This window comes from Haliotis cracherodii, unplaced genomic scaffold (genome assembly GCF_022045235.1).
Source record: "Haliotis cracherodii isolate W230 unplaced genomic scaffold, xgHalCrac1.p SCAF_12, whole genome shotgun sequence".
In the NCBI taxonomy this organism is placed as follows: Eukaryota; Metazoa; Mollusca; class Gastropoda; order Lepetellida; family Haliotidae; genus Haliotis; species Haliotis cracherodii.
This window is the reverse complement of record NW_027266267.1, coordinates 8,618,901-8,690,989: the sequence shown is the minus strand read 5'-3', so window position 1 is coordinate 8,690,989 and position 72,089 is coordinate 8,618,901. Positions and strand designations below refer to the sequence as shown.

At 42.2% G+C, this 72,089-nt stretch overlaps 4 protein-coding genes and 1 pseudogene across 4 annotated transcripts; 2 read left to right on the top strand and 3 right to left on the bottom strand.

The window, feature by feature from the left end:
• Positions 1-15,220: 15,220 nt before the first annotated feature.
• On the bottom strand, positions 15,221-42,121 carry LOC139457505 (HMG box transcription factor BBX-like). The gene is made up of 9 exons (XM_071238892.1): positions 42,023-42,121; positions 31,613-31,813; positions 30,090-30,255; positions 26,658-26,803; positions 22,982-24,222; positions 20,671-20,790; positions 19,038-19,192; positions 18,203-18,367; positions 15,221-16,514 (listed from the first exon to the last, which is right to left on the bottom strand). Exons 2-9 carry the CDS (start codon positions 31,811-31,813, stop codon positions 15,466-15,468), a joined length of 3,243 nt encoding a protein of 1,080 aa, XP_071094993.1. The 5' UTR covers positions 42,023-42,121; the 3' UTR covers positions 15,221-15,465.
• An 11,408-nt stretch (positions 42,122-53,529) lies between these two features.
• LOC139456967 (U1 small nuclear ribonucleoprotein 70 kDa-like) lies at positions 53,530-54,243 on the top strand. Its single transcript, XM_071238431.1, has one exon. It carries the CDS (start codon positions 53,530-53,532, stop codon positions 54,241-54,243), a length of 714 nt encoding a protein of 237 aa, XP_071094532.1.
• A 754-nt stretch (positions 54,244-54,997) lies between these two features.
• LOC139456966 (uncharacterized transmembrane protein DDB_G0289901-like) lies at positions 54,998-55,561 on the top strand. The gene has a single exon (XM_071238430.1). The coding sequence runs from the start codon at positions 54,998-55,000 to the stop codon at positions 55,559-55,561; it is 564 nt and encodes a 187-aa protein (XP_071094531.1).
• A 407-nt stretch (positions 55,562-55,968) lies between these two features.
• Positions 55,969-68,117, bottom strand: LOC139456965 (uncharacterized; annotated as a pseudogene).
• A 2,450-nt stretch (positions 68,118-70,567) lies between these two features.
• Positions 70,568-71,851, bottom strand: LOC139457965 (uncharacterized). The gene has a single exon (XM_071239301.1). It carries the CDS (start codon positions 71,849-71,851, stop codon positions 70,568-70,570), a length of 1,284 nt encoding a protein of 427 aa, XP_071095402.1.
• Between the last annotated feature and the right edge of the window lie 238 nt (positions 71,852-72,089).

The window sequence follows — 72,089 nt, the reverse complement described above, 5'->3', positions numbered from 1 at the left end:
TATGCTTGTCGTAAGAGGCGACTATGCTTATCGCAAGAGGTGACTATGCTTGTCGTAAGAGGCGACTATGCTTGTCCTAAGAGGCGACTATGCTTGTCGTTAGAGGCGACTGACAGGATCATAGTATCATATGGCGTACGCTGCAGCTGTCATCTTGGTCCGAAATGCCTACATGTGAAATTAGGTGAAGTATGTGTAGCTGTAGATAAAGCTCATATACGCGAGTGCGTGCATGTTATGTTTATTGCTGGACAATATTCCAGCAAGATAAAGGCGCCCTGTAAATACTGTAAACAGCTTTATTTCTGCGCTGTTAAAATATTGCGAATACAACACCAAAGACAATACTGCGATGAGATATTTTTGCGAGTTGCGGTGTTGAGATGACCCCTCGATTACCAAACAATAGACAGCTTCTCTCCGAGGCTAGTTAATCTGAGTTGGCCGGAAAGTTGATCGGAAGGAGTGCGACCAAATATCAAATACAATAATTGACTCAACTCAGTGTCATGTCATGTGTGGACAAAATTGCAAAGGACACTGACGCAATCAAGCGAGATTGGAAGAAGGCAGGATTACTGTGACACTGACTGGTCTGTTTACACTGTCATTTGTGATGTATTGTGTGACCATTCTGCATTCATTTGTGTTTTTAACTTATTGAGTAACTTGTGGTTCTGGTTGATGATTTCAACATTTGAGGACGTGTTGCAATGAATAAAGTATGTATGTATTATTTATACTTATTTTTGCGTTTTTAATTTTTGCGATCAAGTCTCGTTCGCTAAACTTGTAATAATAAAACGGTCGCAAAAAATTCCCTGTTTACAGTAATTGAGTCGGGACCAGACAAACTAGCGATTGACTTTTTGAGCTGTCATGGGTACATTGATGTTCTGTTTGTTAGATGTTTAACGCCGTTCGCAGCACTATTGCAGCTATACGACGGCGCCATGCAATTCAGAAATGATACATGCATCAACCAAGTGGCTTCTTACGACAAGCATGGGTTGCAGAAGAGCAATTCTAACCCATTCTTCATGGGTCATACATTTATATTCTGCCCAAGATCCCTATAGGGAAGTCCTGAAAAAAGGCAGGGTCTCCAAAAATAACTCAACAACAGTCTTTATTGTAATAAATGCTTTACTTGTAGGCTGATAAGAGTTCAAAGTCAGAAACAAATTCTCATGATAAAAAATATACAGCTTTGTGGCAGGTTACAAAGTATTGCATGATGGGTTACATGCCAACAGGTCACATGATCAACAATCAGCATCGCGACATCAACAGACTACGTACACTGGGTCCAAGAGCTACAACCAAAACCCAATGACAAGAATACTCGCAAATGTTCAAATTAATTCATTTGATTGCATCTAATAAAATAGAACAATACACCAAAAACATGACAATAGTTGGAGTTGTGAAGGTCAAAATTTAAGAACACGTTCATTGTTTGTGTCGCATGGGGATCACGGCTCAAGGTGAACAGCCTTGCCAGGTCACTGAATTACGACTTCATGTGTTCTAAATACACATTGTGAAAGATTGTGAGTTCATTGCTTTCGGCTGAAAAATAAGACACTTGGTTCGCAGTCAAAACTTTGGGCAAAATGTGAGTAAGCTGAAGTGAATTTGTCCAAATTTTTTTCCTTCCAAAAAGCAGAGTCAGGAAATCAGAATTCTTAATTTACCGTATTTGACATAATAATCGCCCAGGGCACTCTCAAAATTAGAAATGGGGGGCTCTTATTAGAAAATTATTTTGGTGGAAAAAAAGGATAAATTTCGAGGTTTATGCTGACAGCCTGAAATGTTTATATACGACAGATATATTTTCCAGAATTTTATTGCCCATAATTAAGGGTGCATATAACACACCAGTGCGTATTATACGTGAATCAATAAGTCTTGTGTACATTGATCAATCGGAAGGGGTGCTAATTAGGATTGTTCACTAGCCAATATATTAGCAAATATCGCGGTGGGCGCTTATTACGTCGAATACGGTATAGGCATAAAGCAGTATCAGTGTAGGGCCCATGTGCACGAAGAGATTGCAGTGTTAGCCATATGTGGATACAGAGCAGGGGCGGGGGCTTCACCCACCCCCTCCTTTTGAAAACAAAATGTTGTAGGCAGTAAAATTGAATGAGAGGATTTTGATATTTTGGACCCCATTCCCCCCTTTTAAAAATGCTGGATCTGCCCTTGCTCTCATCATGCTGATACGGTATCGTAGATAAACAAAAGTCGTAGGTCGAAGTTGACTTGACACACGGCCCAAGTGCAAGCAGTGTTAGGCAACTATCAATAGACTCCATTTAGGCCTTCAATACCTGGCTCACCTCGTGAACTTTCAACGTTAAGTTTTCTAGATTTATTTTTCTGAATGACTTTTCTTTTCCGACCCTGTACCCTGGTTATCATGACTTGAGAGACTTGCTCTCTAGAACTCCTCCTCTAGAAATTAAAAATATCTACCAAATTGATCATTGTAAATCGTGTTTAAGTACTTCACACAAAAACTAAAATTATTCACCCCTTACCAACCCAAGATACCCCATCAAAATGCCAGAGTCATGTAGTTTAGCACATTTTACATTTTCAATTAGGGGAGACAACTCATGACAGCCAAGCTGGAAGAGATGTGTTGGGGTTGAAGCATTGACTTATCTTACTGAAGACCTGGTGTCCCAACCATGATATTACTGGAATATTGCTCAAAGTGGCACAAACCCTCACTCACTCACTCCCTGAGTGAGTGAGTTGGGTTTAACGCCGCGTTTCACAGTATTACAGATATCTCACGGCGTATCAGCTTAATGTGGGAGGAAAGCCCGAAGTGATGCAGGTCTCAGACGTTTACCACTTCGGTGAAACCCACGAGCATGGGTATGATGCTGACAAACCTAGAAACATAATCGGGGCGAACCCATAATCATAGGTTTCTGGCATGCCCGAGGGACGCAACTCTGCACAGTGAATCACGGCGCCTTAGACGACTGGGCCACCTGTGCCCCCCATACATAAACAGAAGCTGAAACTGTACCTCAAAGTTTTGACCAGCAATCTTTCTGACTGTGATAAATACATTCGCAATAATCTGACAAGACAAACAACATCTTCCTGCTGTAGATAATGAAATCACCGACACCATGCAGAAAATCAAATTCCAAAGGTAAAATATCTGCAAAGACTACTATGCACCGATACAATAATCTGTATGTACAAATCTTAAAAATCTCCAATTGATAACGACTCTTCAAGCACTAAATCATATTCATAACAAGATATATACAAGAGATACACACTGACAAATGGCTGGGACAGTGGAATACACGCATGCATGTGATTGGGGACAAGCTAGATACAACCAAAGGCAAACATTTGCATTCTTACTTTTCCTGAGAGGAAGCAAAAAAGAGACAGTTGAAAACAAAATATTTGTGCAAGCGGAATACTTATATCTGATCAAATATTGAGCACCCAATTCGAACAAATAACAGGTGAACACTTCCCCCTTATCTATCTGATGGAATCAAGATGAGTGAGTGAGTTGGGTTTAACGCCGCTTTTAACAGTATTCCAGTTATATCGCGGCGTGTCAGCTTAATGTGGAAGGAAAGCCCGAAGTGATGCAGGTTTCAGACGTTTTCCACTTCGGTGAAACCCACGAGCACGGGTATGGTGCTGACAAACCTAGAAACACAATTGGGGCGAACCGGGACTCGAACCCCGATCATAGGTTTCTGGCGTGCCCAAGGGACGCAACTCTGCACAGCGAATCACGGCGCTTTAGACGACTGGGCCACCCGTGCCCCCCGAATCAAGATGAAGTCTTCAGAAGCTCTCGACTACATGAAGAGGAAACGTGTTCACATAAACCATCCACCTTTGTTAATACAGGTAAGTTAATACATGCGTAACATTGAATATAGTAGATTAATCCATACTTTCACTCTCGTAACAATGCAACTGCCTTAATTAAAAAATTAAAACCTTGCAGTTTCCTGGACCCACTTGTACAATGCGATCTTATCGCTAAGATGATCGTAACTCCCATACCTTAACACAGGCTTACGATAGTCTTAGCGCTAAGATGATCGTAACTCCCATACCTTAACATAGGCTTATGATAGTCTTAGCGCTAAGATGATCGTAACGCCCATACTTTAACATAGGCTTATGATAGTCTTAGTGCTTAGATGATCGTAACTCCCATACTTTAACATAGGCTTACAATAGTCTTAGCGCTAAGATGATCGTAACTCCCATACCTTAACATAGGCTTATGATAGTCTTAGTGCTTAGATGATCGTAACTCCCATACCTTAACATAGGCTTACGATAGTCTTAGTGCTTAGATGATCGCAACTTCCATACCTTAACATAGGCTTATGATAGTCTTAGTGCTTAGATGATCGTAACTCCCATACCTTAACATAGGCTTACGATAGTCTTAGTGCTTAGATGATCGCAACTTCCATACCTTAACATAGACTTACGATAGTCTTAGCGTTAAGATCACTTCGTGCAAGTGGGTCCTGGAAAGAATCTACAGCCCTCCCTGCCAGATGCAATAACTTATCATATTCTTTCCTCGATTGATAAATCATTTCACTCGTATGAATAAACCATCAAGTGATATTTCCTCAGGGAGAAATCATTAATCCAATTAGCTGTTCTTTGTGTGATATATAATACAATCATTTCCTTGAGTATTCTATCAAACAATCCTTGTCTTGCTTCACAAAGTATAACACTATGAGAGATATACATGACTTATTTGCGTCAATACTATTACTGTTAATGTCTGTGATATATTGAACTTTTGTTCTAAAGGCTGAAGTATCAAAAAAATATTTTCCCAAAATTAATATTTAACTTTGTAGGGTAATAAATTAAACACTTTTTTTTCAAACTGACATATTAATAATTTAACTTCAACTGCTGATATGCCAATGATTATCAAAATTATTTTCCTTGAGAACAACAAAATAAAACTTATTTTCCTTGAGAGCTACAAAATCAGATATTTTCCCCGAGAGTTACAAAATAAATCAGTTATTTTCCTTGAGAGCTACAAAATCAAACACATTTTCCCAGAGAGAGACAAACCTACCAGTTATCCTTGAGAGAAATGACACAGGTTTGTGACAGCGAAATATGCATAGGAATTCTCCATCATAGGGAAAATATATATATATAAATAATCAAATAAATTTACACAGATTATAAAAATAGCTATACACATTGATTACAATATGGTACAACTATTACAAGAATCTTGCTTGACAAAGCAATAAAACAAATTCATATACAATACAATTTTGGCAGTGAAATAAAAACAAAATAATTGGAAGCATAAAATCCTATAATACAATAAAGCAGAAATACTTCCGTGTATGATATAAACCATAATAAAACCAAGCAAAGTCATCGTGTATTATGGCTAGTTCAGGGTGGGAAGCATGATGGATGTATAACAGTAGCTTTTCTTCAGAATATATCAGTGAATTAAACATAAGTCCAACAAGGTTGTATTGTCTTTTTTGATATGGTACTCAATCAGTATATAGTGTCATACAATATGTATACAATGTGTGATACAATCTGTATACACAACATGGTATACAATCTGAATACAGTGTCATACAATATGTATACAATGTGTCATACAATATGTATACAGTGTCATACAATATGTATACAGTGTCATACAATATGTATACAATGTGTCATACAATCTGTATACAGTGTCATACAATATGTATACAATGTCATACAATCTGTATACAGTGTCATACAATATGTATACAATGTGTCATACAATCTGTATACACAACATGGTATAAAATCTGTATACAGTGTAAATGTAAACTAAACCCTTAGAGATGCGAGTGTTTTAAGTCCACTGTAAACTCTTCCATGGAATTCTCCAGGTTGATTATATAAGATGTCTGAATTCCTAATAATGAAAATTGTTCCCACATATGAAATTAAACCCTTTCCATTAATTCTAATTCATTACCAGTAAATCCAAAAGGTGTAGACCCATGAAGATCCAGGGTAGAATAGGTCTTCAGAAACCCAAGCTTGCCGTAAAAGGCGACTATGCTTGTCGTATGAGGTGACTAACAAGATCGGGTGGTCAGGCTCACTGACTTGGTTGATGCATGTCATCGTATCCCAATTGCGTGGATCGATGCTCATGATGTCGATCACTGGATTGTCTGGTCCAGACTCAATTATTTACAGACCGCCGTCATATGGCTGGAATATTGCTGAGTGTGGCGTTCAACAACAAACAAACAAAAACAAGCTGTAAGTGTCGATTGTCGTAAGTCTGTGCTAAAGTATGGGAGTTACCATCATCTTAGCGCTAAGATCGCTTTGTAGAATGGGGCACAAGTCCTGGTCCACAAAGTGATCTTGGCGCCACGATTGTCGTAAGTCTGTGTTAAAGCATGGGAGTTACCATCATCTTAGCGCTAAGATCGCTTTGTAGAATTGGTCACAGCTCCTGGTCCACAAAGCGATCTTATTAACGATGATCTCAGCGTAAGACGCTTTGTGGAATAGCCCCAGAGTCAAACTATTTCTTCCTTTGCAAGCTTTGATGCTAAGACCACTGTAAGTATGCTAGTTAGGATAGTCGTAGTTAGGATAGTCGTAGGATTATGTGGGTCATGATTTGTGGGTCATAAAATCGCTAAAAGCTAAGGTCCCCAGTCTGTACTTAATAACCAAACTGAGGTCCTTTGCACAGAGCACACCAGAGCAGGATTTTCCTGACACAATTCCCAACCTGACAGTTTGTTTAAATCACTGACTGAAGAAAAGCTATATACAGCTGTGTGTATTCGAGGTGCGTGACTGATTACACAATCCTGCATTACACGCAAACTTTAGTTGCCAAATAAGATGAGTTGCGTGAGTATTGACTCCTCGTGGAGAGAGTAGCAGTTGAAGATCAATGACAATTATCTTCCTTCTCAGTCTGGACTGTTCTTATTTCTTGTGACAAAAGAATCAGGGATATCTAATACATATTTCATACGTTTGTTTTTCGTAAGGTCAATATTTCATCCAGGAACAAGATACGCGCCTCAGTGAATTTGTCTCCGACAAGACAACATCAAATTCGTCTTTTAACTGTATAAAGGACCTGCAGAAACTACCAACTACTGAATTTTAGCTCAAATCCAGTTTTATTAGGATATAAATAGCCCTTCCATTTCTTCCCTTCCATGAAATCATACTTCATATTGTCACAAGCAGTATTATATTAAAAAACACAGCATAAAGAATCTAAGAACAAAAAAAGCAAACATTGTCGCATCTTTCAGCAATGAAAAATACGTATAACATGTAACAGTTATTGTAGCGTAGGTCAAGGTCAAGGTCACCTACACACTCAGGTCAAGGTCACTGACACCTCAGGGTCAGGGTCATTCATACCCATGGGGTTAATTGGTGCATATGTACAGGAGATACTCCGTATCCATACAAACAGGATTATGTCATTTAAAAATATCTGATATAGAGATTAATAATAGGCATAATATCACACTACAATCAAATATGCAACAAGAACAAACATCGACATGTTGGGAAGCAAAGTCTTGGACAATATACAAACCTAACTTTTAACAATAACTGCAGTTTGAGAAACCAGCATGAAAAACTGTACAAGATCTGTTGGACATCCGACACCTGTCCATCCTTGTTGAAAAGTACTCTTTGATTTTTAAGATCTGAACTCTAAAAAACACAAATTGACAAAATAAAAGTCATTCACAGTAGGTATAATACTATTTGATTGCCTTGGTTTTTAATATCCAATCAATTGCACTCGTTGCAATAATGCTATCAGTGATGTACAGGAAAACTCTACAAATTCAAAAAATTATTTTAGTTATTTCATAAATTGGGAATTTTTAGAATTATTAATGACATTTTCTGCAGACTTGCGGCTGAATATTGGCCTCAAAGCAGGATCGGATGAATCCCTGTGTGAGGTACATAGAATTGCATGTCATTATACATCACATTGAATACATGTACTTTGTAGGAAATAGCTAATGATCCTTATCAAAAAATTGAGTAGCATAGTTACAGTATCAGCAACCACGTTCTCACCAACATATGCAGTAATGGTGTATTTTCAAATTTAACTCCACAGAAGTAGCATTAATATATGAACACAAAAATATGTAATTATCTTAATTCATGATTATATGTCATTATTGATGATTATGAATTCATAACATAAAGATTTGTCAAAGGAATATATATTCAAAAGCATTATATACAAATGATCTAGTATAACAAGGAGTCTCTAGACTAGCAACAATACAATCAGTCATATCTGATATATTTGGAATATGCTGATATTTTCATCCAATATATCATACATCTTGCAATTTCATGACTATTTCAGCTGTTTTCTCATGAAACAATACATGATAAAAACAACCAAATTTTCACAATCTCATTAAAATCAGTCCTCAGTTATCGCTACCGCAAAACAAAGATCTGAGGACATCCCATTAGGGGTCACGTCAGAACGACCTTTCATCTGACCAATCAGAGCATTGCTTACCAGATTGTGAAAGTGACAGTCGGAATGTGATGTCTAATCATGCAACATCAAAAACTTTAACTCCGAACAATATTACGGGTTTAACGACTGAATCCATACAATCTAGACCATCTTTTAGCCATCCCAGAATGTTCTTTTGTTCAGGTTTCAAATTTGTAATCGACAATTTGTCAAAATATGTTTCGAAGCATAGTCGCCAATATTAGTGCCGTAAAACACGAGAAAGCTGCCTTCTGATTGGTCATTCCATTGGTCGTTCAAAGTTCGGCAAGGTCGGTTTTGAAGTGACCCATAATGGGGTGTCCTCAGATCTTTGTTTAGCGGTAGCAAGAACTCAGATCTGATTTTAATGAGATCAAAGTTTTCAGGAAACTTTTTCAGGTTCTCACTGCATAGTTGATTCTTCACATCGAACAAGACATGGGTCTTTGAAGTCAAGGACTTCATGTCATTTATAGCCTAGGAGATATCACTGCAATGAAATTACATCACAATGCTTTGCAGACCATTGCGATGTCATCGGTTACCATGACGTCACCATCAATAACATCAGTCATCTCTCTGCTCTAAAGTTTTTTCCACTTAAGACACCACTTTGACCGTTTACAAATTGGAAAGATGGAAGAATGATTTTGGACACCTCTGTGTCCCCAAGTTCTGAACCTTTATCAACTCATGTTGATATACCGTAAATCTTGAAATTAATGGGTCTCCAAATTAACACGACTGCTGTCCCCTAGCCAAAAATGCGACTCAAAATGAACGCGGCTCCCCCACCCCATCCCCAGTGGAATGATACACATCCTTACCTTAATCCAACCTTACCTTAATCCAACCTTACCTTAATCCAACCTTACCTTAATCCAACAGTGAGTAAAGCACTTCCATAAAACCAATAAACGGTGTTTTCCTAAAAACAACACAGTTTATATGTTTATTTTGTTGACTGGCATAGAGAAAGTTCAAAGCAATAAAATAATTGAACCCAAAACAGTTCACTGATGACTCACTGGCTGCCTACTGTGTAATTCCTATTCTATAAATGACATTGCTATGTACTTGTTACAACTGCTGCTCAATACACCGTATCCAACGTGTGCTGGGAGGCCGTCTTATTGTTGATAGTCATTTTGGAGACATGAGTGAGTGAGTGAGTCAGGTTTTACGCCACTTCTAGAAATATTCCAGCAGTATCACGGCGGGGGACACCAGAAATGGGCTTCACACATTGTACCCACGTCGGGAATCGAACCCGGGTCTTCAGCGTGACGAGCTAACGCTTTAACCACTAGGCTACCTGACCGGCCCTTTTGGAGGCATGAATGCGAGTTCATTTATGTGAACAAAGACCACTCACATTTCTTTTCATTAAATTCTTGTTCGCATTAATTTCAAGATTTACGTTTTTTTATGTCAAAAGACATTGGTGTCAAACTCTACATAACCCTGGTGGTGCTGGAGATATGGGGGTATTACGGTATCACAGTGAATAGTGGTAGTAGTTTTTCACAATAACTTCTTTGATGGGCATTTAGAAGTTGGAGTACTAAGTAAGGATAAGAATTTATGGATGAACAACTTCTTTATTACAATAAAGAGCGACGTTTCGGTGTAGGCTCTAACACCGTTATCAAGCAAGACGTTTCGGTGTAGGTTCTAACACCGTTATCAAGCAAGACGTTTCAGTGTAGGTTCTAACACCGTTATCAAGCAAGTCACGTTTCGGTGTAGGTTCTAACACCGTTATCAAGCAAGACGTTTCGGCGTAGGTTCTAACACCGTTATCAAGCAAGACGTTTCAGTGTAGGTTCTAACACCGTTATCAAGCAAGACGTTTCGGTGTAGCTTCTAACACCGTTATCAAGCAAGACGTTTCGGTGTAGGTTCTAACACCGTTATCAAGCAAGACGTTTCGGTGTAGGTTCTAACACCGTTAGAACCTACACTGAAACGTCGCTTTAAATTGTAATAAAGAAGTTGTTCATCCATAAATTCTTATCCTTACTTTGTCACAATAGCTAATAAATGTGGATGTCAGACTGGTGCCTGGCTCACTGTCCATCATATAGAGTGCTTGAACTATCAACCACCAGTTCGTCAGGTACACCCACGATGCTCCAACAGAACTGTGCTGAATATTGCAATTTCGGATATTTGTAATCCATCAATGAACAAAAAAGGAGAATGCTCGCCAAATATTTTCAAAAACCGTAGTCACCATATAAGGCTCCAACAAGCACCCCTCTAATGAACTTCTAGTCCAATTTGTGAGAATAGTCTTTGTAAGCGCCCCCTAATTAGACTGAACTTTGTCTGACAGTCCATATGTTTATAGTACAAATTTCTTACAGAATACAGCATTCGAGAAGGGGAAAATAATGGCCTCGTAACTATTATCAATTACCGTCGTTTCCTCGACGTTTGAAGGTAGTTTGTTCACTACCGCTTGATCAATGACAACAAATTTGCTGTGTATGATTCTACCAAGCACCCCCTCCATCAACTTTCCGGGCACCAGAGCATTTATTATGGTGACTACGGCATACAAAATTAACAAATTTGACAGTTATCACGGACATTTAACAAAGTCTGATTTGAACCCTATTTTTTCCCACAACCGCTTCATTACATGAAACTGCAGTCACACTGCTCCCATTCATATACTCTCACTCTCCAGGCCAAAGCTCATTCATTGTGTTTCTTCATGACGACCATGTCAGTTAGATACGCTAATCTACAGAATAGGACATTTACAAAATTTCCATGAATATTTATCATTTTAACTGAATTTTTTCATAACCATGACAGGAGACAACCGAGAAAGGGTGGGTGAAGGTCAAACTAGAGGTCACAAGGTCACAAGGTCATGGCGGAGTTTCTACAAATAATAGGAGACAAATTCAGCAACAGCCTTGCCACGACCACCAACCCCGTCCCTAGAAATTGCTACATTTCCATAGTAACACAAACAATAATACAAGTATTTTATGATACCCACAGACAAGATTGAGATTCAATAGTCATATATATATGGAAATCCTATTCAGTCAGCTGTGGAGGAGAAAAGATAAAGAGCGAGTCTGCATACACTGTTGGAGACATCGAGCCAGGAGAGGGCCTATCGTCACTTCGTCACCTAATGTTAACAAGGTCACCTTTCTGAATACTGCATGACAAAATAAAATGATAAAACATGAGAAAGAAATCTCCATAATGACTAAGACACGGAACATGTCATATTCGAATTGTGGGTGCTTATTGGTATATGGTAATTTCTTTACCATATTTGACGTATTAAGTGCCCTGGTCCAGTGAGCGCCCCCCACCAGCATGACCAATCTGCAAGTAATCGTCACTTATACCGTCTACTTATAGAATTGTTTTTAAAAAACAGTAATGTAACAAAAAGGTTTGGGGGGATATTTTTATGAGAATGTGTGCCTAGTCTTCACTACAAAACAAATCCTCCAAAACAATCATGATCCGTAACTTGTCTTTTCAGTATATAACAGCCTCAAAAGAGTCTTAGTTTCATCAATGTTCGAGGAAGCTTTGTTCAAACTAATTTAATTCATTACCGTATTTGACGTAATAAGCGCCCAGGGCGCTCTCAAAATTAGAAATAGGGGGCTCTTATTAGAATATTATGTTGCTGAAAAAAACAGAGTTGAAACATAAATTTCATGGTTTATAGTGACAGCCTGAAATGTTTATGCATGGCAGATATATTTTTCCAGAATTTTGCCCATTATTAAGGGTGCATATAACACACGAGTGCGTTTTATACGCGAATAAATAAGTCTTGTGTACATTGATCAATCGGAAGGGGTGCTAATAGGGATTGTTCACGTGCCAATCTATTAGCAAATATTAGCAAAATTATTAGAAAGGGGCGCTTTTTACGTCGAATACGGTAATTGTTTTAGTTCGTATTGTCATTTGTCAATATTCTGAGTACCAGTACCAAGGCCACTTATTACAGCGAATACGGTATATTAAGACTACATCTAAAAAGCTGACCCGGATATACAAAGAAGTAATTGTTGGATAAAAAATTAAAAGTGTCCGAAGTTAACCTTTCTGTCTTAAAACACTTTATGGTTGGTTGCTTCTAAAAATTTAAATATAAATTTGTATTTGACAAGCGCCATAAAAGCATTATAAAAGTGGGTTTATCTTCAAAGGACTTAAATGGTAACAACTCGTGCCCTATATTACTGAAACACCAATGGTGTCAATGTGCAATACCTATCACACAGGGGAGACAACTCATAAGGCTACACCATTTGCCCACAGCACAAGGCAACAAGTCATCAGTTTAAACTGGTTTTATCACAATTGCCTTTTACGATTAACTTCCAATATATCATCAATATTTTCTCATTTCAACAAATATGTAAAGTTCAACAATGGTGACAAACCCCCTAAAACAATGGACAAATAACTGATATTTGCATATTTTGCAGACATAAACATAAAGAAACATTGACACATGCGCCAACCACAGAAATATTTTTACAAATTGTTATTACTGTTACAAAAACATGTCAGTTTGAAATCGGCTACTTTGAGGCCTGACCAAATTGTTTTTTTGTTTGACAAGTTATTTTGGTCAATATGCCAAGAGCTGATAAAAGGTGAATTTCCTAAAAAAACATCTTGAAAAAATGATCAGCATTTATCAGTTTGAAATGCAAACCAAGGATATTGAATATATACATATGTTCCTCGATCAAAGACAGCAATCTGGAAATGATTCTAAGGATGAAATACAATACATGCTACAGGTGTCTCCAAATATAAGACTGACATATACTCGAGTCAAATAACACTAAATGCAGGAACTTCTTTTAGTCAACCCCAATGAAACTGAAGTTTTCTGGATAAGTTCATGAAAATCAGATAAGAAAATACATAATTAATGAATTACCGTATTCGACATAATAAGCGCCCAGGGCGCTCTCAAAATTAGAAATAGGGGGGCTCTCATTAGAATATTATTTTGAGTTGAAAGATCGTAAATTTCGTGGTTTATGCTGACAGCCTGAAATGTTTATATACAACCGATATATTTTTCCAGGATTTAATTGCCCATAACTAAGGGTGCATATAACATACGAGTGCGTATTATACACAAATAAATAAGACTTGTGTACGTAAACCAGTTGGAAGGGGTGCTAATTGAGATTGCCGTGGGCGCTTATTAGAGCAGGGTGCTTATTACGTCGAATACGGTAATGAATGTTTTTTATGTTTCTTGTCAAATAACATGTACATCTCATCTTGAGAAGGGAGTTAACTCAAAGTACAAGTCCAGTTTCCACTCTTGCCATACAAGGCTGGAATTATGGAGTCCTATTTTGGCTAGACTAACGAGTCGATGCACAGTCCAATCAAAATCGTGTAACGAAATCAACATCTGGTTTGTAAAGAATATGGCAACTGCCGTGCAGTCGATTGCATGGATTTGCAAAACATGTACCGTCAACTGGGTGTCAACAGATATTTTCCAAATCTTTTCGTGTTTTATCAACTTGCCCAAGTGATTTCATTCACTTAGCGAGGTAAGATCAATTTTATTACAAAATAGATCATGATTATATTTGAGATCGTCTTGATTGGGCGCCGCCAAGTGATATGATAGGTGGAATCTGATTCGTCCATAGAAGGGATAGAACTCTTAATAGCCACTGGTGATGCTATGACCGAGCCATGAAATTCCAGCTCAGTTCCAAAAGGGCGGAAACTTTTTCTAGTCACGGGACATGCAGAGCTTACGTTTTCACTGAAACATCAACTTTTGAGGCCACTTGATGAGATAAACATGCTATATGACGAGAAACAATAAATACTCTCTGTTTATTTCCTTACTGCTGCAAAGTGTAACATTGTAGAAGTCTTGTTTATCCATTAAGCCAGAAACCATTGGTCTGCCTCGGGCATGAATGAGTCTAACGTCACAAGATAAAACAAGTGCCACATGGCAGAAGTCCCACAGGGTCATTTACAATTAACATCCGTATCATTGACAAAAAAATAGTATTAATAATACACTTCATTTCGACTAATTATCAAATTCTGTTTTCTAAAATTTTAAGGTGCTCCACCAGGTAGTTAAAAAGATCGCTAATAACTGTAACCTTGTGAAGTCTATTTTTTCTACCAATGAAACATTCAATTAAATAATAATTTCAAATAAATAAACCAAACATTCTACATTGGAATCATGGTATTTCCAATTAAAGATCAGAAGCTGATGCAAATGTGCGTCTGCAAGTTGGTTGTGGTGATAGAAGCAGAGGTGAACTGCTACAGACGGAAATATGTGCAGCACCCTTAGAAAATCCTCGTGAGACCTACACAATGGCTCACTTGAAATGCAACATTATGTGGCTCCGAATATCATTAGAGCAAGGCGACAATACACAAGTGTCTAAAATCTGCGGATGACTGCAAATGCACAAAATAGGGCTAAACAAAATAAAAGTCTTGGTTCTCAGGCACCGCCCGCTTCATCATAAAGTCTGCTGCACATTTTGTTTTTTATTTCCAATTAAAAAAAATTAATATTTAATGCAATCCAATACAGCACGCAGTTACTTCCCTTTAAATGTGCACTGCTTTTCTGTGCATCTCGTGTTATGGTCATGGCGGGAATATGAGTTCGTATTCTTGTCACGCTTTCCCTGGTTGAGGGTACACAACTGTTTACTTGGTTACATATTAGTTTGAACAAGCTAAAAAAAATACCACCACCAGCCCACACTATATTTCCAAGAGTCATTGCCTGAGAACCAATTCTTTTATTTTTTTAATCCTCGACAAAATCTAAAATGAATTATGATGATCAGCTTTTAAGAATGTACCACACCGACGGACGGAGATCCGGCGGCAAGAGGCGACTGTGCGATACTGCTAGTGGGGCTGTCGTCTGCTCTCTCGGTCAGGACTTCTAAATTGACGCCTTGGGTAACAGCAGATGTCGACAAGGTCACAAGGTCATCTGTAGAGGGTGCGGGCGCAGACGAGAACGTAACAATGTTGACGGAAGATGTGGGAGTCGAGAAGGATTCAGAACTGATAATATCCGATTCTTGTGGCAGAGCAGCCTGTCTGTTTGAATGAACAGTCGAGACCAGAGTTGTTGTACTACTAGGCAATGGCTTATTGACATGAGTGGAACCCTCACAGCCAGACCCCGAAGTCAGGGTCTCGTTTGACGTCCCACTATCAGTGCATTCCTGGTCTTCCTGAGATTGAATTTCTATCGCATTTGAATCCAGCACTTTGTCTGGACGTATGGACTCGGATAGAGAGACATCGCTCTCTGAATCTTGAAAATTTCCCTCCATAACCTGCGTAATAACCGAATCACCGAGATTTTCCTTTGCTACAGATTCTGATTGCATTAGCTTACTACTAATATTGCTTTGAATGGCACACGTATCACCGGGTTGTGACTTCATCGTTGCTGATGCTGTCGACTGAACACAGCCATCCTTGCTTCGAACACCGGGAACAATTTCAGAAGTCCGAAAATCCAAAACATCGGATTCAGTCATACTGATATTTGCATTCCTGTCGCACCCTTTTCCGGGGCTGTGTCTCGAGGTATCTGATTGGTCAGATTCAGCTGGGTGAGCACAAGAGCTACCTGCTGACTGGCTAGTTTCACAACCACTGGCATCTTTCTTGACTTCCTCATCTGTCGCTTCTTTCTTCATGTCAGGCTCCGAACCTGGATCTGATTGGTCAGTTGAGTCATGTGACACATGACCTTCTTCCTGAGATCTGTCATCCCTGTCCATTGATTGGCTGCTAGAAACCACTGACCTTTGACCTTCCTCATCTTTAAAAGATGTAATTTCTTTTGTGACATCTTCACCAGCAGGTTGATTTAGGTCTGAAACAAAATAATGTTCCGATGTATTCAACAGCCACAGTTAGGGTATGTCAGAACAAGAGGTAACAGGACAGGGTAACAACAAGTACCATCTTTTAATGTCTTTTGATATGACGCAGTCGGGGATCGAACCCCGGACCTTCCGCTCTCCGGGCGGATGCTCTACCACTAGACCACAGAGGCGCTCTCAGGGGACGCTCTTCCACTAGACCACAGAGGCGCTCTCCGGGGACGCTCTACCACTAGACCACGGAGGCGGTCTCCGGGCGGACACTTTACCACTAGACCACGGTCTCCAGGCGGACGCTCTACCACTAGACCATGGAGGTGGTCTCCGGGCGGACGCTCTACCACTAGACCATGGACGTGGTCTCCGGGCGGACACTCTACCACTAGACCACGGAGGCGGTCTCCTAGAGGACACTCTACAACTAGACCACGGTCTCCGGGCGGACGCTCTACCACTAGACCATGGGGGCGATCTCCAGGAGGACACTCTACAACTAGACCACGCTCTCCGGGCGGACGCTCTACCACTAGACCATGGAGGGGGTCTCAGTATGGACGCTCTACCACTAGACCACGGCGGCAGTCTCCGGGCGGACACTCTACCACTAGACCACGGTGGCGGTCTCCGGGTGGACACTCTACCACTAGACCATGGAGGCGGTCTCAGTACGGACGCTCTACCACTAGACCACGGCGGCGGTCTCCGGGCGGACACACTACCACTAGACCACGGTGGCGGTCTCCGAGGGGACACTCTACCACCAGATCACAGCGGCGGTCTCCGGGCGGACACACTACCACTAGACCACGGTGGCGGTCTCCGAGGGGACACTCTACCACCAGATCACAGCGGCGGTCTCCGGGCGGACACTCTACCACTAGACCACGGCGCCGTCTCCGGGCAGACACTTTACCACTAGACCACGGTCTCCGCGCGGACGCTCTACCACTAGACCACGGTCTCCGGGCGGACGCTCTACAACTAGACCACGGAGGCGGTCTCCAAGCGGACACTCTACCACTAGACCATGGAGGCGGTCTCAGTACGGACGCTCTACCACTAGACCACGGCGGCGGTCTCCGGGCGGACGCTCTACCACTAGACCACAGCGGCGGTCTCCGGGCGGACGCTCTACCACTAGACCACGGCGGCGGTCTCTGGGCGGACACTCTACCACTAGACCACGGTGGCGGTCTCTGGGCGGACACTCTACCACTAGACCACGGAGGCGGTCTCCGGCAGACGCTCTACCACTAGACCACGGAGGCGGTCCACCATAAATGAAATGCTTAACTGTAAATTCAAGAGTTTTATCTAATTTACTATTTAGCCATTTGCTAACTTGCTCCCATAATTTCTGTACAGCAATGCAATCTATAAATAAATGACCAAATGTTTTAGTAACTTGACCATAAAAGGTACAATTATTATCATCAGTTACCTAAATTTTTTGCTAAAAATGAATTAGTTGTTAAGGAGCTTACATAAAAGGAATAATAGTTTTCTTTATGTTTTTTTCAAAGTCGAAGTCTGGAGGTAAAGACAAGTAATCGCTCCAGAATTCACGGGTATTCTTAGGTTCTTCTATAACATTTTCCAAGGCTCGCTAAATACAATGCTTATTCCTAATGCAGGATATTTACCATCCCCAAACACACTCTACATATAAGATACTCACCTGTATCTCCTTTGTCTTCGCTATTTGCGCTGGCAGGAAGTAGATGGTTGATGGAGTGTTTTCTTGCCTTCCTCTTCCGACTGCCGCTCACGGGGGCGGCCTGAACGGGCACCTGCTGCATCTTCAGGTGGGGAGGGAGGGTCAGCGTCGTGACATCACTTACTGCTGCAGCACAAACAGATCATCACTGGTCAACATCCTCATCTCAACACTCACAGTCGTCTCATTGTAGAGAGGGGTGAATATGTTGCCATATAATGGCTGGTGTTATCGAGGCGATAAACTGATGTGATAAACTTGGTATCACGATCCGATAAATATGCAAATGAACTTTTAATGTTCATATATGGATTCAATGTCTTGTTGCTCAATAAGCAGTTTACTAACATTTCCGGAAATAATAACCTCAAATACCGTATTTGACGTAATAAGCACCCCGCTCTAATAAGCGCCCACGGCGATATTTGCTCATATATTGGCTAGTGAACAATCCCAATCAGCAACCCTTCCGATTGATCAATGTACACAACACTTATTTATTCGTGTATACATGGTATAATTCACACTCGTGTGTTATATCACCCTTAGTTATGGGCAATTAATATCTCGAAAAATATATCTGTCGTATGTAAACATTTCAGGCTGTTAGCATAAACCACGAAATTTACGATCTTTCAACTCAAAATATTATTCTAGTAAGCGCCCCCTATTTCTAATTTTGAGAGTGTCCTCGGCGCTTATTACGTTGAATACTGTTATATATATATATGTGTTATGGTTATGAGACTTAATTTGGTCATTTATTGTGTCCACATCTTCCTGTTGCCATAGTTACCTGTGGTAGGGGAGGACACGATGGTGGTCTTCTTGGTGGAGCCCTCGCTGTGGTGCCGTATCTTGGTGGGGGTGTTTTTCTGACGATTGCCGCGTGACACAGGGTCAAGGCTACAGGCTGGCAAGGTCGCTATCTGAGCTTCAAGGTCAAAATCCCTGAGAGGAAAATACAGAAGTGATGCATGATGCAAAGAAACAGACGTAATACTCAAACATTAACCACAAACCTAAGTGTGCATCTCGCAGGTTTCTAGTGCAGCATTCGAAATTCACGCTAGTCCGATAGCTCGAGACTACAAAATTGTGCTGAGGACAAGGAAAAATCATATATTTGACTAGTAGCATATGAGTGCCATAATTGTCAATGCTTCAAGTTTTGCTATAAATTGGAACTGAATAAAACTGTAAATATATTCCAGCTATATGACGGCAGTCTGTAAATAATCGAGTCTGGACCAGACAATCCAGTGATTGCCATCATGAGCATCTATCCACGCAATTGGGATACGATGACATGCATCAACCAAGTCAGCGTGCCTGACCACTCGATCCTGTTAGTTGACTCTAACGACAAGAATGGGTTGCCGAAGACCTATTCTAAATCGGACCTTCACAGGTCTTGTGTACTGTTAGCCTCCAGACTTACTGATTTGCATGTCATTCTTCAAAAAGTTACCCCTTAAGTCCCAGTCTCTCTCTATCCCCCTGCTCCGACACGCACCTGGATGGGCTACATGACGTCAATATGTTACAACACAGGAACTATATCATTAAGTGAAATGTTCTTAACAAAAAAACAATTAAATACAGCATCAGTCAAGTGCCTAGTCCATGCATTTGTAACATCAAGACTTGACAATTGTAATAGTCTTCTGTATGGTATCCAGCAGCAGCATCTGGATAGACAACAGCGTGTGCAAAACACTGCTGTCAGACTCATCACACGGAAGTCAATGCGTGAACACATTACACCCGTCCTGAAAGAGCTGCACTGGCTACCTGTGAGACTCAGGATCATGTTCAAGCTGATCATGTTTGTCTACAAATCGATCCATGGGCTATCCCCAGTATACCTCCAGGAACTCACTGCCCTTTACCAACCTGGCCGAACACTGAGATCTGCAAACAAACTACAGCTTGCTGTTCCACCAACCAGCAGAACAACATATGGCGACAGAACCTTCCGAAAAGCAGGTGCAACTCTATGGAATGCACTGCCCATTGATGTCAGGGGATCTGGAGATGTCAACACCTTTAGATCAAAACTCAAGACCATCCTCTTCAAAAGAGCATACGACTGAGCGCTCTTGAGCAGGCAGTATGTCTGGATAAGTAGCGCTATATAAATGCGTAATTTGATTTAATTAATTTAAAATGACTCCAAACAAGTTCCACACATTGCTTCTATGATAGGAAAGAGTGATTGAGTTTGCACAATGATTATATTGACTTCTGTATTATCCAGCCTTATGTCACTATTGAATACAAAATAGTGGCCGGTTTTCACAGGTGATGCAGACAAGTGTCGTGTCTACAAAACCTGTGACGTTTTGACAATTCCCCGCAACACACACTGCACGAATGTATGTAAACTTCAAATGTTATTTTCTATCTCTGACACAGCATCAACGTACCCAGTCTTGTATTTCTTTTCCTCAAGGTTGGCGTCAGAGTCGGAGCTGCATCGTTTGGTGGTTGGTCTCCGGACCTCCTGAACCTCGTCCTCGAGCGGGAAGTCATCATACATCCACAGTCTGTATACAGAGTACCATCGTTATACATACATCCACAGTCTGTATACAGAGTACCATCGTTATACATACAGCCACAGTCTGTATACAGAGTACCATCGTCATACATACATCCACAGTCTGTATTCAGAGTACCATCGTTATACATACAGCCACAGTCTGTATACAGAGTACCATCGTCATACATACAGCCACAGTCTGTATACAGAGTACCACCGTTATACATACATCCACAGTCTGTATACAGAGTACCATCGTTATACATACAGCCACAGTCTGTATACAGAGTACCATCGTCATACATACAGCCACAGTCTGTATACAGAGTACCATCGTTATACATACATCCAGTCTGTATACAGAGTACCATCGTCATACATACATCCATAGTCTGTATACAGAGTACCATCGTTATACTTACATCCACAGTCTGTATACAGAGTACCATCGTTATACATACAGCCACAGTCTGTATACAGAGTACCATCGTCATACATACAGCCACAGTCTGTATACAGAGTACCATCGTCATACATACAGCCACAGTCTGTATACAGAGTACCATCGTTATACATACAGCCACAGTCTGTATACAGAGTACCATCGTCATACATACATCCACAGTCTGTATACAGAGTACCATCGTTATACTTACATCCACAGTCTGTATACAGAGTACCATCGTTATACATACAGCCACAGTCTGTATACAGAGTACCATCGTTATACTTACATCCACAGTCTGTATACAGAGTACCATCGTTATACATACAGCCACAGTCTGTATACAGAGTACCATCGTTATACATACAGCCACAGTCTGTATACAGAGTACCATCGTCATACATACAGCCACAGTCTGTATACAGAGTACCATCGTTATACATACAGCCACAGTCTGTATACAGAGTACCATCGTTATACATACAGCCACAGTATGTATACAGAGTACCATCGTTATACATACAGCCACAGTCTGTATACAGAGTACCATCGTTATACATACATCCAGTCTGTATACAGAGTACCATCGTTATACATACAGCCACAGTCTGTATACAGAGTACCATCGTTATACATACATCCACAGTCTGTATACAGAGTACCATCGTTATACATACAGCCACAGTCTGTATACAGAGTACCATCGTTATACATACATCCAGTCTGTATACAGAGTACCATCGTTATACATACAGCCACAGTCTGTATACAGAGTACCATCGTCATACATACAGCCACAGTCTGTATACAGTGTATCATCGTTATACATACAGCCACAGTCTGTATACAGAGTACCATCGTTATACATACAGCAACAGTCTGTATACAGAGTACCATCGTTATACATACATCCACAGTCTGTATACAGAGTACCATCGTCATACATACATCCACAGTCTGTATACAGAGTACCATCGCTATACATACATCCACATTCTGTATACAGAGTACCATCGCTATACATACAGCCACAGTCTGTATACAGAGTACCATCGTTATACATACATCCACAGTCTGTATACAGAGTACCATCGTCATACATACATCCATAGTCTGTATACAGAGTACCATCGTTATACTTACATCCACAGTCTGTATACAGAGTACCATCGTTATACATACATCCACAGTCTGTATACAGAGTACCATCGTTATACATACAGCCACAGTCTGTATACAGAGTACCATCGTTATACATACATCCACAGTCTGTATACAGAGTACCATCGTTATACATACAGTCACAGTCTGTATACAGAGTACCATCGTTATACATACATCCACAGTCTGCATACAGAGTACCATCGTTATACATACATCCACAGTCTGTATACAGAGTACCATCGTCAGCCACAGTCTGTATACAGAGTACCATCGTCATACATACAGCCACAGTCTGTATACAGAGTACCATCGTCATACATACAGCCACAGTCTGTATACAGAGTACCATTGTCAGCTACAGTCTGTATACTGAGTACCATCGTTATACTTACAGTACTAGGGAGTTGGGTTGCCAGTCTGCCACAGTGCATGACCACTCAATTTTAAGTGACTGCACTCACTCACTCACTCACTCACTCACACACACACACACACACACACACTCACTCACTCACTCACTCACTCACCCACCCACTCACTCACTCACTCACACACTCACACACACACACACACCTCAGCGACTTACGTTTCATCGTCAGTCGACGTCTGCTCTGCACGTCTGGCCGCTAGCCTCTCTTTGGATGGCTGTATGATGCCCTCATTAATCAGCTCCAGATACCGCTGTCCCCGGTTCCTTCGCCGCGACTTACGGACCGGTTGATAACTGCCATCATCTCGGTCCTTGCCGTCATCCTCAAGCCCACCGTAACAGTCCTGATCCGACCTGTCTGTCCTTGACTCTGGCGTTAGCCCTCCAACATCTTCCACCGGTTCTGGCTTCACGTCTTCTAGAGGCAGGGTCATCGTGCGCTTCTTCACCCGGACTACATTTGCATCGGACCCTATTGCATCAGACGAACTTTTTTTCTGGTTCCCTTCAGTTTCAAGGAAACTTTTAAAATCAGGAACGCGCAGAATTGGCGAGTACTCTTTCGTTACTTCTGCTTTATGTTTGGTTTCTGTAGCACACTTGTCTTTGGGATACGCTTCTGTTACAAGATGATCAATTCTTGAATGGACTATATTTTTGTCTGGGTTTTCCTCTTTTGGGGTTAATTTGGACTCGGCAAATTCGGAACTTAGAAGTACCTTCCTCACCTCATCAACTGATGTCAAGCCTTTTAATTTAACTGCTGACCGTGAAAACTCAGTGGACGAGAGTCGATCAAAAATATGATCAACGACCAGTTTACCACACGATACAATGTCATTATCGTTTTGATCGGAGAGACAACCTGCTAGTGTCTCCGCCTGAGACTTCCGTCTCTCCGGAGTGTCGTCTTTTGACCTGACGCTTGTATAACTGGAATGGTCACCCATCCCTGCAACGAAGACATCTTGATCTTTCGCTGACTCTGACCAGCTTCTGGCCCTTGGCATTCTCTTTTCAGCTGCCTCCACTGATGGAGGTCTGTCAGTTACACCACTTAGGTCAACCTTCCCAGAATTCTCTGGTTCTTGTTTCACGGTGCAACTTCCTGTCACTTCCTTGCATACTTTCTTTTTTATTTCATGATCTTTCATGGACTGGAGTAGTTTCAAGATGTCCGACAGCGACTGTTCCGATTTCCATGGAAACCCTAAACTCTCTGCAGCTTCAGTATTGGAATCAGATTCAGATTTACTTCTACTTTTCCCTGAGCTAATTTCAGCATCTCCCGTCTTCTTGTGTGCAGCCTTCACCTTCTTTCCACTTTCTGTTTTAGTGATCAGCTTTTTGGGATGTGGAACAGTTACCTCCCCTTGTTGTAGTTCATTTGCACACATCTGTTGAGAAATATCCTGCATTATTCAGAGTAAATGATATTATTTGCACAAAAATCATTATTTAATACTTTGTCATTGAAATATTGTTTTCAATAATCAGCTGATAATTAATTTGTTTATTTGATAAAAAAAACAAAAACAGTCACATCCAAGAACACACTCAAGTTTTTGGATAGACCTAAAATTAGGAGTAGAAACTGTACGTTTGTCCTGGTATCCATGCTATTTAGTTCTGCGTACTGAATGCAGATTTCTGCTTCATGTAAAACTACATCCATATCACACTTTTTAGTTTCATTTTAAGGTGTTAACAGCAGTATTATGATCATGGTAGCTGTAAATAACGGTCAGTTGGTAAAGCTGACCTCATACAGAAGTTGTAAGTACCACACATGCCAGATGGACACCGAAATTAATGTAAATATTATTGAATGAAAGTTTGAGAGAACAAACCCAGTCCAGCTATAAAAATAAACACTTTTTATTACCGATTGTATAACGACAGGATTAACTTCATAATTCAAAATGGATTTGTTGATATTCTATTTCCGATGACAGATCATGGCGAGATGTAGTTTCAGGTAGGGGGTCCGGTTTATCTACCGCACATAACATTTTGATACCGATTTCAAGGACGAAGTCAATACCTTGGCTTATCTACAGTAGGTCAAGGTGAAACCCTGAAGGGCCCTTTCTGGACCCGTGAAGATCCGGGTAGAATAGGTCTTCAGCAACCCATGCTTGCCCTAACAGGCGACTATGCTTGTCATAAGAGGTGACTAACGGGATCGGGTGGTTAGGCTCACTGACTTGGTTGATGCACGTCATTGTATCCCAATTGTGTAGATCGATGGTCATGATGTCAATCACTGTATTGTCTGGTTCAGACTTGATTATATACAGACTGCCGTCATATAGCTGGAATATTGCTGAGTGAGGCGTTAAACAACAAACAAACACTGTTGAGCTTACAGAAAGAACTGACGTATTGACAATCTCACCCTCGTGTCAAATAATCAACTCATATAAGTTGTTAAAAGTTTAAAACTCTGAGGCTCGACTTTGTCCTGCTTCAATGACAAAGGCTGGGACAATACCCATTGTCCTATAATACCAGGGCTCCCTGCTATATTCAGTAGCCTTGAAGCTGCCATGTTTCATTCAACAGAAACACATACTGACCCAGGTCTGATCATGTGCTGATAATTTACGGTGTTGACTTAAATTACTAAAAATAGAATGGAAACACCCCGATGTGGTATTGCCCACATCTGAGCCAGCCAAAAGTCTCCGTTTGTTGGAACCTTCTAAAATTATTGTGGTAAACAAAGCTTGATATGTTTAATCTACCTGTAGCTCTTTATTTTATAATTAACCAATTAAATGACACAAATTCAAAAAACGCATAAAACTATGATAAGTATCACGAGGTCAAGAGATTTTTATGATAGAAGATGAAAAACAGTTCCATTTTCTTGGAAAGAGAACCATCTTCCTGAGGCAAGGGAGTTAACTGACTGTAAAAGTCTAGTTTCCACCCTTCCCGAACTAGGATGGAATTTCTTCGACTGTAGCGCCACCAGTGGCTATTACAAGTTATGTCCCTCCTTTTTATCAATCAGATTCCACCTCTCATATCACTTGCATTTGCTTCACACAAAATGATGGCGACAAGTCAAGAAGATCTGATCGATAATCAAAATGTGTATAGTGCATCAAATTACATGAGCACCTTGATGAAAAGTACGAAAAGATTTTGAAAATATCTATTGATGCTGAGTTGGCAGTATACATGCTTTGGGTGAGTGAATGAGTCAGTGACCAAAATGTGCACTGCAGCATTCGTCACCACTCGCCCCTTTCCGTCACCTGCAAGAAGACTCGTCCCCCTATCAATGAATGTTATGTGCGAAAATACGACAAACCAATCAGAATGCGCGTATGATTACAAGTTTTTCGTCAAAGAATCCCTCAGAAATAATTTTTGATTTTACATATGTCTTGCATCTAAAAATATACCAAAGACACAGTTAAATGTGTTCAATCATACTGTATAATTCCGCATGTCCCAATGTGCTTTAAATTGCATCTGAAATATATATAATATATGGGGAAAATGTGGGAACCATTACGCAATGAGTTGACAATTGTTTTAGGTATGCCCGTTTGCACTAAGACGGAACCCAGTCACAAAAATTTGTGATTGGACTATGCATAAACTCGTTAGTCCAGCAAAAATATAACTCAATAATTCCAGCCTCGTTCGGCAAGGGGGGCAACTTGACTTTTATATTCAGTTAACTCCCTTGCCTCTGGAAGATGTTTGAGAACACGTCAACAAGCAGCCAAACACTGAATATTCCTGCAATACAGGCTACATGTTAATAGACTTGTGTACAAAACAGAAACAGCTGAAACATCCCCGAGACACATACCTCAGCAAGCTCCAACAAAGCGGATTTTGAAGTGCACTTGCTGTCAGGGGAGGTAACTCTCCGCTCGGCCTCCCCTGTGTGCCGAGGCGTCATTGACTGCTGCCCGGCCATCAGTAGCAGGCTTAGGCCTCCCATATTGGACGGATCTGAAACAGTTCCCAAACATAAACATTTAGCCTTTTGGACGGATCGGAAACAGTTCCCAAACATAAACATTTAGCCTTTTGGACAGATCTGAAACAGTCACCAAACATAAACATTTAGCCTTTTGGACGGATCTGAAACAGTCCCAAACATAAACATTTAGCCTTTTGGACGGATCGGAAACAGTGCCCAAACATAAACATTTAGCCTTTTGGACGGATCGGAAACAGTCCCAAACATAAACATTTAGCCTTTTGGACGGATCTGAAACAGTCACCAAACATAAACATTTAGCCTTTTGGACGGATCTGAAACAGTCCCAAACATAAACATTTAGCCTTTTGGACAGATCGGAAACAGTCACCAAACATAAACATTTAGCCTTTTGGACGGATCGGAAACAGTCCCAAACATAAACATTTAGCCTTTTGGACGGATCTGAAACAGTCCCAAACATAAACATTTAGCCTTTTGGACAGATCGGAAACAGTGCCCAAACATAAACATTTAGCCTTTTGGACGGATCGGAAACAGTCCCAAACATAAACATTTAGCCTTTTGGACGGATCTGAAACAGTCACCAAACATAAACATTTAGCCTTTTGGACGGATCTGAAACAGTCCCAAACATAAACATTTAGCCTTTTGGACAGATCGGAAACAGTCCCAAACATAAACATTTAGCCTTTTGGACAGATCTGAAACAGTCACCAAACATAAACATTTAGCCTTTTGGACGGATCTGAAACAGTCCCAAACATAAACATTTAGCCTTTTGGACAGATCGGAAACAGTCACCAAACATAAACATTTAGCCTTTTGGACGGATCGGAAACAGTCCCAAACATAAACATTTAGCCTTTTGGACAGATCGGAAACAGTGCCCAAACATAAACATTTAGCCTTTTGGACAGATCGGAAACAGTGCCCAAACATAAACATTTAGCCTTTTGGACGGATCGGAAACAGTCCCAAACATAAACATTTAGCCTTTTGGACAGATCGGAAACAGTCACCAAACATAAACATTTAGCCTTTTGGACGGATCGGAAACAGTCCCAAACATAAACATTTAGCCTTTTGGACAGATCGGAAACAGTCACCAAACATAAACATTTAGCCTTTTGGACAGATCGGAAACAGTGCCCAAACATAAACATTTAGCCTTTTGGACGGATCGGAAACAGTCCCAAACATAAACATTTAGCCTTTTGGACAGATCTGAAACAGTTCCCAAACATAAACATTTAGCCTTTTGGAAGAATCTGAAACAGTCCCAAACATAAACATTTAGCCTTTTAGACAGATCTGAAACAGTTCCATAACATAAACATTTAGCCTTTTAATGTTCTAAAACATTTCTGTTCACCTGCACTGGTTAAACTTGATAGCTGCCGTTGGAACTTTTCTGTAGTTTGAACAATATAAATTCAATGGCTAGGAAAAGGAGAGGTGCAAAACGGTTTAACATCGTCGCAATCAAGATTATTGTGCTTAAATAGCGATGTGCAAGCACACATATTTATGACTGCTTGTACTAATCAGGATTAATTTCAGTTTTATAGTCGGACCGACTGAGATACAATACTGCCATTTAACATGGTTACCCAGCTCCGACACATAACATTTACTGCAAGCCGACCAGTCCTTGTTTCAAAACCCTTAATGCCGAGCGCCATGCTTGGTAACAACAAATACCATATTTTAGTGTCTTTTGGTACGACACGGCCCGGGATCGAACCCCGGACCATCCGCTCACAGGGCAGACGCAGTATCCAACAGACTATGCAAACTTTGCCGACAAGATGAAAATATGCATGATGTTGAAAACACAATAACACCAGTATTTGCCATATGTATTCATTAGCATTTCAAATCATGGTATACCGGTTATCCTTCGCATCCAATGACAACCAATCAAAATATGGAAGCACATATATCACTAACTGGCGATATGTGATATATCCTCCTCTGGTTATCTCCCAATGGAGTAACGGATAAGATATAAATCTGTAAATTTACTGTAAATTGTGAAATTAATGCGTCTCCAAAAGAATGCGAACGCTTGCCCCTTGCCAAAAATGCGACTCAATATGAATGCGACACCCCACCCCTCCTCTCAAGCATCAGTGGATACGTTATCTAAAGAAAATGTCCTCTGTCAGATTTACAGAAGAATCCTCACCTTAATCCAACCTTACATTAATCCAATCACACACCAAATAGAACTGCTTATTAGCGCTGAGTAGTGTACTTCCGCTAAAACAATGCATGCGCGCTGGCTCGTATCGACCTTTGATGCAGTCGCAAAGAACAAAGACACCGTGTTGGGTGGCGTCTGTCTGGACTTGCAGGTGTGATCAGTGATGACATGAGTGAGTAGAACGCTTGTCTTGACCCCAGCAGTGACAATTCACACGATGTAATTAGTGTTTGAATGACATTGTTTGTATACTTGTTACAAGTGCTGCTAAAAAAACAGTGATGTGGAAAACATAGTTGTTTGTTTTCAGCGTATGTCTAAGTTGGTATTTCTGCTATCCAAAATGTCTTATTGTTGATATAAAAGCATGTTTCAGTTTAATAATGCGAGAAAAGACCACTCGCATTTTCGCATTTCATTCACGCTCGCATTAATTTCAAGATTTACAGTATCTCTAATGTATAGTTGCGATAAGTTACACTTGGACCTGTGAAGATCCAGGTTAGGATTGGTCTTCAGCAACCTATGCTTGTCTTTAGAGGAGACTATGTTTGTTGTAAGAGGTGACTAATGGGATCGGGTGGTCAGGCTCGCGGCATGTCATCGTATCCCAATTGCATGGATCAATGCTTATGATGTCAATCACTGGATTGTCTGGTCAAGACTCGAGGTGAGGTGAAATGGGGTTTGACGTCGCGTCCAGATTACTGTACTTATATAGCAACGTGCACGTGTGTGTGTATGGCTGCTTGTACTAGTCCGGGCTGATGCCGATTTATAGTGCTAGCCCACTGAGATACCATGCCGCAGTTTCACATGAATACCCCACTCAGACACAGTTTACTGACTCCGAGCCGACCAGTCCTTGTTTTAGCCCCTTAATGCCGAGTGCCAGACAGGGTAACAAAAAGTACCATCTTTTAATGTCTTTTGGAATGACGCGGCTAGATATCGAACCCCGGACCTCCCGCTCTCCGGGTGGACACTCTACCACTAGACCACGGAGGCGGTCTGGTCCAGACTCGAAACAAACAAACAAACAAATAATATTCGTGACTGTAAACCAATTCTTCCAAAACACTCACCTGCTAGTTTACCAGGCATGATGGAGCCATGTAGGTGAATCTCTTGGACTGACTTGACCACCCGGGCGTTGGTGGGCCGTGTCGTCATCTTGGTCGGAGTCGGATGGGTCTTGTCAGGGTTGTGCCACTTGTAGTCGGGGTTCGCCTTCATAAACGCATCCTTGTACTGTAACAGACCACATCACGTCAAGGTGGGTTAATTATCTCAGAATCAATCTATTATTTCTGCCCCGGAGTCACAACAAGTCTGTAATAGTCCAGTTTCCACCTTTGCCAAACTGGGCTGGAAGTTCTGCGCTTGATCGTAGCGCAACCAGTGGCTATTATGAGTTGTGTCCCTTCTATGCCCCTCTAACTGACCAATCAGATTCCACCTCTCATACCACTTGCATTTGCTTTAAACAAAAAGTGGTGCCCAGTCAAGACGGTCTGATTGATAATCAAGACGGGTCTTACCTCGAGAAGTGCATCAAATCATGTGAGCACCTTGATTAAAAACATGAAAAGATTTGGAAAACATTTGTCGATGCCCAGTTGATGGTGCAAAACTTTTGCAAATCCTGCAGTCGCACCGGATGTCCATTTCGTTATCTTGATTTAGATTTGACTATGCATAGTCTCATTAGTTCAGCCAAAATATAACTTGCAGCCTAGTTCGACAAGGGTTAAACCTGGACTGTTACGTATTGGAGAAAACACGCTCACGAGGTTTTGGTAGACAGAGCATGCCCTGGGGAGAGGGAAAAACCAAGGGGCATGCTCTGTCTACCAAAACCGAGAGAAAGTGTTTTTCCATGCTTATAAACCGAAAAAAGAAACTTAAAACAACATTTATCAACATTTTTATGTTTCGAACATACTTTCCATGAACCTTAGGAAACGCGCGTAAAATATCTGTTGCTGGCGTACGGATCTTGAAAAGGACATTCTAAAAACCAGTGAGGCTTATCAACACCTCTGTAGCCTCGTGGTACACTCACTGGGCTACAGATATTATGGTTGCGAGTTTGATCTTCAGGAATATAAAGAAAACATTTGTCACTTGATTTTACAGGATTATAAGGGCCCATGGCGATATTTGCTAATATATTGGCTAGTGAACAATCCCAATTAGCTCCCTTTCCAATTGACCAATGTACACAAGACTTATTTATTCGTGTATAATACACACTCGTGTGTTATATGTACCCTTAATTATGGGCAATTAAATTCTGTAAAAATATATCTGTCGTATATAAACATTTCAGGCTGACAGCATAGACCATAAAATTTACGTTCACCATTTACCAAAATAATATTCTAATAAGAACTCTTATTTCTAATTTTAAGAGCGCCCTGGGCGATTATTACATCGAATACGGTATATCTACTTGTATGTAGTAAATACTTGTATATGCCGCAAACTATCGAATGCTGTCACTTCCTGCTGTGAACCGTACATCAACCCCTTGCATGTAGGAATATGCGACAGATCCTACTCAACATCACAACTCAAATCAGTCCTTCGCCTTGTGGCCACCCACCTGTTTGGCAAGACTTGTGTACACCGACTTCTCCGTGTCGCCGAGATTCGCCCACAAATCTCCCAGAATCCTCGTCACGCTACGATTGTCCAGGTCGGGGTTCTTCTCCCTCACCATGCTGCGGTGTCGCTTGCAGAAGATGAGGAACGCGTTCATGGGACGGCGGACATCCGCCTTCTTTTCCTGTTCAGGGGAATCCATCTGTAACCATGGTAACATGAAGAGTGAGTGAGTAGTTGGTTGTTAGAGGGTGGTGGGGGGGTGGTTGAGTGAGTGGTTGGTTGAGGGAGAGGGTGGTGGGGGGATGGTTGAGTGAGTGGTTGGTTGAGGGAGAGGGTGGTGGGGGGATGGTTGAGTGAGTGGTTGGTTGAGGGATAGGGTGGTGGGGGGATGGTTGAGTGAGTGGTTGGTTGAGGGAGAGGGTGGTGGGGGGATGGTTGAGTGAGTGGTTGGTTGAGTGAGAAGGTGGTGGGGGATGCTTGAGTGAGTGGTTGGTTGAGGGAGAGGGTGGTGGGGGGATGGTTGAGTGAGTGGTTGGTTGAGGGAGAGGGTGGTGGGGGGATGGTTGAGTGAGTGGTTGGTTGAGGGAGAGGGTGGTGGGGGGATGGTTGAGTGAGTGGTTGGTTGAGGGAGAGGGTGGTGGGGGGATGGTTGAGTGAGTGGTTGGTTGAGGGAGAGGGTGGTGGGGGGATGGTTGAGTGAGTGGTTGGTTGAGGGAGAGGGTGGTGGGGAATGGTTGAGTGAGTGATTGGTTGAGGGAGAGGGTGGTGGGGGGGATGGTTGAGTGAGTGGTTGGTTGAGGGAGAGGGTGGTGGGGGGATGGTTGAGTGAGTGGTTGGTTGAGGGAGAGGGTGGTGGGGGGATGGTTGAGTGACTAATTGGTTGAAAATCCCAAACCATTTACCATGGATACCATGCTGACCTTTGAATACAGCCAATCAGTGCCTTTTTATAAGAGTTGTGTGTCCAAAAACTCAAGAGGGTACACGATTACTGCCTCGAAAGCTGTTGCTTCCTTACTACGAGAGGCCAATAGGGCCTGTGTCGCTCACCTGGATATTTACGCAATGACAAAATATTTGCATTTGCATTGTACATGTATATAATACTGCAAATATTTCGTAATTTTGACTGACAGCATTTAAAATAGGTGGATGACAAATCTGACAGCGTGAACGTGTCAGACAAATGTCATAACAAACAAATGTATACAATGTCTCTGTTTATTACAGGGTGGGGATATATTGATTTGCATGTTATGGTCAAGGTTCTAACTCCTTTGGGAGTGCCGGACAGATGAACAGAAGGGCCAGCCCAGGTAGAATATGTGCATTCCTCTCCTTATACTTTCAATTGAACATATGGTTATACGGTGGGGATCTTAACTGTGTCTACCTAGGGATGCTTCCAACCAAATATGGTTAATATCTCTATCTTAGTTCCAGAAAAGTCGTTTAAAGCAATATAGCCAAAATACCCCTATTTGGCCCCTATTCCTGCGTTATTGGCCAAGGATCCTGTTCCCAATGACTTTGCTGAAGCATGACAATTCTTCGTGCAGCCAATTCCACCATTTTCGATTTTCAAGGTCAAGGTAGCCTTTTTTACTTTTAAAAGTTGCTTGGTTGAATTTGTCATGTCAGAAAACATATTATTAGACCCTAAAATCAAGACTATCGGACAATGTTAACTGTGTTTGTGAATTTCACCGACTGCCAAAAGTGCGTTGACCTTTCAACTTTTTTGGCCATAGCTCCCCCATTTCAGGTCAGAAGAATAACAAACTATATAATTCTAGGTTCCTTATGACTGGACGAGTAATTTGATATGCATATCGACACAATTTTGAATTTTGATCCCTGTTTGACCTTTGTTGACCCTTCCCCAAAATGCCCGGGATTTTCAACCAGGCAGCCCAAGTCAAAATTGTTCAGTATACATCAGGAAACTCAAAAACACTTTCAAACCTTTGTTTCCATGATTTGGTCACAGGACCTACAGGTTGATCTTCTAGTATACTGTCAATATTGTTTACCTTTCAGGTAAACTCATATATCTACAACTGAACTGTGCTCAACAATCGACTAAGGACACTTAAGCTCAAACGCATAGGTATATGGATACAATACATCAGAGTGAGTGAGTGAGTTGGGTTTAATGCCGCTTTTAACAGTATTCCAGTTATATCTCGGCGTGTCAGCTTAATGTGGGAGGAAAGCCCGAAGTGATGCAGGTCTCAGACGTTTACCACTTCGGTGAAACCCACGAGCACGGGTATGGTGCTGACAAACCTAGAAACATAATTGGGGCGAACCGGGATTCGAACCCACAATCAAAGGTTTCTGGCGTGTCCAGGGTACGCAACTCTGCACAGCGAATCGCGGCGCCTTAGACGACTGGGCCACCCGTGCCCCCCAATACATCAGAGAAAACAAGAGTTTGCCTCTAACGTGGCTATATCCCCCGCCCCTGTTACAGAATTTATGACATAATTAAATCTAAACAAACCCTAACCTTTTTTAACCGAGGTGGAACTTGTCATGGAAATGTAAAAAAAAGAGGAGTTTGGAGTCCATCTTGTTGCCATGGAAACGTAAAAAATATAAATTTCTAAAATTTCTAAAATAGCAAAAGGCACCAGTTCAGCATGTACTTGACAAACTTGCAAAGTTTCATGAAAAAATATTGAACCGTTTCTTAGTTATGCTCCGGAAACGAAACATGACGGACGGACGGATGGACGGACAGAGCCCGTTTCTATAATCAACCACAGGCCACCACCTGCCTGACACACCACTTAATTCAAAACAATGCTATTAAACAGCAAATGTTTTTACAAACCCATCACGAATAGGATCATTATTTTCACCATACTACATGTACTATGTGACTCGCGGTTAAAACGTGATCATGTTCAAATGGAGTGAGTGAGTATGGTTTTACGCCGCTTTTAGCAATATTCCAGCAATATCACGGCGGGGGACACCAGAAATGGGCTTCACATATTAGACCCATGTCGGGAATCGAACCTGGGTCTTCGGCGTGACGAGCGAACGCTTTAACCACTAGGCTACCCGACCGCCCCTGTTCAAATGGAAGGGGTGTTACTGCAAACCTTCTTGAAGAAAACAAGAAATGAATCATTGTTACCATGGTTACTGTGAGTGTTTATTTGTTTTTAGTTTTTGTTTATTTAACTCTGCATTCAGCAATATTCCGGCTATATTACGGCGGTCTGTAAATAATCGAGTCTGGACCAGACAATCCAGTGATTGACATCATAAGCATCCATCCACGCAATTGGGATACGATGACACGCATCAACCAAGTCAGCAAGCCTGACCACACGATCCAACACCACCATGACCATCACAAAAACAGCGTCATTATCCTGAATATAGACTAATTGCTTCCTATTTCCAACGCATATATCAACAGGCATTGACACCTAATCACATATTCCAATGCATATCTTAATCCATACGGGGCGGTCGGGTAGCCTAGTGGTTAACGCGTTCGCTAGACACGCAGAAGACCCGGGTTTGATTCCCGACATGGGTACAATGTGTGAAGCCCATTTCTGGTGTCCCCCGCCATGATATTGCTGGAATATTGCTAAAAGCGGCGTAAAACCATACTCACTAAATCCATACTGTCATACTGTCATACTGTCATAACTAGAGTGTTTAAGATTTTAAAATGGATACCAACAAATACCAAGAAGTGATGAAATTACTCAAATTTAACTCTAAAACCTCTGGATTTATCTAGAGCGTCCGCTTGGAGAGCGGAAGGTCCGGGGTTTGATCCCCGGTCGCGTCATTCCACAAGACGTTTAAAGATGGTACTTGTTGTTACCCTGTCTTACACTCGGCATTATGGGGCTAAAACAAGGACTGGTCGGCTAAGAGTCGGTAAACTGTGTTTGAGTGGGGTATTCATGTTAAACTGCGGCATGGTATCTCAGTGAGCTAGCACTATAAATCGGCATCAGTCTGGACTAGTACAAGCAGACACACACACACATGAATCGCTATATAAGTGCAATAATCTTGGACATGACGTTAAACCCCCTCACCTTTTAACTTTATTCAATTGTTTCTATACTTGTATTAACAATTTTTTCAAATGAACCCAAAATGTTGAATTTATTGTGACACAAGATGGATTGTTTTAAAGAAAAACTAGCGACCATTGATGACATAGCGTCATGTCCGTACAACATCATTAAATTGCTGTTCTGAAAATGTATTTTCGGGTACATGATCATCGTAATTCCCATGAATAAAACCTACTGGATGATAATGCTGCATTTTCAAAAGTACCAATTTGCATATAACACAACAGTTTTTAATTGCACATGGACATGATGCAAGATTACAGTTAAAAGCCGATCCGGACAAAAATCCGGACAAAAATCCGGACAAATCTGCGACGGTTGTCCGCAAACACGGTACTATTTTTCAGAGTATTTTTTTTAAATCTTTGATTATATTTTTCCGCGGACTACTGTTTTAAAAAACGTGATTTTCCGCTTTTCCACGGATATTTCACATCCCTGATTACGGACATAGTGCACCACATTCATTTTCTACAGATATGTCCCGTCTTCATCACAGATTTAAGATTAATGTTGTGTTACTTTCTAATGTTCTTTGAACAATTACTTTGAGTGAATTTTAAACTTTCAGTCACTAAATAGCACGCAGATGAATTTGGATAATGGCAATGACGTGACGTCAGACATCATGTCCGTTACCAAGGAAGGAGCGGTAAACTTCCGGTGCAGCTTTAACACTATTTAAACTTGCTGATTAACATTCAGGTAGCCTAGTGGTTAAAACGTTCACTCATCACGCCGTAAACCTAGGTACGATTCTTGACATGGGAACAATGTGTGAAGCCCATTTCTGGTGTCTCCTGCCGTGACACTTGACGAAATATTGCTAAAAGTGGCGTTAAACCATTCTCACTCCCTCACTTGACATTTGGACATGATTAAAAGAACAGACATGATGATGATGATGATGATGATGATGATGATGATGAAAACGTTTGACAGAACGCATTATTTCCCTCAACTCAGTTTGTCTCCAAAATTCCTAAAATGATGACATAGAACGCAAGAAAAGATACTATATTCCATACAACTGATTACATGACATTGTATTATTGACGTGTTGTCGACAATGCCCATTATACGGCATGATTCTCGATGGAAAATCAATTTGTACACTTCAAAAGGGATATAGGAAAAATATAGATCCAATGCTTTCATTCTAAAGCACTCATCAACAGAAGACACTGCGAAATTTGGCGGAAGGCATCATGTCCGTTCTGTGATTTTAAATTTCCTAAAAAATAGGGGTGGATATTGGAGGTATAACGTGTATAACAATATTTTACGATGCACAAGGCCGTATTGCGATAAGTGTCTCGATATATTATCTAATTTCTAAATTTTGAATTCAGAAGCAATTTGAAACACCAGTGTATGAATCAAAGTTCATAAATACAACAAAGGGCACGGGTGGCTCAGTCGTCTAAGGCGGCGCAAGGGTTGCGTCCCTTGAGCATGCCAGAAACCTATCATTGTGGGTTCAAATCCCGGTTCGCCCCGATTATGTTTCTAGGTTTGTCAGCACCATACCCGTGCTCGTGGGTTTCACCGAAGCAGTAAACGTCTGAGACCTGCATCACTTGGGCTTTCCTCCCACATTAAGCTGACACGCCGTGATATAACTGGAATAGTGTTAAAAGCGGTGTTAATCCCAACTCAATCACTCATACATGCAACAGATACAAGTTGAAGGTACAACGTAATGTTAACCGTATTTTCTTGAGAATAGTGCACTCTTTTTTGCGTTTTATTCAAGCCATAATGAGCTGTGATGGTTTTTTTCAACATCACTGTGAGCACTTAATACCGTAAATACCAATCAATAAATCTGTACTGAAGTACGCAATATATATAAAAAAAAGTTATATGGTTATAAAAAGTGTTCATTGTATATGTGGACTGTTTTGTAATCTATTTCATTCAAAATTTCATTCAATATTGCTGGCGAAATCGTGAGTGAGGTGTTCGGCAGATCACCCTGCTAACTGTTATTTACATCAACCACTGTGCGATTACCATGATTACCGCTATCAAGGCTTAATCGCTGCATATAAAACAATGCCTAGCAGAACAAGAATTACAACTTAAAAAGTAAATTAGCATGTCCAGTGATGTTTTACCGTATGCAATAAGATGTAAGGACGTTCTCAAAATTAGAAACTGGGGGCTCTTTAATCAGAATATAATTTTAATGAAAAAAAAAAAAGAGTTGAAAGATCGTAAATTTCGTGGTCTATGCTGACAGCCTGAAATGATACGTATCATACACAACAGATATAATTTAATTGCCAATAATTAAGCGTGCATTTAACACACGAGTGCGTATTATACAAGAACAAATAAATCTTGTGTACATTGATCAATTGGAAGGGGTACTAATAGGGATTTCCACTAACCAATATATTAGCAAATATAGCAGTAGCTCTTATAAGAACGAGGCATTTATTACGGTATATCAAATTTCAGATTTGTACTGGACCAAGTTTGTTGTCCGCCATTCATTGACACTTGAATTTGTAAATGGATACGATGTCAATTTTTGTTTTACCAAAATACTGAATATTCATCATGGTCATTTAATAAATATGCACGCTCCATGTATTTTGCAAGTTTATAACACCCTTGTCATTCGGCGTTTGAGTCAGAACTAACTATGTTGACCATTGGGAATCTGGAGAAACTACTGGGATAATTGCTATCATTATCAAAAGAAGAGTCTAATATACTGAAAATCAGTGTATAACTGTGACGTAGCTAAGGCATTTTACGAGTTTGGGCAACTTTGGAGATATAAATTGTGAAACAATTTAGTGGGGACTGTAGCCTGGTTTGGATCAGTTTCCATATCTGTGCTTGTAGACCTCTGCCGCTTGGAACATTCTCCCCAAACTAAAACAGTTGGATTTGGCTGTAATTTATCATCCAAAACTGGCTCCCACAGGAGATATCGCTTGGATTAGATCAAGCGATATCTACACTGTAGATATCGCTGCAATGAATTTACATCACAATGCTTTGCAGACCATTGTGATGTCACTGGTTACCATGACATCACAATCAAATGACATCACTAATGGCTCTGCTACTGAAGCTGTTAGCAGTACTTTTTACACTGAAGACACTGCTAATTACTGTCTACAAATTGAAAAAGTTGGAAGAATGATGTTGGATGATAAATAAAATCTCACCCTCGTGTTTTTTTATATGAAATATATCAACACTCCATAAAAGTGGGAAAAATCCTCGGCAAGCCTCGGAATTTTTCCACTTTTATCAACTCGTGTTGATATATTTGATATCAAAAGACACTTGGGTGAGATTCTCTATATGTCAGATTGTTACCTTGTTTCATTTTGTCGCTGTGTGTACAGCTGACTGCACTTTGTAAAGTTATGACAGGACAGGCTGACTCTAAACAAATGTGACGTCTCATAGACTAAGGTTAGAGAACTTTCCCTTTGATAAAGAACAGTTACTCTACTGAACAGACCGATGGATTGCCGTGAAAGGCAAGTAGAAACAATCTGTGTCGACAATTGTTGCTTTGCCCATATGTAGTTACGCCACTGTATAAGTAGCAGGTTTCTTTTGGAACTATATTGGCTACTGTCACTGTCCGACTGACACATCACTTACCTTCTGACATAATACATTTTGCAATGTTTAGGTAATGTTTGTAAGACATGGGAAGAGATGTTTAGAGCACAGATTTGAAGAATGACATTATATGATAAAGAGGTTTTCACGCTTGCGTGGGGGGGCACGGGTGGCCCAGTCGTCTAAGGCGCCGCGATTCGCTGTGCAGAGTTGCGTACCCTGGACACGCCAGAAACCTTTGATTGTGGGTTCGAATCCCGGTTCACCCCGATTATGATTCTAGGTTTGTCAGCACCATACCCGTGCTCGTGGGTTTCACCGAAGTGGTAAACGTCTGAGACCTGCATCACTTCGGGCTTTCCTCCCACATTAAGCTGACACGCCGAGATATAACTGGAATACTGTTAAAAGCGGCGTAAAACCCAACTCACTCACGCTTGCGTGGTTGGGGATGGTAAATATCTTGTATGAGGATAAACACTGTGTTTATTATATACTTCAGTGTGAAAGACTGAGTTTTCTGAAGTGGAGAAAAGTGATTTTTTCATTATAGTGAACATAACACTTGATATTTCACAGCAGTGAACTTAACACTTGATATTTCAATGCAGCGAACATAACACTTTGACGGAACTAACGTCATACAAGAGTTACCTCCCCTTAAATTATCTCCCTTTATTGTAAGTGTCTAACCGGTACACAAACTGTTGACATTCTTTTCACCTTAATTCCACATTGGCAAGGCAAAATAATGACAGATGGTCATTTATGGAGTTAATATCACTTCTTGTCGTAATTCTCATGAAAATGTTTCGTTGTAAACTGTCAATTTCGAATTTAACTCGTGAATCGAGACTGTTTTTCGAAAAGCGCCAATTTTGTAACTTGACCAGCGTTTATGCTTTCACCTTCAACAGAGGTCTCCTAGCTTTCAAGAATACTTTTTGTTGAAGTTGATTTTGTATATAATCATATCTAAATGTATGATAAAGAATTTTTGTGACCCTAAATATTTTTGGATACTTTTACTTGTTTATATTGCAAACACCATACTACTTTTTAAGTCACAAATACAAGGGGTGGTGAACTGTCCCTGTGTGTTAAGTAGGGAGAAATTATGTTTCAAGGTTTTACACTTGTAATGAAACAATTTAATTATGCGGTAGACCCTTACACAAAAAGTCTATAATAAATAGGATATTCCATGTGTCTTGTAAAAAATATCATGTTTCTCTCTTCTCATGAAGGGGGAAAAGGAGATATTTTCACTCATGGCTATGCCACTCGTGAAAACATCCGTCCCCCCCACTGCCAGTAACCTCTATGAAATGCAGCAACAATGCAACAATTAACAATATACACACCAATGAAAAATAGGTCACTCATGAGATTTTAAAAAATAGCACTTTGGGATACTATATTTTCATTTAAAATATTATTTGCTGTAATTTACTTAAGGCTGTTAAATATCGCTGATATATACTTTATAAAATAACACAACTTAGCTTGTAAGAAACCATTTTTATTGAGCCAAAACTCCAACCTTAAGTGGAATGAAACTTAAGTAAATATTGGTCCATATATCCCTTACTAGACCACGTTAACTCCCTTTGTTGTGCTTTCCGACCTTAGGAGACAATAATTCCGTTCTAATTCGTCCCTAAAACGAAAGAAATGTTATTTTTTTCCCCAAGTCAACACAAGCCTGTGTATTAAAAGCAAGTACCTTCCTCTTCCGCCAACTGTAATACATTGTCACAAGGGTCACGTGGTATTGTCAATGTCACAAGCGATTCAACCGAAACCTCATCTCCACTGTTTACAAACATACAATCCATATCAGGCAAACATAACAGTTCCATGATACACTTTTAAAGAGGGTTTAATAGAATTTCTAGATGGGCATCGCGGAAATGTAAACACTACGAACCAGAGGCGATTTGAAACTGATTAGGTTGTTGATTGACAGCCGAGCGAGCACCTGCTGTAGGTACAATCACAACACTTGCCGATTTCATTTGTCCACGTCGCCTGCGATTTCAAACCAAAATACGACAATATTCAGTCATACTATCAAATAAACACGAAGACAGGCGTTATAATACAAGAAAATGGGTTCAGTCGCGGCAACACTCTAGTTCCGTTTCGTGCCTTCACGTCGGGTCAAACTGAAATCGGGGATGCATGTCGTTTTCACATATTCCATCAGCTGATGTCTCGTGTTGGTTACGCGATCAGCAACGATTGACTGACAAGTTGGGGTATTTTGAAAGCTTATCAATCCTAGAGGTTAATTTCATTGCGATCGCAGCTTGTAGATGTGAATCTATGTGTTTAGAGTATGTTGACGGCGAGTAGCTCTGTGTGACCCCTCGAAGCAACGCTCTCAGACGCTTGTCGTGTCAAACTCAAAAATACGTTTATAGACAGAGACACTCGGCACAGGTAACTGAAACACGGTTCATTTTATCAAATAAATCACTTTAGTGATGCGATTGATCATTGTTAACGTCTAGATTTGCGTATTTTGATCAAAACAGAGAGCTAATTACATATGCAAGCCTCAATGTTTCGCCTCTTTTTCTGTCAGCCAGCTCGTCCGGCCGAAACATGCGGCGTCCCAATCTTCAATGAAAACAAGAGTTTTCATGGACTTGTAAGTGGAGATAAAATAGAAATCAATGTAGACTTACCACTGTCTGTGATTGTGTGGCGTTACATCGGCTGTAATTGTTGATTTTCAATTTCAACAAGATCGGACACTTTCTAAACGGTAAAGAGACAAAGTGGGTTCTTGTGTCGGCCCTTGTAGCCGGGACAAACTGCTTTCCGTGCAACTAGTGTTAACTGTTAATGTCAGCTAACGGTCTTCTGCTGCAACGTCTCTTACGAAAACATGTTTTAGGGGTCACTATATTTTCACTGGCGGTGTCTTCTGTTGTTCACGACAATAGAGGAAACGAAACGTGTACATGCTTTGGTTGAATTGAGTAATGACACGGAATTGACGACTCATAATGTTGATAACATCTGAGTTGGATTCGAACATATTTCCGATTTTTGCGTTGTGTTGTCGAATTGAATATCCACGTATTACAGTGAAGTTATTATTTACATGGAAAAAATAACGACACATTTTGGGGAGGTTGTTTTACCTGCATTATTCACGGTATTTGGTTCTGGCTTGTCTGTGTGCATTCTATAAAATCAAATTTAGAAAGATTCATGTTATCACGTATACTACTATAAAGTGTCTGTCTGTCTGTTCGTCTTCGTGGCTGTCTGTCCCCCTAGTCTATGGTGTCTGTCTTTGTCTTCAATGTCCATGTTGTCTCTATGTTCCTTTTGTCTGTCTGTCTGTCTGTCTGTCTGCCACGAAATGTTTGTAATCCATGTTTGGCATGCAAAATGTAGTACAAGTTTCAAATAGAATGTCCTATACCTCAAGCTGCCGTTATAACAAAGTTATAAATATATAAGAGTACTTGCAATTTACTTTAGAATTTAAAACAAAACACATCGCTGAATACTTATTAATAAGTATTATTAATAAGTACTCGGCGTTGTGTTGTTTTGTTCATAAATATAATATGTCCATACTTCATTGGTGTCCCAGTCGTCTAAGGCGCCGCGATTCGCTGTGCAGAGTTGCGTCCCTTGGGCACGCCAGAAACCTATGATTGTGGGTTCGAATCCCGGTTCGCCCCGATTATGTTTCTAGGTTTGTCAGCACCATACCCGTGCTCGTGGGTTTCACCGAAGTGGTAAACGTCTGAGACCTGCATCACTTCGGGCTTTCCTCCCACATTAAGCTGACATGCCGTGATATAACTGGAATACTGTTAAAAGCGGCGTTAAACCAAACTCACTCACTCACTCACTCACTTCATTGGTGTGTACGTAATGCATAGAAGGGGGAAAAGTAACTATGAAGTCTGGTTGTCATGTCTCTCGTCCGTGTTGTTGTTTCCGTCTGCACAGAGAGGGGGCGGTCGGGTAGATTAGTGGTTAAAGCGTTCGCTCGTCACGCTGAAGACCCGGGTTCGATTCGCGACATGGGTACAATGTGTGAAGCCCATTTCTGGTATCCCCCGCCGTGATATTGCTGGAATATTAACCATACTCACTCACTCACTGAACAGAGAGAGAGAGAGAGAGAGAGAGAGAGAGAGAGAGAGAGAGAGAGTCAGACAGAAAGAGAGACACAGAGAAAGAAAGAAAGACAGATATTACACTGATAATATTTAACGCAGTTGTATGTTTCATTTCGATTAACTGGTTCCACTGTTGGTACGCGACACAAGCTGAGTGCCTTTGGCGCTTTTATAGTTTATGTAGACAGAGTTCAGTCAACCTTCCCGAAAAACACGTGCCCACGCTTCATGTGCATGACGGTGTCCGGGATTTTAAAGTGATTTTTTTTCGGTATGCATGCATTGGTGTCAGTTGCTAAACGGTAAATCCATACACGTGTAATATTTACAGCACGTGATGCAGCTGCAAATACTACTTCACGCCCAGACCGACGCACGTGCACGGGGAAAATATGCTTCATGGACACACTGCAGTGTAAGAGCTTAAATCAGAATTAGGGTCAAGCACGTGCTGTCCTTCTTTTACTGACCTGCATTTGTTGGTCGCTAACACACCCCTGTATCAAGACGTTTTATGTCGCAATTTGTGAAACAGACGCCTTATGTTATTTTATAGACTAACATATAGTCCCTGAAGAAAAGTAATGCGTCAGGTTAAATAAAATTCATTATCTTACCTCCATGTCAGACTGTTAAGATCATACTGGATCACGTGATTTTGATGAAATATCAAAGAATACCATACTTCCTTGTCAGAATGAGGGTATCTGATTTGTTCACTTGATCTAGACAAAATACCATGTATCCGAAGTGGGAGGGTAATAAATTCCTTATACCCCGCCACGGAGAACACGGGTTACACGTGGACTCCTGAGCGAGAGAATAAATCCCTTATACCCTGCTTGGACGCCAAAAAGCCTCACACTTTTTCCTAGGAAATGAGCGTCACGTGACTTACGTGTCGTAAATGTTAACCACAGCTTAATCGATCGGCTGTTTTCCATCAATTTTCAAATTCTTTTACTATGGCAGATGGAAACATGTCGTCAAGATAAACTCGTTATGGCAGTATGACGAGGGTTTAATGTGGTTTAAAGGGGCACTGATCTAAAGCAATTCCCCGGGACTGCTTGTTGCCTTTGTTATTGTTTTTTCCCCGTGAGTACCCGGATGATACCCAACGCAACTGAGCGTGACTAGAGACTGGGCTACCGTCTGCAAGGACAGCTAAATAAACATGGAGGCAATATTTGTTTTACTCATTTTTGAACACTGATTGGTTAATCGTGATCTATAAAAATTTCGACAAAGGGCGCATGTTATTTAATTTCGACAGAGCTCATCGGATGTCGTCATTTGGAAATACCCCTGATTGTTATAGTTTAATAATTAAAAAAGTCGATAATACCATTACTACTCCCTTGTTGTCATCCACGTTTTCTGGTATAAGCCTACATTTGTGTATTTGTCGTCATTCACTTGATGCTCAGTTAATGAATTTATTACAGGTACAATTAGTGGTAGCACCACTCAGAATACCCGAAAAGGTTCCCATTTGGCATTTATTGTGTCTGGGGTAATTATTCAATCTAAATCCAGGTTTGAAGTGAGGTGAAATGTGTGTTTATGTAATATGCACGTGGCAGCCCAGCAAGATATATGAATGATCAGGTGATTTACTTTTTTGTCATCAAAGCATTAACAGAAAATACATCGATTGATTAATCGTTGTTATCTTTCACAGTGGATATGTCAAAAGTGAGTGGTTACATGTCTAGGTTTACTAAAACAAAGGGAATACACTCATATCATGGCGTGAAGTGCCGATGTAAAAACAACATACTTTGTTCAAAGGGTTAACCGGTAATATGTTAATTGATTGCTCATTGTTATCTAACTCAATGGATATTTTAGGAACCGTGGACGTTATGAAAATAGTTGTCACCTGGGCTTTCTCAGCCGACCTTTGAGAGACGCCTATGTGAAACACCTGCAACAAACTAAGTGATCAGTTGAGAAACGAACACGGGTTATAATATCCCGAAATGATATATATATATTAAAATATTTGATTGTTTCAGAGTCACGTGACATCGAATAAGTTTCTTTGTAAAGCTGCAGACGTGTGGGATATTGTTCCTTTGTGTGGATATTCACGGATACATTCCTCGTACAAGAAACTGCCTAAAATTTTAAACAAAAAATTGGTAGGTTGTAATTATGATATTTCATTTTGTTTTCCTTCATTTGCTGTAGCATTAGGCAGATTCATTCTTGTTCCTCTTAGTCTTGGCTGAAAAATTCTTCGATGCGCGAAAGACGTTGTTTTCGCAAGTCTTTTCCTTTGTAAGCGTGTATATATTACAGTCAATTTCTAAAATGTGATTCTCTCAGGCAATTTATAAAATGTGCAAATATTTCAGTCATTTTGACTGAAAAATCTGTCCATTTCTTTAACAGATTGACTAAAATTGATTAAGACGATCAAAAGGGCCTATAAAACATCACAATAGATTATTATGTAGGATTAGAAGTCAAATAATATAGAAATGTACTTTTCACCGTAACATTTTCGGTCTCTTGGTGATAATATTAAATATAAACATGCCTTGAATTCGTTCTCATAATAATACAGATGTACATATTTTTCAGTCAATTTGTAAAATAACTGAATATTCAGGCGTTAAATAAATTTTCTAAGTGAAAATTGAGCACATTTTGACCGTTAAAATATAAACAGGATAAAATAAGCAATGCTCAGGAGAAATATTTGTGTTGTAAGTCAAAATAGTGTAAAGAAAATCGCACAATTACCAAGCAAGTGACTTATCAAAACCTCGTCACCATTACCGATGATACCCACATAGAGACCTACATTTCCTTATTATTTCCCAAAATGTATTTCATTTTGTTAATCAATGTGACCATATGCCCTTTTGCTATCAATAGAGTGACAGATGCGCTTACGAATTGCGCAACACAGGGCACAAACTAGTCTAGGTTTCTGCTATATCATCCGGGTACTCACGGGGAAAAAACAATAACAAAAGCAACAACCAGTCCCGGGGAAGTGCTTTAGATCAGTGCCCCTTTAAGGCGTCCCGCGTTTGGTTTTAGGCGAGTGGTATTAAACCTTATCCGGGCGCATAAAACCACCTTTACCCCTGGTGATAATGTACAACTTACATTCTACAAGACAGCCTCCGTGGCCTAGTGGTAGAGCGTCCGCCCGGAAAGCGAAAGGTCCGGGGTTCGATCCCGCGTCATACCAAAAGACGTTAAAAGATGGTACTTATTGTTACCCTTTCTGGTGCTCGGCAAGTCATATACATTGCTGGCGACCAGTTGTCCATTACACATGACCTAGTTTCACCAAGAGTCATGTCATTACCTGGATCTCCAGTATACAAGCCTTCAGTACAATATACCTGCACAATATATTACCTAGGTGTTCTGGACCGCCTCCGTGGTCTAATGGTAGAGCGTCCGCCCAGAGAGCGGAAGGTCCGGGGTTCGATCCCCAGCCGTGTCATACCAAAAGACGTTAAAAAAAATGGTATTTGTTGTTACCCTGTCTGGCGCTCAGCATTAAGGGGCTAAAACAAGGACTGGTCGGCTAGGAGTCAGTATACTGTGTCTGAGTGGGGTATTCATGTTAAACTGCGGCATGGTATCTCAGTGGGCTAGCACTATAAATCGGCATCAGTCCGGACTAGAACAAGCAGCCATACTAACACACGTTACAAAGAAACCCAAGAGTATGTAATTAACCCTCAAGTATCTTAATTTCAGAGAGCTAAAACGTTTTGGTCTGGTTATGTGGTTCAACGCCACACTCAACAATATTCCAGCTACACTCTTCAAAAAAAGAAACGCACAGGTAGTTTGTTGTTCATTTAACCTGACTACACAAAAAATCCGATATATAGATTGGATATATGTTATTGGAAAATGTTGGTGGCCTGATATTCGACAAACGGTGAGTCAAAACGCAGCCATTGCCGATTTGCAATGTCTTCAACGGCATTGTTTTCACACTTGTTATAAAACGTCATGGAGGAAAACAGTAAAGCAATATGCACGTGCAACTTATGGTATTCGTAGCTCGTGGTAGTGGCTATAAAAAGGCAAGCATAAGCCAATAACTTGTCATTCAATTGTCAACATTTTTCAAGTTCGAAAATTTCGAGACTCAGCGCTGACGATTGGAACATCGCCATAGGACGTATCCAAAGAGGGGAATCGCAGTCTTCTGTTGCACGCCACTTCAACGTCCACCACAGCACCTTTGTGACCGATACACACAGATCAATTCCACTGCGGACCGTCCGAGAACCGGCCGACCAAGAGTTACCACCCATGCGCAGGATCGCTACATTCGACTGTTCCACCTACATCATCGCAATGTCACAGCTACGGAGATTGCAGGACGCATCCCTGTTTTGAGGAGGATATCGGACAAGACTGCTAGGAACCATTTTCGCGAGGCTGGAATCCGACCCAGAAGACCATTTATCGTCCCTGTTTTGCAACAGACCCATCGACAGCGAGGCTTGCGTTGGTGCCATACCTTACAGCCTTGGAATTTGAGAAACTGGAGACGAGTGTGGTTTAGCGATGAATCACGATTTCTTCTTCACCGGCGAGAGACAGCAAATTGCTACATGAATCAAATTCTTCAACCCCACCTTCTCCTAGTCATTGACCGCAAGACAGCTTGTGTCACGGTAGACTACCTTCATAATGCCAACATCAATGACCGTCGAGATCTCCAGATCTCAATCCAATCGAACATCCCTGGTATGAACTCGATCGACGTGTACGTCAACGTTAGAACGCCCCGCAGACACTCCTACAACTGGCTAATGCGTTACAAGCAGAATGGCGCAGAATTCCGCAGGACAGAATTCGTACACTTATCCAGTCAGTGCCCAGGAGATGCAGAGCCGTGACTGCTGCCCGGGGCGGTCACACAAGGTACTGAGTTCAGCGCGACCTTATGGCCTTATGTGAAAAGTTTTCAGTGCCTTTGTACAACGACAACATGTGACTTTCGAGCTCCAAAATTTCCTATTTGTATCTATGATATTAAATTAAATATATCGACTTTGTGAGGCACAATTAAATTCACTAAACACAACCTGTGCGTTTCTTTTTTTGAAAATGTATATATATGGCGGCGGTCTGTATATAATCGAATCTGGCCCAGACAATCCAGTGATTGACATCATGAGCATCGATCTCTAGTTGAAGTATAGAGAAACGTGAATCCCTAGTTGAAGTAAAGAGAAACGTGAACCTCAAGTTGAAGTAAAGGATAAACGTGAACCTCTAGTTGAAGTAAAGAGAAACGTGAACCTCTAGTTGAAGTAAAGGATAAACGTTAACCCTTAGTTGAAGTAAAGAGAAACGTGAATCCCTAGATGAAGTAAAGAGAAACGTGAATCCCTAGTTGAAGTAAAGAGAAACGTGAACCTCAAGTTGAAGTAAAGAGAAACGTGAATCTCTAGTTGAAGTAAAGGATAAACGTGAACCTCTAGTTGAAGTAAAGGATAAACGTTAACCCTTAGTTGAAGTAAAGAGAAACGTGAATCCCTAGTTGAAGTAAAGAGAAACGTGAACCTCAAGTTGAAGTAAAGAGAAACGTGAATCTCTAGTTGAAGTAAAGAGAAACGTGAATCTCTAGTTGAAGTAAAGAGAAACGTGAACCTCTAGTTGAAGTAAAGGATAAACGTGAACCTCTAGTTGAAGTAAAGAGAAACGTGAACCTCTAGTTGAAGTAAAGGATAAACGTGAATCCCTAGTTGAAGTAAAGAGAAACGTGAACCTCTAGTTGAAGTAAAGGATAAACGTGAACCTTTAGTTGAAGTAAAGGATAAACGTGAACCTCTAGTTGAAGTAAAGAGAAACGTGAACCTCTAGTTGAAGTAAAGGATAAACGTGAATCCCTAGTTGAAGTAAAGAGAAACGTGAATCCCTAGTTGAAGTAAAGAGAAACGTGAACCTCTAGTTGAAGTAAAGAGAAACGTGAATCCCTAGTTGAAGTAAAGAGAAACGTGAATCCCTAGTTGAAGTAAAGAGAAACGTGAATCCCTAGTTGAAGTAAAGAGAAACGTGAATCCCTAGTTGAAGTAAAGAGAAACGTGAACCTCTAGTTGAAGTAAAGAGAAACGTGAATCCCTAGTTGAAGTAAAGAGAAACGTGAACCATTAGTTGAAGTAAAGAGAAACGTGAATCCCTAGTTGAAGTAAAGAGAAACGTGAATCCCTAGTTGAAGTAAAGAGAAACGTGAACCTCTAGTTGAAGTAAAGAGAAACGTGAACCTCTAGTTGAAGTAAAGGATAAACGTGAACCTCTAGTTGAAGTAAAGGATAAACGTGAACCTCTAGTTGAAGTAAAGAGAAACGTGAACCTCTAGTTGAAGTAAAGAGAAACGTGAACCTCTAGTTGAAGTAAAGGATAAACGTGAACCTCTAGTTGAAGTAAAGGATAAACGTGAATCACAAGGTGAGGTAAGGAGAAACGTGAATCACGAGGCAAGGAGAAATTTGAAAGAGAGAGCGAGCGAGCGAAAGAAAGAATCACCAGTTGAAGTAAGGAGAAACGTGAATGACTAGATAAGGTAAGGAGAAACGTGAATGACTAGATAAGGTAAGGAGAAACGTGAATCACGAGGTAAGGAGAAACATGAATAACTAGGTAAGGTAAGGAGAAACGTGAATCACTAGGTAAGGTAAGGAGAAACGTGAATAACTAGGTAAGGTAAGGAGAAACGTGAATAACTAGGTAAGGTAAGGAGAAACGTGAATAACTAGATAACGTAAGGAGAAACGTGAATCACGAGGTAAGGAGAAACATGAATGACTAGGTAAGATAAGGAGAAACGTGAATCACGAGGTAAGGAGAAACGTGAATCACGAGGTAAGGAGAAACGTGAATCACGAGGTATGAGGAGAAACATGAATGACTAGGTAAGGTAAGGAGAAACATGAATCACGAGGTAAGGTAAGGAGAAACATGAATGACTAGGTAAGGTAAGGAGAAACTTGAAGGAGCGAGCGCGGGAAAGGAGGCGCAATACATAACATCAATATCCAAGCAACATCACTGTGGTGAGTGCCATGCATCAACCAAGCCATGCGTGAGCAACTCAGCGAGACTGACCACCCGATCCCGTTAGCCGCCTCTTATAACAAGCATGGGTTGCTGAAGATGAATTCTAACCGGATCTTTACACGTCACTGTGGTATGTGAAACATGGCTAAAAATATCAGGTTGTCAGTGGTACACACGAAATGTCAAACACACAGTTACTATTACTTCAAATATCATATATCGGAAGGATTACGGGTCTCGAAACACACTCACTGCCAGAATGAGTTAAAACTATTTATATCATATTGCATATACATAATACATAACATACGCGGAGTCATTCATCAAGACATGGGTAGATAATGCTTCTATCCTAGGCTAAACGTATCACGGCGTGTGGTACCAAGGGCGGATTTCACATAAACTGTCGGGCCAAGAAAATGCATGTTGGGGGTCGAACCTGGACTTGTTTGACTGAGAGACCACCCAACTGCCCAACTGAGAGAGAGAGAGAGAGGAGAGAGAGGGAGAGAGAGAGAGAGAGAGAGAGAGAGAGAGAGAGAGAGAGAGAGAGAGAGAGAGAGAGGCAGACAGACAGACAGACAGACAGACAGACATGACTACAGTCTACTGACTACAATGCATTCTAATACTCGAAAAAAGCGTTTCGGTCATTTTATTTTTAAAAATACCACGTGGCAAAAAATGTTTTATCGCAGTTTTGTCTTTTGTTATATTTTTTTTATATTTTTACTATATTCAGTTACAAATGTTCACCTTCACCGAACATTCCAAATGCTCAGATTTTATATCATGTTTGTCTGAGGACTGTGTTTCGCCATCAGTATAATAAAATACCATTGCAAAAACCAAATGTCACACTCAAATATATCGTAAACTATTGCATTTCAATCTCGTTTGCTGACACTGAAAAGCTCGCGTTTTCAACACGACGGCAGAAGTCCGTTCCGTTCAATAACCATCATAAGTTGTACGGATAGCAGTCTCTCTTTACTTGCAGAAATGTAGGTCAAGGATAGCTCGCTTTGACCCAGGGAAGAGAAATTACTCCGAGAAAGACGAATATTCGGCCCAAATTATGACTGATGAATCAAATCAAAGACATGGTGAACTCAAATTGCTTCTTTTGCATATATGTATGAACAACATGGCAACACCTGTCATTGGTCGTACCCCCACCTTTTACTTCAAACACGTGTAAACAACAATGGCGCGAAAGTGCACGTGGACACTTGGAACGCTTGATTCTGTAAATATGACAGATATTCGTACACACTGAACACGGAAATGTGTTGTTAGTTGCCCAAACCATACAATTTATGTAATAATTCTTCAAGAGTAGATGCCACCCCCTTTGAAACGACTGCGCAATTATGTAGCCAATCTGGACAGCATCTGACAGAGCGAGGTGCGCGATAGCACTGTAGACTTGCTGGGACCGCTCAGTGTAAACTTGGCGTCAGCATTATAACTCATATTAAATTACTTTCATATTGTGTTTATGATTTCCTTGGTTTTACGACTTAATAAATTCTTTTAACGTGATTTACTTTTCATTATTGATTAAATGTTTGAACTGGTCAACCCAAAAATATTGGGAGAAAAGTTTCAGTAAGTCTTAATTGCGTAAGATTGTGTCATACGGATGACGGGATCATTAACGTTTATTGACGAATGGGAGCGGGAACGCGCTTGCTGTGGTATCTATCCATTATTGATGGATTTATTTTACCGATAAGTGCAAATGTAAGAATGCTAAGAAACCTTCCACTACCATATACCTTCTGTGAATGGTAAACTTTGTAGGCGAACTTTTTAATTGCGATCATGTTGTTGTTGTATGAATTAAACCGTGAGGCATTTAGCCATTTATGTATATCAACAATTATACATCACCGTAGAATGATGTATATAAACTATACGTCGCCACCTGTTTTCCGTTTGGGATTTGTAATCTCGACTACAAAGAATATTTAGTGAGTGAGTATGGTTTTACGCCGCTTTATTTAGCACCATTCCAACAATATCACGACGGGGACACCAGGAATGGGCTTCACACATTGTACCCATGTCGGGATTTGAACCCGGGCCTTCGGCGTGACGAGCGAACGCTTTAACCACTTGGCTACCCGACCGCCCTCTGTAGTATGAAAGATAGAAAGTACCGTTAGTCACTTATACATACATATATAAATAATTATATATCGCTGCCTGTAGCATCGATTGGAATTTGTGATCAGGGCTTCTCAGTATAATTAGGTGAGGTGAGGTGAAATTGGGTTTAACGTCGCGTTATTGCACTTATATAGCGACGTGCATGCACGTGTGTGTGTGTGGCTGCTTGTACTAGTCCGGACTGATGCCGATTGATACCGATTGATAGTGCTTGCCCACTGAGATACCGTGCCGCAGTTTAACATGAATACCCCACTCAGAAACAGTATACTGACTCCGAGCCGACCAGTCCTTCTTTTAGCCCCTTAATGCCGAGCGCCAGACAGGGTAACAACAAGTACCATCTTTTAACGTCTTTTGGTATGATCGAACCCCGGACCTTCCGCTCTCCGGGCGGACGCTCTACCACTAGACCACGGAGGCGGTCCAGTTTATTTTGATGTTAAAGAACCTATATTACAAAGAATAGTTAAAAATGCAAATCTAAAGGTGCAATGCAAAACTAATTAACACTTGAATAAATAAGTAACTTAACAAAAAGATCTCAGGGGCGGACACTCTCTCCACAAGACCACAGAGGCGGTCACTGATGATCGGGTGGGCAAACTGTGTTGTGACTTACATGGGGATCGTGGGACAGACCGGGCGACTTACATGGGGATCAGGGGACAGACCGGGAGACTTACATGGGGATCGGGGGACAGACCGGGTGACTTACATGGACATCGGGGGGACAGACCGGGAGACTTACATGGGGATCGGGGGACAGACCGGGAGACTTACATGGGGATCGGGGGACAGACCGGGTGACTTACATGGACATCGGGGGGACAGACCGGGAGACTTACATGGGGATCGGGGGGACAGACCGGGAGACTTACATGGGGATCAGGGGACAGACCGGGAGACTTACATGGGGATCGGGGGACAGACCGGGAGACTTACCTGGGGATCGGGGGGACAGACCGGGAGACTTACATGGAGATCGGGGGACAGACCGGGAGACTTACATGGAGATCGGGGGAACAGACCGGGCGACATACACGGGGATCGGGGGGACAGACCGGGTGACTTACATGGAGATCGGGGGGACAGACCGGGAGACTTACATGGGGATCAGGGGACAGACCGGGAGACTTACATGGGGATCGGGGGACAGACCGGGAGACTTACCTGGGGATCGGGGGGACAGACCGGGAGACTTACCTGGGGATCGGGGGGACAGACCGGGAGACTTACCTGGGGATCGGGGGGACAGACCGGGAGACTTACCTGGGGATCGGGGGGACAGACCGGGAGACTTACATGGGGATCGGGGGACAGACCGGGAGACTTACATGGAGATCAGGGGGACAGACCGGGAGACTTACATGGGGATCGGGGGGACAGACCGGGAGACTTACATGGGGATCGGGTGGACAGACCGGGAGACTTACATGGGGATCGGGGGACAGACCGGGAGACTTACACGGGGATCAGGGGGACAGACCGGGAGACTTACATGGGGATCAGGGGGACAGACCGGGTGACTTACATGGGGATCGGGGGACAGACCGGGTGACTTACATGGAGATCGGGGGGACAGACCGGGAGACTTACATGAGGATCAGGGGGACAGACCGGGAGACTTACATGGGGATCGGGGGGACAGACCGGGTGACTTACATGGGGATCAGGGGACAGACCGGGAGACTTACATGGGGATCGGGGGACAGACCGGGAGACTTACCTGGGGATCGGGGGGACAGACCGGGAGACTTACCTGGGGATCGGGGGGACAGACCGGGAGACTTACCTGGGGATCGGGGGGACAGACCGGGAGACTTACCTGGGGATCGGGGGGACAGACCGGGAGACTTACATGGGGATCGGGGGACAGACCGGGAGACTTACATGGAGATCAGGGGGACAGACCGGGAGACTTACATGGGGATCGGGGGGACAGACCGGGAGACTTACATGGGGATCGGGTGGACAGACCGGGAGACTTACATGGGGATCGGGGGACAGACCGGGAGACTTACACGGGGATCAGGGGGACAGACCGGGAGACTTACATGGGGATCAGGGGGACAGACCGGGTGACTTACATGGGGATCGGGGGACAGACCGGGTGACTTACATGGAGATCGGGGGGACAGACCGGGAGACTTACATGGGGATCGGGGGACAGACCGGGAGACTTACATGGGGATCGGGGGACAGACCGGGTGACTTACATGGGGATCGGGGGACAGACCGGGTGACTTACATGGAGATCGGGGGACAGACCGGGAGACTTACATGGGGATCAGGGACAGACCGGGTGACTTACATGGAGATCAGGGGGGGGGACAGACCGGGAGACTTACATGGAGATCAGGGGGACAGACCGGGAGACTTACATGGGGATCAGGGGGACAGACTGGGAGACTTACATGGGGATCGGGGGACAGACTGGGAGACTTACATGGGGATCAGGGGGGGACAGACCGGGAGACTTACATGGGGATCAGGGGGGGACAGACCGGGAGACTTACATGGAGATCAGGGGGGGGGACAGACCGGGAGACTTACATGGAGATCAGGGGGACAGACCGGGAGACTTACATGGAGATCGGGGGGACAGACCGGGAGACTTACATGGGGATCAGGGGGACAGACCGGGAGACTTACATGGGGATCAGGGGGACAGACTGGGAGACTTACATGGGGATCGGGGGACAGACTGGGAGACTTACATGGAGATCGGGGGGACAGACCGGGAGACTTACATGGAGATCGAGGGGACAGACCGGGAGACTTACATGGGGATCAGGGGGACAGACTGGGAGACTTACATGGGGATCAGGGGGACAGACCGGGTGACTTACATGGAGATCGGGGGGACAGACTGGGAGACATACATGGAGATCGGGGGGACAGACCGGGAGACTTACATGGAGATCGGGGGGACAGACTGGGAGACATACATGGAGATCGGGGGGACAGACCGGGAGACTTACATGGGGATCGGGGGGACAGACCGGGTGACTTACATGGAGATCGGGGGGACAGACTGGGAGACATACATGGAGATCGGGGGGACAGACCGGGAGACTTACATGGAGATCGGGGGGACAGACTGGGAGACTTACATGGGGATCGGGGGGACAGACCGGGAGACTTACATGGAGATCAGGGGACAGACCGGGAGACTTACATGGAGATCAGGGGGACAGACCGGGAGACTTACATGGAGATCAGGGGGACAGACCGGGAGACTTACATGGAGATCAGGGGGACAGACCGGGAGACTTACATGGGGATCAGGGGAACAGACCGGGAGACTTACATGGGGATCGGGGGGACAGACCGGGAGACTTACATGGGGATCGGGGGGACAGACCGGGTGACTTACATGGGGATCGGGGGGACAGACCGGGAGACTTACATGGGGATCAGGGGGACAGACCGGGAGACTTACATGGAGATCAGGGGGACAGACCGGGAGACTTACATGGGGATCAGGGGAACAGACCGGGAGACTTACATGGGGATCGGGGGGACAGACCGGGAGACTTACATGGGGATCGGGGGGACAGACCGGGTGACTTACATGGGGATCGGGGGGACAGACCGGGAGACTTACATGGAGATCAGGGGGACAGACCGGGAGACTTACATGGAGATCAGGGGGACAGACCGGGAGACTTACATGGGGATCAGGGGAACAGACCGGGAGACTTACATGGGGATCGGGGGGACAGACCGGGTGACTTACATGGGGATCGGGGGGACAGACCGGGAGACTTACATGGAGATCAGGGGACAGACCGGGTGACTTACATGGAGATCAGGGGGACAGACCGGGAGACTTACATGGGGATCAGGGGGACAGACCGGGAGACTTACATGGGGATCAGGGGGACAGACCGGGTGACTTACATGGGGATCGGGGGGACAGACCGGGTGACTTACATGGGGATCGGGGGGACAGACCGGGTGACTTACATGGGGATCGGGGGGACAGACCGGGAGACTTACATGGGGATCGGGGGGACAGACCGGGTGACTTACATGGGGATCGGGGGGACAGACCGGGAGACTTACATGGGGATCGGGGGGACAGACCGGGTGACTTACATGGGGATCGGGGGGACAGACCGGGAGACTTACATGGGGATCGGGGGGACAGACCGGGTGACTTACATGGGGATCGGGGGGACAGACCGGGAGACTTACATGGGGATCAGGGGGACAGACCGGGAGACTTACATGGAGATCAGGGGGACAGACCGGGAGACTTACATGGAGATCAGGGGGACAGACCGGGAGACTTACATGGAGATCAGGGGACAGACTGGGAGACTTACATGGAGATCAGGGGGACAGACCGGGTGACTTACATGGGGATCGGGGGACAGACCGGGAGACTTACATGGAGATCAGGGGACAGACCGGGTGACTTACATGGAGATCAGGGGGACAGACCGGGAGACTTACATGGAGATCAGGGGGACAGACCGGGAGACTTACATGGGGATCAGGGGGACAGACCGGGAGACTTACATGGGGATCGGGGAACAGACCGGGTGACTTACACGGGGATCGGGGAACAGACCGGGTGACTTACATGGAGATCGGGGGGACAGACCGGGAGACTTACATGAGGATCAGGGGGACAGACCGGGAGACTTACATGGGGATCGGGGGGACAGACCGGGTGACTTACATGGAGATCGGGGGGACAGACCGGGTGACTTACATGGAGATCGGGGGAACAGACCGGGAGACTTACATGGGGATCAGGGGGACAGACCGGGTGACTTACATGGGGATCAGGGGGACAGACCAGGAGACTTACATGGGGATCGGGGGGACAGACCGTGTGACTTACATGGGGATCAGGGGGACAGACTGGGTGACTTACATGGAGATCAGGGGGACAGACCGGGAGACTTACATGGGGATCGGGGGGACAGACCGGGAGACTTACATGGGGATCAGGGGGACAGACCGGGTGACTTACATGGAGATCGGGGGGACAGACTGGGTGACTTACATGGAGATCAGGGGGACAGACCGGGAGACTTACATGGGGATCAGGGGGGGACAGACCGGGAGACTTACATGGAGATCAGGGGGACAGACCGGGTGACTTACATGGAGATCGGGGGGACAGACCGGGTGACTTACATGGGGATCGGGGGAACAGACTGGGTGACTTACATGGGGATCAGGGGGACAGACCGGGAGACTTACACGGGGATCAGGGGGACAGATCGGGAGACTTACACGGGGATCAGGGGGACAGACCGAGAGACTTACATGGAGATCGGGGGGACAGATCGGGAGAATAACACGGGGATCAGGGGGACAGACCTGTATGCATACATTGTTTGCTCTGACGTCATGACCTGTATGCATACATTGTTTGCTCGGACGTCATGACCTGAATATATACATTGTTTGTTCTGACGTCATGACCTGTATAAATACATTGTTGGCTCTGACGTCATGACCTGAATATATACATTGTTTGTTCTGACGTCATGACCTGTATGAATACATTGTTTGCTCTGACGTCAAGACCTGTATGAACACGTTGTTGCGTGTGTTCGTCAAGATAGTTTGTATCTTATATCCAATTTATTTGTTTTTGAACAGCGGGAGAAGAAAGGATACTGGTTTTATACGAATAGTTTGTATTGTATGAATTGTTATTTTTTTACATAGGTATTGTACTATAGTTTAAACATTATGTTTCATTACGTGGGACTACCCGTGAAGATCCTGGGCAGAATAGGTCTTCAGCAACCCATGCTTGTTGTAAGAGGCGACTAACGGGATCAGGTGGTCCTTCCAGCTGACTTGGTTGATGCATTGCATCGTATCCCAATTGCGTGGATCGATGCTCATGACGTCAATCACTGGATTGTCTGGTCCAGACTCGATTATTTACATACCTCCGTCAAATAGCTGGAATATTGCTGAGTGCAGCATTAAACAACACACAAAGAAACAATTATTGCCTTACGTCTGTAAAACGTTTGGATACTAGTTTCTGACGAGTGATTATCTGAACAAACATGCCTGGTTCCACATCATTTGACAGTGTGTAATAAACGAGGTGGTTCATCAAGGCACCGTATTCCTGAGAATGACACTGTGTGATAAAATGAGTGTGTGTTTCCGAAGCGTAAATATCTTATACAGTAAAGTACGTTTATAACGAACACGCTTATAACGAACTGATGGATAAAATGAACTGACTTTCTCATCTTCTGATCCTCATGAGAATATATCATGACTTAAACTTTAGCAAGGCATGTAAGTATTTTTAAAAGTGTTAAGGTCTTCGGCTGCTCCAGAGTGGGAAATCGATGACATTTGTGCCAGGTATCAAATCTCGTGTTTTAATTATTACAACTGTACTTGCGATAAGATAGGTGTTGCTTTATAGTCATCAATTAGTGCATGCACAGAGACTGCAGGGGTGAAGGGGTTGTTTCAAAATCAGAATTTGACAATTTTAGTAATTCGGGCAATTTAACAATTGTACGATGAATGCAAGGTGCCGTGACTTAGGATAAGGTCGGGGAGACTGGCTGGGGAGGACTCGTCAGGCGGTATTCCACTGTGCCACAGTACTGAATGGGCGGGAATTTAAATGATGAGACTGGTTTGGATACGTTCTCCCACCACCTCTGCCTTCAACCTAACAGCTTAATTAACGCTGAGCTCTGTATCTGATATTCAAGTTGATTGGCTCAATTTGCCTGTACGATGTTCACAGCTGTATGAGTGGAACAGATGTCAAATGACGTCGAAAGATTTTGAAAATACATAAACAGTAAACTACGGTTATAACGAACTTAAAGGGACTGCTAATTTTAGTTCGTTATAACCGTAGTTCGTTATAAGTACATATACAGCATGACTACAGCAAGTAGTCGGGACCAAAAAAGTAAGTTCGTTATATCCGTCAGTTCGTTATAAGCGTGTTCGTTATAACCGTAGTTTACTGTACATTACATTGTTCTCACTACATCTTAGCCGAGTAACAGTTAAACCAACGCACTCCTGGGACACACTGTGAGTGAGTGAGTGAGTATGGTTTTACGGCGCTTTTAGCAACATTCCAGCAATATCACGGCGAGGGACACCAGAAATGGGCTTCACACATTGTACCCATGTCGGGAATCGAACCCGGGTCTTCGGCGTGAGGAGCTAAGGCTGTAACCGCTAGGCTACCCGATCGCCCCTGAGACACACTGTGTTCAAGTTACATGCTGATGTTTATGTAAGCGCATCTATAGACTCACATTTTTGGAAAAAATGTAGTGATATTCTCTTGTTTATAAGTGGAACCAACACGTTTTCTGAAGACTTCTAATCTTATAAAAATCAAATTTGTGCTAAATCCTGTCAAGCGAAGTCTGTGTTACAAAGTCCAACCCCCAATGTGTGACCTGCCACCCGGGTCAGTATAGGTCCCTCCCCCTCCCCCCCCCCCCTCCCACCTCCCAATGTGTGACCTGCCACCCGGGTCAGTATAGGCCCCTCCCCCCACCCTCCCACCTCCCAATGTGTGACCTACCACCCGGGTCAGTATAGGTCCCCATCCCCCAATGTGTGACCTGCCACCCGGGTCAGTATACGTCCCCATCCCCCAATGTGTGACCTGCCACCCGGGTCAGTATAGGTCCCCACCCCCCAATGTGTGACCTGCCACCCGGGTCAGTATAGGTCCCCACCCCCCAATGTGTGACCTACCACCCGGGTCAGTATAGGTCCCCACCCCCCAATGTGTGACCTACCACCCGGGTCAGTATAGGTCCCCATCCCCCAATGTGTGACCTGCCACCCGGGTCAGTATACGTCCCCACCCCCCAATGTGTGACCTGCCGCCCGGGTCAGTATAGGTCCCAGCCCCCCAATGTGTGACCTACCACCCGGGTCAGTATAGATCCCCACCCCCCAATGTGTGACCTGCCACCCAGGTCAGTATAGGTCCCCACCCCCCAATGTGTGACCTGCCACCCGGGTCAGTATTGGTCCCCAGCACGATCCTAGAAAGGTTCCGAGAAAGGAAACGAGATCCTGCAATTTCCGTACAATCCAAGTTCACATTGGCGAGGTCTACGACTGCCCGTACTATCCAAATTCACATTGGCGAGGTCCACGAGTGTCCGTACTGTCCAAGTTTACATTGGCGAGGTCCACGACTGCCCGTACTGTCCAAGTTCACATTAGCGAGGTCCACAACTGCCCGTACTGTCCAAGTTCACATTAGCGAGGTCCACAACTGTCCGAACTAGCGAGGTTCATATCGGTGAGTACTACCGAGCTATCAGTTCGACATTCATGGCTGACTACGGCATAAAATATCACTCACTCGTACATAGTATTGTCAAGAATAAATTATTTTTGGTTGACAGCTGTGTTTGTTGATTTGAATGCATTGCTATGAAACAACTGTTCTGTTGTATAAGGGAAGCATCTTCCACGTTATCTGCGTTGAGTGATTTCTTGGTCGGTCGGTCGGTCGGAAGAACAGACAGACAGACGGTGTGTGTGTGTGTGCGTGTGTGTGTGTGTGTGTTTATGTGAAAAAAACCTATTAAAATTAAAAAATAAAGTTTAACATAGATATACCTTAAATATTCAACAGACAATTCTCAACATATGCAAAATATCGTCTTCATAATTTGTGATGTACTGCAATGCACGTGTTCAACCGTCGCACGAGGATATCGTGGTCCATGGTCAATGTCTTGGCCCAATGCACGTGAAAAACGAGCTTCCATGCACGTGGCTACGACCTCTAGAACTGTAGACTAAGTTCCAATGGATGGAGGAGGAATCGTAAGACTAATTTATGGGTAAGAAAGGGCCATCCATTTCGCTATTATTTATCTTTTATTTCGTCATTTCTTATGGGTTTTATGCCTAAACGTATATAATTTCAATATCGATATTTGTGTTGGATAGTTTGGTTCCTCGTGAACAAAACACCACGAAAATGTGTTGTCCTTATCCACAGCTAATTCTCACCAAGAGACCTTATTTACAATAAACAAGTGCTAAACATAGCGGAGTTATGCCCCCTTTTCGTTGAGGTAAATCAGTTTTCGTCATTTACGGCAGACTATTTTTTGCATTGAATTTATGTCGTTATACATACGCATATCACTCCATTTGATATATATTTATGTCCTTCAAATATTAGGCGGTATTTTGTTCGCTCACAGTTTCGGTAAAGCTGCTAAATAAAAAAAATCGTTGCTCAGTACTTTTATCGGTGTTCACTAAAACGCGGAGAAATGTCCTGTTTTTCAACGCAGAATAAATTCTCGGACAAAATTTAGCAGTGTCAGATTTTCAAACCGGTTTAATATTTACAGTTAAATTTACACCATCAGATATGAAATTTAATATTCTACATCTCTGCGTAATTTTATAGCCAGAGGTAGATCCAGTGCCGTGTGAGCGCAATCCTCGCACAACCTTCACTTTTCCGATCTTAGGAAAACGTACGTCAGAAAAAAACCTCGGCATCCAATGATTACCGTAAACAGTGTAACGTGCACGTGTCCCTATGACGACGTTCTTAGGCTTATACTTAGCTAAGATTTTACTAAGACCGTTTCAAGATCCAGTCTTAGACCGAATCTTAGCAAAGCAAAATCTTAAAAACTTAAGACAAAAATCGTGCTCAGCAAAATTTGAGCTAAGACCACTTTCATGATCCCGAGACCTGGTCTGCCAAATGGCTGCCGATATGAATCAACGAAGTTTTTTCAGTAAGTATGTTGCAGTTACAGCTATATTTAACATCGGAATCTCTTAACTATGTTTTCCATGTATATGCACAATCGCGACAATTTGTTTTTGACCCGTGAAGATCCGGGGTAGAATAGGTCTTCAGCAACCCAAGCTTGCCGTAAAAGGTGACTATGCTTGTCGTAAGAGGCGACTAACGGGATCGGGTGGTCAGGCTCGCTGACTTGGTTGATGCATGTCATCGTATCCACATGGCATGGTCTGGGTGCTAATCACTGGATTGTCTCGTCCGACTCGATTATTTACAGACCGCCGTCATACAGCTGGAATATTGCGGCGTTAAACAACAAACAGAGGCACACTTATAAACCAAACAAACCAGACAGTGTGACAGCAATCATCCATGAGTACAGTTACTTATGCCAATTAAACACGGGATTCATATGGAACTGGTATGGCGCCTGTGTGTGTGTGTGTGTGTGTGTGTGTGTGTACTTTCCGACCATAATGCATCGGGCTGGTCACGTGACCCATTTTTGGAAACCATACCATATGTTATAGATATATGGAAAGCTTTTTGAAATTGGCATTCGACAGTATCGCAAAAACAAATCCAAACACCAAAATAATGACTTTATAGCCATTTGTAGTCAAAATCAAATTTTCGAAGATTTTCTTAAGTGTCTACCAGTAACTCCATATTCTTCAAGACCAATGGCGAACAGTATGGTATCTGAGGAAAGAGAAGAACCCGGGCAATAATCTCAATACAGACAAAGAAGGAAAATGGGACAAAGATTTTTTATTTTTTTTTAAAAAAAAGGTCCACGCACTATATAACGACGTAAGTGCGTGCATGTCTGTGTATGTGCGTGCGTGAGTCCGGACTTATGCCAGTCTTATAGAGCTATCCCTTTGAGATACCAAGCCGCAGTTTAACATGAATACTCCACTCAGTCGCTCTCAATCCAAACGGACCAGTCCGTGTTATATTACTCCCGAGCGCCGGAAAGGTTACCATAACGTACCATCTTGTAACGTCATTTGTTATGACGCGGCCGGGGATCGAACCACAACCTTTTGCTCTCCGGGCAGACGCTCTATCCACTAAACCACGGGGGCGGTCTCCGGGCAGACGCTCTATCCACTAAACCACGGGGGCGGTCTCCGGGCAGACGCTCTATCCACTAGACCACGGAGGCGGTCTCCGGGCAGACGCTCTGTCCACCAAACCACGGAGGCGGTCTCCGGACAGACGTTATATCAACTAGACCACGGAGGCGGTCTCTGGACAGACGTTATCTACACTAAACCACGGAGGTGGTCTCCGGACAGACGCTCTATACACTAGAACACTAGAACAAGGCACCGACCCTTCGAGGAGCCGAACATTATTTTTCTGCACTTCCAGCATGTCCAATTCAGTTTTTTCAAAACCAGAGGCAATTCATTTTGGGAAAATATCTCAGATCCTCCCCATAATATCAATGGGTCGGTCCTGTAATTCTCTTAGAAAGAATAACAAACTCAGTGGTATAAGTAATTGAGCAATTCATTCATGACAGTTGAGTTTCATATATAAAAGTGTTGCCATCTAGATATAAATGTTCAATTGATCTCGTCAAGATCCGGGGTAGAATATTGGTCTCAGCAACCAATGCTTGTCGTAAGAGGCGACTAACGGGATCGGGTGGTCAGGCTCGCTGACTTGGTTGTTGCATGTCATCGTATCCCAATTGCTTCGATCATGTCAAGCACTGGATTGTCTGGTTCAGACGCGATTATTTACAGACCGCCGCCATACAGCTGGAATAGTGCGGCGTTAAAAAACATGCAGCTACGATTGTTGTAATCACTCAAGTTTAACACAGGCTTACCACAACCGGAAAACAATCGCAGTCTTACGCCTTGCTGTTTACATTATACTCTCTGGTTGAAGGAGTTGCGTCCCTTGGGCACACCAGAAACTTATGATTGTGGGTTCGAATCCCGGTTCGCCACGATTATGTTTCTAGGTTTGTCAGCACCATACCCGTGCTCGTGGGTTTCACCGAAGTGGTTAACGTCTGAGACCTGCATCACTCCCACATTAAGCTGACACGCCGTGATATAACTGGAATACTGTTAAAAGCGGCGTTAAACCCAACTCACTCACTCACTCATTGAAGAAATGAGGAATACTGGACAATGTTCTATTTATCATTTGGTTTCTTGGTTATGTCACACCACAGTCATTAAATTTATGCTTTTAAATAAATGCAGTATTTCATCAGAGTATTAACTTGCCAGTTTTGCATACATCGACATCTTTCACTCGTTGTTTAAGTTATATCATAAATATTATAATATGGACATTATATTATATTTCTGAATATATACTACTTAAAAGAACACCCGATTGATTCATATGGCTATAGATCATCTGTCATGGCTGGTGGATATTGCAACACAGCCTCGCAACTGTGGGTGTTCTTAAACTTGTTTTGAGTGGTATATAGGTTGAATAAATTGCAAATACATTTTCTTCAAAACAAATGCATAAAGGTAGACAACTCTGAATTATTCACATGTCGGTTGTCACACCGATAACAAGACCAAAACAATGAAGAAGCACACGTAAAATATATTACATTGTTCTCCTCAACGCCAGACCCAAACCCGATTCTCGTTTGACATTCAGTTAAACGGTTGCATTTGTTCGCTCAAAGTTCCTATGTAAGAGCACGTGCATTACGTGACACACGAGCAATATTCCTTGAACCTTACGCTGGTCTTCCAGACCTTACATAATAGCTCATAAAGTGAATCAACTCAAGTCTAGAATGATTTGTCAAATCTGGAATGACTTAAGCATGGTCTTGGCTCCATTGGGATTTTACATATAACTTTGAAGATATATATTTTTAATAAGATAATTATATTTCTAGGACTAAATGTTGGTCTAGCCTTTGGCGACTATCTGCACGTCGTAGCTGTACATAAAGGCGGGTGTCTACTTTGCGTGCGTGACTTTATAAGTAATTTGGCGTGTGTGTGTGTGCGTGTGCGTGTGCGTGCGTGCGTGCGTGCGTGCGTGCGTGTTCATAACCCAATCTTAACTTTATACATTATGTTAGTATATGTCTTTATTTACCTTATTCAGATCATGACGTTATAATTTGCTTTTATGTCTAGTGTCTCGTAGGCCATACCTGGTCGGATGTTATATTTTATTGTTTGTGTACGTGTTTTAGTATGAAGTGTATATAAAATGTGACAATATAATAAACATTATTCTTCTCTGTAAGAATTTCTGTATCACCCATTATATCTTAATCAGTTTCACCTCCCCTTCAGAAAAATGCACTGATTGCCACTTCTGTCGTAGAAAAACATAATTTGTCGAATGACGTCAACAATCTTCCGCTATGACGTCGTTTTGAGTGTGACGTCACTCCGACCTTACATCACAATAAGATTCGAATGGCGTCAACAATGCCGTCCGGATGACGTAAACAATACACTGGTACGCAAGAAGTAATATTTGCGCTAATGCACGTACGATTTTTATGAACTCGGTTATTTATTATATACTTCAGTGTGAAAGACTGAGTTTTCTGAAGTTGAGAAAAGTGATATTTTCATTGCAGTGAACATAACACTTGATATTTCACTGCAGTGAACATAACACCTGATATTTCACTGCAGTGAACATAACACGTTGACGGAACTATGTTGGCCTACACGAGACAGCTCGTACACAAACTGTTGATTTACGTCAGTTCAACGTTGACAAGTCATATAATGACAGATGGTCATTTATGTAGTTAATACCGATTACTTGAATTGCGTGTATTCTTTCGCTTCGAACAACCTTCTCATTGATTTGAAATTTATTTTTTGATGAAGTTGATTTTGTATATAATCATATCCAAATTTATACTAAAGAATTTTAGTGACATCAAATAGTGATATTTTCATTGCAGTGAACATAACACTTGATATTTCACTGCAGTGAACATAACACCTGATATTTCACTGCAGTGAACATAACACGTTGACGGAACTATGTTGGCCTACACGAGACAGCTCGTACACAAACTGTTGATTTTTCATTTATGTAGTTAATACCGATTCTTACCGTTTGTTATTTTGTTGAAAATGATTTGTATTAAACTGTGAATTTCTCTTCTGATTTGTCAGTCGATACTTTACGTTTCGCAAAGCGCCATTTTGTTACTTGAATTGCGTGTATTCTTTCGCTTCGAACAACCTTCTCATTGATTTGAAATTTATTTTTTGATGAAGTTGAATTTGTATATAATCATATCCAAATTTATACTAAAGAATTTTTGGTTACTTTCTGTTTATATTTTTTAAGATCGTCGTACTTACAGGGGGTGGAAAACCGTCCATGTGTGTTATGTAGGGAGAATTTACGCTTGAAGGTTTTACATTTGTAATGAAATAATTTAATCTTCCTGCAGACAACTACACCAAAAGTATATAATAAATAGGATATTTCATGTGTCGAGTGAAATATCATGTTTCTCTCATCTCGTGACGGGGGAAAAGGAGATATTTTCACTCGTGGCTACGCCACTTGTGAAAATATCCACACACACACCCCACACCCCACCCCACACCCCCCCACCCCACACCCCACACCGTGTCAAAAGACACGAGGGTGAGATTTTATTTATCATCCAACATGATTCTTCAAACTTTTTCAGTTTGTAGACAGTTATTAGCAGTGTCTTCAGTGTAAAAAAGTACTGTAAACAGCTTCAGTAGCAGAGCCATTAGTGATGTCATTTGATTGTGACGTCATGGTAACAGTGACGTCACAATGATCTGCAAAGCATTGTGATGCAATTTCATCCAAGCGATATCTCCTGTGGGAGCCAGTTTGGGATGATAATATAAGGGTAACGCTATTTTTCAGGGCATTATCATTTGCAGAAGCTCGAGGTCTTCCATTAACTGCCCGACGAAGGAGGGCAGTTGAAAAGACAGAGGGCTTCTGCAAATGATAATGCCCTGAAAAATAGCGTTACCGTTATTATAGCTAAAATGGATGGAATTTGTTATCAAATAAAAATAAACAACACTGTCGATTTTGAAACATTTACTGCAATCAACACGAATGTCACTGACCCACTTTTACTAATATGGAAACGTCATAGAACAAACCAGATGACGTCACTATTGAACGTCACGTCACCTATCCCTATCCTATGACGTCCTAACAACGGGCGTGATAATGGCCCGTCGTCAAGTAATATGAGGGCATTATCAAGTTACAGTGGCCCGCTCATTTCTGATAACATGCGGGCGTTTTTATGATAATTCTATCCATTTTAGCTATAAAACGTGTTAAGGGGCATTCACACAGTACAACTAGTTGTATACAACTTGTTGTACCGTGTGAATGCACCTTTATATGTATAAAGCATGCAAGTATGGACTGGTTTGTGTCCGTTAGCAGCTGACAAATTCATACAAACATATATTTTTAAAATGTGTTTGTATAACTGAAGAGTCGCACGTGATCACGTGACACGACGTGTTGAGACGATGGTGAGTCGTTCAATGAGTCGACGGGGAAGTTCTATTTCCAGTGTGTAGATTACCACTCTTCACGGTATATACGGAAATGTACCTGCGGTTTTTCCATGTCGTGACCTGAACGCATTTGCTCTTAGTTTCACAAAAGTATAGTTAGTGGCTCAGTAAACTTGAAATTCTGTAATTTTCATTTTAAACACGGAAAAAATGACGATAACTTCTCGGCTGCTAGAACATGCATTGACTGTCCTATGTTAGTCAAATATGAGGTGTCTCGCACATACACACACGCACGCACGCACACACACACACACACACACACACACACACGAATCACGAATACTTATGAACAGATGTCAGAATTAGCTCCACAAAAGCAGAATGTCCATCACAGTTGAAAACCTATACAAGTCCCTAGGTCATAAAAGGGTACGATTTGAAGTTACATGGTTAAAATAAATATCGAAATAAAATAATATATAAATAAAATTTCTACGAACATCATTAACTTTTTGTTTAATTGTTGAATCTGCGTATGAAATACGACTATATTTGCGTCCCGCGTACCACACTACTGAGCCCCGATAAAACAGACCCCCGAATCTCGCGTACCAAAAGGGGGTTGGCCACCTCAAATATTCAACTGCGAAAAACGTTTTTTCAAATTCAATTTACTCCATCTTCAGCTTAAATGACTTTGAACGATCAGTTGAGCTGAAGCCCTGGTTACGTTGGTTGGTTGGTTTGTTGTTTAACGCCGCACTCAGCAATATTTCAGCTATATGACGGCGGTCTGTAAATAATCGCGTCTGGACCAGACACTCCAGTGATTGACATCATGAGCACCGATCCACGTTGATCACATGACCCACGCTGAATCTTTACATACTTGCTCAAGGAAAGATTCCAATTATTTGAAATAATATTTCTAAGAAATGATAATATGTGTGCATAGAGTTAATAAAAGTGGGTTACATCTTGCATGCACTCAAGTTAAAACCACTTTCTCGCGTGTACTATCAGGCTCCTCACAGCGATGGCCCGTTCGCGCAGCTCTCTATATTACCGAGAGAGTAACGAAGGTGTCACGCGCTGGGAAGGAGCTTGGTGTACTATGTTTAAAGGGCGATAACTCCTGCAGCTTTCTTTGTTCAGGGCAGTGGTGATGGCTTGCCCTACGACAGTACAGAAAAACCTCACAGAATTATATGCAGTATTGAAACATTATCCTGACTGCATTTGTAATACTTGATAACAGAATCATTTAAAGGACCTAACTAGTTAGAATTCATTCTACGTCTTCTATCGTCCCATTTAGGTCTCAAAGCCCCGACATTGGTACAATGTGTGAAGCCCATTTCTGGTGTCCCCCGCTGTGATATTGCTGGAATATTGCTAAAAGCGGCGTAAAACCACATTCACTCACTCTAAAGAAAATGCTGTTGAAAGCATGTTCTATATACCACTCAAAAGAAGTTAAAGAAAACCCGATTTATGGCATAACAGATCAACCACAGTAATATGAAAGAAATGGATGATCTTTAGCTTCTTTTAAGTTGCATGTTTCAGCCTACGGGCCATATTTTCAATATTAATCCTACATAAAAAGAGTCAAGTCTGGACTCGTCCCGGAGTACCGGCCAATCCACTCGACTAGCGCTTTGTCTCTGAAAATATACAATTTTGAAAAGCAGCCCCAAAGAGATGTCAGATTCCTGTGTAAAAAACTAGACTTGCTTCATTTAGAGTTATAGCATTCAAAAACGGCTGGCCGGTAGGGAAAATAATATAGCTCGGGGACTGTGAGACAGACTAGACATCACACCCACGGTTCCGTTAGAACTTTGGACGGAGGTGACTTATGGATAAAACTCATTTAATTATTCAAACAGATTTTATTGACATTTTAATCTCGATTTGAAAAAACACTCTCCAGAAATATAACACGCATATAATTATTAATATAATATTAAACATATGAAATAGAAAATGTATGTACATATGTGGAATAAAATATGGAGCAAACATAATGAATAAAATCGATCACATCATTAAACTAGTGGAATCTTTGGCTTGCGATACTGTATTTATTGACTGCTCTAACAAGAATTTCATTTACACTTTCCGAAGAGTTCACATTACCAAAACAAATTGCATCAAATTTTAAATCTTACACAATTTTGTGAGAATTCAGAAAATAATTGAGAACAGAATTTGGTATACCTATGACCTATGGCATGCAAGAAAATAATGAAAAACATTTTCATTTTCTGAACCACATTCGCATGCTTGGGTAACTCCTGGGAGAAATCGTTTGATATTACCCAAGCGATAGCTCCTCCGGTTTGAGGGGCGGTCGGGTAGCCTGGTGGTTAAAGCGTTCGCTCGTCACGCCAAAGACCCGGGTTCGATTCCCGACATGGGTACAATGTGTGAAGCCCATTTCTGGTGTCCCCCGCCGTGATATTGCTGGAAAAAGCGCCGTAAAACCATACTCACTCACTCACTCCTCCGGTTTTGGAGGATAGATTCTATTAAATGCGATATAAATTGGCAATTTCAAAGTATAAGTGTAATTGGGCTATCTTTAAGTGAATCCTGACGTTTAGATATCTCTTTCAGCTCACGGTCATGCTTGTTGGAATTTCGCGACGGTTTCCTGGGACGTTTATTGCCATCATAGCCAAAGGTTCCGAAGCTCTCGCCACGGTCGCTTCTAGTGACGTCATCGCATTTAATGACGTCAGCAATTGTGACGTCATCATATGCTATTACGTCATCGATTATGACATCATCGGTATTCGTTTTCTCATGTTGTTTTATCTCTATGTCTTCATAGAGATTGTCAGGCGTTAGCTCTAATTGGTTCCAAGATTGTAATTTTTCTTCCCTCACGCTGGGTAGGAAGGGAGTTTGGTGTTCCCGCCCACGTGGGAACGTATCGTATTTCCCAGGCGCTTTGGGTATTGAGACTGCTTTAGATTCTAACTTTTTCTTTGCCAGTGTGTTCGTGTATTTCTGTTTATAACGTGAAAACGCTTCCAAGTCTGTCGACTCTTGTATTGTACTGAGGTCGGGGTAGAGTCGAGAAGGGCATGAAGGGATCTTTAACACATGTTCCCGCTCAGTCACCTGCAACACGTCATAATAGTGCTCCGGTGACGTCATCGTGTCTATGACGTCACCATCTGTGGAATAACCCATGTTGTTATATCCAACGGGCGTTTCCGATTTGGTGTCATTGTTGAGAACTTTGATTGGCGCCGTTTCCACTTTGACAACGTTTTGGGACGTCGTTGTGTAGTATTCAATCGTGGGATCTTCACTAACCTCGGAATCCTCAAAATCTAGACTTTCTCCAGGCTCAAAATCGGAAAATATTAACTTATGAATATTCTCCGGAGAGTCAGGCAGGCATACCTTCCTGCGACAAATATTCTCGCCTTGTTGTAACCTCGCTCTTGTCGTCAGTACAAACGGATTTTCCAAGCTGTCAGATAACACTAGATCTGGACTTTTCGGCCCCTCCCCATTCTCGATAATTCTCTCGCCAAAATTTGGAATAGGCATTCGCTGCCTGTAAATCTCTTCGCTGTTGATGTGCTGCAGAGAAAAGAACCTGTTGCTAAAAGTCGGACGCCCTTGGATAAGGCCAAGACGTTTTTTTCGGAAGGTGAAATTGTCGTCTAGAATCTTTTCTTGAGATGGCATGCAGCTGTAGCCGGAAGCTGGCGGTTTAATGTGCACTCTCAGATCCTCGCGACAACATGGCAACCCGCAGGTGTGTCCTGGCGGGTCGTGTGCAAAATGAGCGAAATCAGAGTAGTAGACATTGGTGGGCATGTTCTTCAGCTTTAACTTCTGAAATACAATGAAACTAAGGTTTCAAATAATATATCATGTATAATGGTTGGTTTGTTGGTTTGTTGTTTAACGCCGCACTCAGCAATATTCCAGCTATATGACGGCGGTCTGTAAATAATCGAGTCTGGACCAGACAATGCAGTGATTGACGTCATGAGCATCGATCCACGCAATTTGGATAAGATGACATGCATGAATAAATTAAATTGAATTAAAT

Bases quoted from the DNA above. Each gene is read 5' to 3' on its own strand.
- LOC139457505 (XM_071238892.1), bottom strand. From the start codon at position 31,813: ATGGATTCCCCTGAACAGGAAAAGAAGGCGGATGTCCGCCGTCCCATG. The intron at 20,791-22,981 runs GTAAGTCGCTGA...CTCTGTATACAG, and splicing joins ACGTCGACTGACGATGAAAC to ACTGTGGATGTATGATGACT. The intron at 19,193-20,670 runs GTACGTTGATGC...TTTTCCTCTCAG, and splicing joins GAAAAGAAATACAAGACTGG to GGATTTTGACCTTGAAGCTC.
- LOC139456967 (XM_071238431.1), top strand. From the start codon at position 53,530: ATGGACATCGGGGGGACAGACCGGGAGACTTACATGGGGATCGGGGGG.
- LOC139456966 (XM_071238430.1), top strand. From the start codon at position 54,998: ATGGGGATCAGGGACAGACCGGGTGACTTACATGGAGATCAGGGGGGG.
- LOC139457965 (XM_071239301.1), bottom strand. From the start codon at position 71,851: ATGCCCACCAATGTCTACTACTCTGATTTCGCTCATTTTGCACACGAC.